This window comes from Staurois parvus, unplaced genomic scaffold (assembly GCF_062004578.1).
Source record: "Staurois parvus isolate SC_StPar_1 unplaced genomic scaffold, SC_StPar_1.0 ptg000613l, whole genome shotgun sequence".
NCBI classification, from domain to species: domain Eukaryota; kingdom Metazoa; phylum Chordata; class Amphibia; order Anura; family Ranidae; genus Staurois; species Staurois parvus.
In genome coordinates, this window is record NW_028318409.1 from 450,003 (window position 1) to 522,091 (window position 72,089).

Here is a 72,089-nt window from a genome sequence, read left to right on the forward strand (position 1 = left end):
CCACACTCCCTCTCTGCTCACCTCCACATCCTAAACCCCTGTGCTCACCTCCACATCCCAAACTCCCTCTCTGTTCAGCTCTGCACCCCAAACCCCCTCTACTCACCTCTGTATCACAAAACCCCTTTCTGCTCAGCTCTGTACCTCAAACCCCCCTCTCTGCTCATCTCTGAACCCCTAACGCCCCACTCACCTCTGTATCACAAACCCCCTTCTCTACTCACCCCCTTTCTGCTAACCTCTGTACCCCTAACCCCCACTCATATCTGCTGTACCCCAAAGGTTGATGAGGTTCCAGAAGGTGATAAATCTGGGAGTGGATAATTAGCCAGGAAAATATACACAATCCGGTGGTGTGCGATAATATAGCGAGATTGCAAACTCACCAGAAGCGCTAATGTAATGCGAATTTAATGATGTAATCCGGCTTAGGGGACTCCCATCAAATGGAACCTGGTCTGGTCTAGAAGTTGTCCACCTCTGATTGTGTAGGTAATTAGGGATGATGTCAATCAGAGGTCCCTCTCCGGGGTCTTATAAATAGGTCTGGTCATGCAGTGTATTCCATCCTTCAGATTGGATGGAACCTAGATCCTGGAGGTTAAGTGCAGTCCCAAAGTTGTAATGGCCGCTGGACCTCCGTGATCTGGTGGCTTGGCGTCTCTGGGTGGTGGAGCTCCTCTTTGTAAGGAGGATGGAATACACTGCATGACCAGACCTATTTATAAGTGTTATCATATAAATGGTGTGTCAGAGATCAGGGACACTGACTGGTGACAGTATTGTTTTCAATTTTTTTTAACACACTGTGACCAGAGCAATACAATGTTACCATAGTAACATTGCACTACTCTGGGCAAGTGATCCAGATTTTTTTTCACATATTATGATTGCTTATACCAATGTATTCCACTGATATTAGCAACCATTTTTACTGAATGAAACTGACCCATTCAGTCTTATGTTGTGATTAGCTGTTATTGGCCAAAGCTCATAACATGGTACAGATGGGCTGGGATTGTCCCTGTCTGTACCATGTGACCGCTGTGACCAATCACCGCTAACAACACAATTGTATACAATAGATGGCATGAGAGGAAGCCATCCATTGTATACAATTGTCATGTGATCTGCTGTGATTGGTCACTGGCATCAGGCTGGTGTAGTGATCTGTTATCGGCTGTGTCCCGTGGACACAGCTGGTGACAGATCGCACCACCACTTGAACCTGCTGCTGCGTGAGCAGTGCCTTCTGACAGGACATCATATGGATGGGCTGTCTCTTTGCTGGATGGGATGTCTCTTTGCTGGACAGGATGTCTCTTTGCTGGATGAGCTGTCTCTTTGCTGGACAGGCTTTCTCTTTGCTAGATGAGCTGTCTCTTTACTGAATGGGCTGTCTCTTTGCTGAATGGGCTGTCTCTTTGCTGGATTGGATTTCTTTTTGCTGAAAGGGCTGTCTCTTTGCTGGATGGGATGTCTCTTTGCTGGATGGGCTATCTTTTTGCTGGATGGGATGTCTCTTTGCTGGGTGGGATGTCTCCTTACTGTTTAGGGATGTCTCTTTTCTGGATTGGTCTGTCTCTTTGCTGGGCAGGATGTCTCTTTGCTGGATGGAATGTCTCTTTTCTGGTTGGGATTTCTTTTTGATGGATGGGATGTCTCTTTGCTGGGTAGGATGTCTCTTTGCAGGTTGGGATACATCTTTGCTGGATTGGGATGTCTCTTTGCTGGATGGTATGTCTCTTTGCTGTATAGGGATGTCTCTTTCCTGGATTGGGCTGTTTCTTTGCTGTATGGGAGTGGCTCTTTTCTGGATTGGGATGTCTCTTTGCTGGATTGGGATGTCTCTTTGCTGGATGGGCTGTCTCTTTGCTGGATGGAATATCTTTTTGCTATATGGGATGTCTATTTGCTGGACAGGATGTCTCTGTGCTGGTTATGATACATCTTTGCTGGATGGGATGTCTCTCTGCTGTATAGGGATGTCTCTTTTCTGAATTGGGCTCTCTCTTTGCTGTAGGGGATGTCTCTTTTCTGGAATGCAATGTCTCTTTGCTGGATTGGGATGTCTCCTAGGTGGATTGGGATGTCTCTTTGTTGGGTGGGATGTCTCTTTGCTGGACTGGGCTGTCTCTTTGCTGTATTGGCATATCTCTTTTCTGGATCCCCATCCAGAAAAGAGACATCCCAATCCAGCAAAGAGATAGCCCAGTCCAAGATAGGGACATCCCATCCAGCAAAGAGACACCTCAATTAAGCAAAGAGACATCCCCATCCAGCAAAGAGATATCATTATCCAACAAAGTGAAAGCCCAGTTCTGCAAAGAGACATCCCATCCAACAAAAAGACATCCCATCCAGCAAAGAGACATTCCAATCCAGCAAAGAGACACCCTGTCTCTTTGTAGACTGAGATGTCTCTTTGATGAATTGGAATGTGTCTTTGTTTTATGGGGATGTCTCTTTGCTGTATTGGGCTGTCTCTTTGTTATATGGGTTGTCTCTTTGCTTGATTGGGATATCTCTTGAATATATATGGGGCACTGTGATTAGATCTCTAGGGGCACTGTAATGTAAAGGGGCACTGGGATATAAAGGGGACTGCACTGTAAAGGGGCAACATAATCAATACAGTGCCCCTTTACAGTACATTCCCCTTTATATCACAGTGCCTCTTTACATTAACCACTGTCACCAACTGCCCCCGCGAATGCCCCCCACCCCCCCAGGAAATTGGCTGCTCAGTCTAAAATGCCCAGACCTATTTTTTGTCCCACTCCAGGCCTGGATACAACTGTGGATGAATGAACAGGGGTGGCACAGCAGACATAAGCATTGTCAGTTGGGGGGGAGGGGGAGTATTAGATATACTAGCAGATTTAAATACAGTAAACAAATTGAAGCCAAACTCCAGCTCACACTTTATAATTAGTTACAGCAAACAGTTTTTCTTTTGGGGGAAAGATTTTGCATGAATAAACAGAAGCAGATAATTTTATTCACTTCTGTCAATGTTAAGTGGCTTCTCTCATCCTTGTAAACTGTTACATTCTGCTGGAGCACTTGTACTTTTGAAAAACAACAATAGACTCGCTGGCTGAATCACCAGATGAAAATAGAAGAAAGAAAGCTTAAAAAAGGAAACTAATGCAGTCATCACATCTAACAATTGGTAAGCTGTAATCAGGGGCAGACCGACAACTCATGGGGCCCCCGGGCAATAGAAAATCATGGGGCCCCTGTGTCCTCATCCACACTCAAATCACACCCAAAAAAGCTTATGAAAGGTACCATCTCATGGGGCCCCCTACTGACCCCGGGCCCTCGGGCAGTGCCTGAGTGCCTAAATGGTCAGTCCGCCCCTGGCTGTAATATAATACATTTTTTCTTTTGGGTTTAATACCTCTTTAAGGTTAGAGTAGTAGAAGGTGGGTAGCTTCTACAAATCTTGGGTGTGCTCTGGGGGTGCTAGGTCAAGTCTTGCAAGCTGTATATACATTGCAACATCAGAGGTAGTTTGTGCAATTGGGTAATAGAGCAGTTCTTGTTCAAATGTGGAGAGTAAATATACACTGAAAATGCATATTATATATATTAAATATTTCTATTGAATTCTAGAACTAAAGATAATAGAAATGTCAAGCTCACAGACTACAATAAACATTCTGTAGATGAAATTGATGATTCTATGTATTTGTATTGTTAGTCATGTTTAAAAACAGTCGTTTTTACCACCACATGTCACACAGATGACTCATAATACATACTTTCCATCTCGTATATCTTTTTTTGAATACATTTACATGACCTGTGTGACATTTTGGAATTTGTAATACAAATATTTAATTTTTTCTATTGATCACTGCTGCTCTAAGGGGTTGAAACTTAAAACATATTTTAGCAAATATGATGTAGATTAGGCTACCATTTAAACAGAAAAAACGTTTTACTAGCTGCATATTTTTGATGAATTGCTTTAACAACATAATAACACACAACTATGAACCAAATACCAATATAATAAAATGATAAGTGAATGTGATTTTAATTAGCGTAGCATTTGGCTACCATAAACACACAATATAAACACTTAAGTGCACCTAAATCTCCCAGATTTTATAGACCAAGGTCTGTGCATAGAAAAATACATAGAAAAGATAAAATACTAGCATGCTCTTTTGTGATTGTATATAAAAAAATTAAGCAGAATTTTAGGTTTTAAGAAAAACTCAATTTAAAAAGAAAAATTTAATTTTTGAGCTACATTAAAACCATGAAAATGTGAACATTACCAATGCCTATAATATTTAATACTAAATGAAAATAATAGATTTATTAAATAAAAACATGCCAATGTTTTTTTGTAGACAGTGGTTTATTTACTAAAGCTGGAGAGTGGAAAATCAGGCTCACCTCTGCATAGAAACCAATCAGCTTGTAACTTCAGCTTGTTCAATTGCACTTTGGCAATAAAACCTGGAAGCTGATTGGTTTCTATGCAGACATGAGCCTTCAGAACTGCCTTAATTCTTCATGGCATGGATTCAACAAGGAGCTGGAAACATTCCTCAGAGATTTTGGTCTATATTGACATGAGTTACTGTTGCCTTTCTATCATCTCGAACCAGTCTGCCCATTCTCCTCTGACTTCTGACATCAACAAGGCAATTTCGTCCATGCAACTTCCACTCACTGTATATTTTCTTCTTTTCGGACCATACTCTGTAAATCCTAGAGATGTTTGTGTGTGAAAATCCCAGTAGATCAACTCCTTCCCTCTGGATCAAGCAGAACCCTTCTTTCGTGATCTGAAGTTCTGCACGTTATCCAAAGCAGTGTGCGATGCTCTAAATGCTACTATTACTGAGCCTGAGGTTCTCCAAGCCATCAAGACCTTGCGGCCTTCCATGGGCCCAGACCTGGACGGCTTTTCTGGTCTTTATTATAAGACATTTTCTACACTCCTGTCACCTCACCAACCTAATTATTTTAATGTCTTGAAACAGGGCTCTTTGCCCTCCCCTGACTCACTCAGGGCCCATATCTCCATGATCCCCAAAAAGGTGGAAGATGCATCGGAACCACAAGCCTTTTGGCCTATCTACCTACTAAACGAAGATTTGAAGATCCTGAGAAATGTTCTTAGTCTTCGTATTAACACCTATCTGCATTGCCTAATTCATAGGGACCAGGTGAGCTTTGTTCCCGGGCGGCAAGCTAGTGACGAAATCCACAAGGTGATCTACCTCATACACCTCTGTCATCATTGGAAAATTGCTGGATTCTTGCTTTCTTTATACATTTAAAAGCTTTCAACTACATGTCTTGGGAGTACTTGCACTTTGTGTTATCTCGCTGAGGGTTTGGGGAGGCTATTTTAACCTGGATCCAGGCCCTGTATTCAGCCCCTTCTGTTTTAGTAAAATATGCCGGGTTTTTCTCTGCCCTCGTTCCCACATGGGCCTCTATTCAGGAGTCCCATGATATCCCTCAATCAGAATTCTTTCACTACTGTTTTGCGCAGGACTTTATCATTGTGCAGACTTTCCCTTGCGGAAAACTGCGTTTGAGCATACCTGCCAACATTATCCTGGCTCTCCAGGTCTTATCTCAGCCCTTTATGCTTCTCTCCTCCCATACTGCCCTTTCCTATGTCACCCAATGGGAATGGGATCAAGCAATTGAGGTACATCTAGCAGACTGGAGAATGGCCTTGTCTTCTATGGTTAAATGCTTATTTAATATGGCTATCTTGGAGGTGGCATATAAGGTGCTGATCCATTAGTACTGGGTTCCAACCCATATCACCCGTGCAAGACCCTACAGTATCCGCTGCTTTCGGGGTTGTGGCCAGTGGGGGATGTTTTGAATACTTGGCGGACATGCCCTAATTTAGTCGGGTTCTAGTTCCATGTATTTGGCCTCCTCTTTGCTTTATTCCACTTACCCATATGTAGAGAGGCCAAGTTTTATCTACTACATGGCCCCATACTGGGTTTGTATGCTCATCAGCGGAGGCTTGCCTCCTACCTTTTCCTTGAAAAAACCTTCTGTCACCTTTCAAGGGGTGAGAGATCATATGACTACCCCCCTGATGCTCAATGAGCAGATGTCTAGTATTTTCAATGACTTGCAAGCTAAGTTCTTCAAAATCTGGGAGCCATAGTTGATGTATGCCTTTCCCATTCTTCCACGAGCCAGTTTGGGCTTACTCTGATGGGCAGTCATATTGTTCCCAAGACCTTGTTCTCCTTCTTTATCCTGCCGCTGAAAAAACACCTCCAACACCTATCCGCTGTCAATGGGGAGAACTTGTGGATGGTCTGGGGGACCCTATACCATCTAGACTTCAATTTATATGCGCTTTCCTGTACCGAGACATTAAGGGAGTTTTTATGCACCAATAAATGAATATGTTCCCAAAAGAACAGTTCTGCTCTCTCTCCTATGCCCTGAAAAAAATGCCCAAGCCAGGTGAAGTGCAATCATGCAAAAGAGCGTAAATGGTCATGATCATATGGCGCTGGGGAGATCGACTTGTGCAAATAGTCTAGATGGAGAGAAGTGGCCGCTCAAAATGTAGTGAAATCTTCAAGAAATGTCGAATTTGAAAATACACCCAAATAGGTATAGGGGAGTCTTTATACTGTTGCAACAAATATGCTTTGTCCACAAATACACCCTTATGAAAAAAGCTGTGTGCTGTCAGCGAAGACGTAGGCCAGTTAGAATGAGGGAATACATTAGATTGACCTGGGGGAAACTCCGGATTCCACCGAATAGGAGTAAGGGGACCCATATTTGAGGAGATTTGGCAAGTGGAAACTGCTGTGGAAAAACATTTCAATGTATACGGAACAAAAGGATGATCCAATACAAGATTTTTCCAATGTCGCATCGGAGTCCAAGGAAGGCGCACTATAGAAAAGGCTTGTTCCAATCCCACCCAGTCCTTGGACTGACCATGGACTGACCAATCCACTCTTCTAGCCAGGTGAATGGCCCAAAAATATTTTTGGAGATGAGGCAACCTGAGCCCTCGGTGCAGTAAACCTTAGCAATGTTTAATAATAGGATAATGCACTTACAAAAGACAGCAGTGTTTTGCACCGTGAGTATTACAATCCACTCCGAGTACAGCTGTGGGTTCCGGCAGCGTGCGTATGCGATGACGTCATTCAATCAGGCTCCACTGACACGTTTCATGTGAAAGGGCGTTTTCACTTAGCTTTTAAACAATTTTTCATTCATTCATTGTCTTGATGAAACTCATTACATTAACTAAATATGCATTTCTTTTCCTTACTAATCATGGGAGCTTTCTAAACAAAAATTATTCAGTGCTGTAATTTATTAAAGTGCTTTTATTCTGCAAACATTCCCATGAAACTCAAAATACCACTTAGTACTTTATATACATGACCGCAAGGTAGTAATGGTCATATTTTACATTTCCTCTTAATTGATCCTTTTGGGAGATTTATCTTCAGGATAAGTTAACACATTCCAGAATAAGACGCACAGGGAATGCCATATTAGAAAGTAGAATCAGATATCAGCTCATACCAGTTCTCATAAACATCAGAGTTTATTTTCAGAAAAAGGAGGAGATACGGAAAAAAAATTCTATAAACATTTTCAAAAATGAATAAGATGCCTCAACTTTTTTATTTTCCTTCAGTGATACATTACATGTTTTTGTTAGTACTCTTTATCTTGGCATCATCCCAAATATTTTCACTGTAACTAGAATTTCTCAGATCATTCACTTCTCAGTTAATTCCCACATCATTTCTACTCATTTCTACAATTCAGTTTCAGATATAAAGACCATTCTCACAGGGGGTTATTTACTAAACCTGGAAAGTGCAAAATCTGGTGCAGCTCTGCATAGAAACCAATCAGCTTCCAAGTTTTATTGCCAACGCTTAATTGAACCAGCTGACATTACAAGATTCTGAGTGCTCAAGTTTAGTAAATAGACGTGCGTTTTGTAAGAAATCGATTTTCAGACGAAAATGCGATTTTTTTGAGATTCGGATGTAATCTCCGAATTGACAGAGTAACAAATGTCAACGAATCTGAAAAACGAACAAAATTACTGAATGCATTAATTTCATTCGGATGGTGTCACATAAAGCGATAGTAGTTTGAGTACTTAGGACAATTAATTCAAAAGGCTGCTGGAGCAAGCAAAGAGGAGCCTACCCAAACACATACGTGAAGCTGTGAGCCTGAAACTTTCTTTTTGGAAGATTTTTTCTCTCTTTCTGTCCTGCCTCCTGAAAATTTAGGTTTTTCCTTCAGTTGCAGTTATAGTCACAATGGTCTTCATCACAGGGACACTGGATACAAATTTTGGAAGCATTCCACAAAAGAGAGAAACCCCTTAAAGGAGTAGGACCTGAAGTTGAGATTATTCATGCCAAACAAATGTCCAAGAGTCAAAAACTCTTTAAATAAACAAAAAAGGTTCACAAAACAGCCAATGTGTTTCAGGAGCTCCATTTACATAGTTTCCTATGAGACACATTAACATCTATGCTTTTTTCAGCTGCTGCATTTTTGGAAAGGGACTGGAGCTTTTTAAAATGGAAAATGGTGCATTTTTGGTTCAATAGACTTCAATGGAGACACTACAGAAAAGAATGTAGTGCTATTTGCATTTTTTGTTTTGCCCAACAAAAACTTGCCAAAAAAAGCATAACATACAAAAACATATGAAAAACACATCACAAACATGTGTGCAAATGTGTAAAATGCACAGCAAAAAGCACTGAAGAAACAGATCAAAGCAAACTGCATAGGCGTGAACCAATCAAAGCAGGTTAGTTGTGAACTTTGTGGTAATCCATTTTGAAGGCTATGGAGGTAAATCTTGTTATTCAGTTCTGCCCATTTGTAGGGCTAACAAGCAAACTGCTTTCAAACAAAAGGTATTGGAAGTCAAGCACTGCCATAGGGGACATGTACCAATATTAAAATTTAAAAATACATAAAAAAAAATAATTAAAAAACTGTATCTCTCGCTTCACAGATTTGTCAGATCTTTCTGAGAGCTCCAAGACACACTGACAATATGACTTACAGTATGTGAGTCCACCTTTTTTTAAAGGCTTCTGGGTTATCCATTAAGGTTTGTTCTTTAATTTTAGTTGCAAAACTGCAAACATTTCAATAAAAAAATCCTGATTTGTGAATTTCAACATTTCTGGTGCATTCAGAACATATCAATGGTAGCAGTGAGTCCGAACCTCATCCTTAAGTGGTGCACGTACTCCAGTTGAAGAAGTCTGTGCTGGAATGTAGATGCTTTCCAGCACTTTCGGAGCATTAGAAATGTCCATAACATTGATAGTAACAAAGTGGTTTAAGGATACTTCCATTTCTGTTGTATGACTACAAAGTTACAAAATGTAAATTCGTGAGAAAGTGTCATAAACATACTGACTGAGCATACAGGTATACTTAAGGTGTGTAAGGAGCTGTAGCCTCAGTTTTGGCAAGAAATCTATCTAATTGATTTGATTAATTGTAGGGCAAGTCCAGAACATGTTACAGCTGATGGGCTAAATTTAAAACATTTGAAGTTCCAAGTCAATCTTTTGCTGTATTTCTAACTTGCATTTCCAAAGTATATACATATATACATTTATTTGATTGGATTACATTTACTTCCATTTACTCAACATCTAGATTTCCCTTCTTCAATAGGAAATCCAGGTCTTAGAAGCTCCATATGGTTTACTTAAGGACCATTGTATGGCATATTCGGTAGGGTAAATAGTCATGTGCAGAGTGCAGAGTATAGTAACCTGTAACTGATATCAGAATTGATCCTTTATTTTTCTAACTACTGTAAACTAAAGTCTGATTGCATGTCATAAGTTACTGCACTTTGCATATCATTGCTGCTGTTTGCTTTTTTTATTAAATAAGATAGATAAAGATAAATAAGACAGATGGTGGCCACAATTGTTTCTACATAGCAATATGACGATAATGAAAAGGCATATATGCTGAAAATTTTAAAATGGGCATTTAAAAAGGCTCCATAAAAATGTACTGTATATTTAAAAATGACTAGTGAGGATACTTGACAAGTTAACAGAATATTAAAACTAACATTTGGAAGCACATGTCTACTCCTTCAGTAATAAATAAAATTGTAAGGGGTACGTTTAATTTAGTTACTGAATGTGATATATAAAAATCTTCTAAAATACTGTCAAGCATGTTACAAAAATGTCCATATTGAGAATTTGTTTTGACAGGCAGCTAACATGACTCATCTTTAGATTTGGCCTTGAATTAATCAGTAATCATGCGTTTATTTGCATAGACACCATAGTAGCAGAGAGTACGGAAACTCATTTGGATGGATATTAGAGAGCTGTGCCAATTACACTGTTCAACAAATGTTTATTTTTTGCCAGTTTTGGAAACAAAAGGATCCATTTCTTAATGAATTTCACATTCTGAGTTCAAATACAACAATGAAATTTGTCAATTGGCTCTAGTTTTTCTGTAAACGGAAAGTTTTCTACTATAGGTGTAATGACTACATAATGCACAATAATTATATATAGAGATGAGCGAATTATTCAAAAATTTGATTCGGCTGATTCGCCGAATTTGCGGGAGAAATTTGATTCGATGCAAATTTATTCGCCGCGAATTTAACTTATTTAAAGGGTTTCTAGGCTTCAGAGAGCCTTTATATTAGTGCAGAACACTGTACCTTTAATTTAAATGCCCTTGGAGTCTGCTGGGGAAGAGAAATAATACTGTCAGTCAGTATGACATGCAGATGAGTGCCGTCGATCTTAGAATCACCGCACACTTCACTCATTTGGGCAGTCACGGGGCACGACGAAGAAGAAGAAGAAGAAGAAGAAGAATGAAAAGAAGAATGAAAAGAAGAAGAAGAAGAATGAAAAGAAGAAGAAGAAGAATGAAAAGAAGAATGAAAAGAAGAAGAAGAATGAAAAGAAGAAGAAGAAGAATGAAAAGAAGAATGAAAAGAAGAAGAATGAAAAGAAGAAGAAGAAGAATGAAAAGAAGAAGAAGAAGAAGAATGAAAAGAAGAAGAAGAAGAATGAAAAGAAGAATGAGAAGAAGAATGAAAAGAAGAATGAAAAGAAGAATGAGAAGAATGAAAAGAAGAAGAAGAAGAAGAAGAAGAAGAAGAAGAATGAAAAGAAGAAGAAGAAGAATGAAAAGAAGAATGAGAAGAAGAATGAAAAGAAGAATGAAAAGAAGAATGAGAAGAATGAAAAGAAGAAGAAGAATGAAAAGAAGAAGAAGAAGAATGAAAAGAAGAAGAAGAATGAAAAGAAGAAGAAGAAGAAGAATGAAAAGAAGAAGAAGAAGAATGAAAAGAAGAATGAAAAGAAGAAGAATGAAAAGAAGAAGAATGAAAAGAAGAAGAAGAAGAATGAAAAGAAGAATGAAAAGAAGAAGAATGAAAAGAAGAAGAAGAAGAATGAAAAGAAGAATGAAAAGAAGAAGAATGAAAAGAAGAAGAAGAAGAATGAAAAGAAGAAGAATGAAAAGAAGAAGAAGAAGAATGAAAAGAAGAATGAAAAGAAGAGGAAGAAGAATGAAAAGAAGAAGAAGAAGAAGAAGAATGAAAAGAAGAAGAAGAAGAATGAGAAGAAGAATGAAAAGAAGAATTAAAAGAAGAATGAGAAGAATGAAAAGAAGAATGAAAAGAAGAAGAATGAAAAGAAGAAGAAGAAGAATGAAAAGAAGAAGAATGAAAAGAAGAAGAAGAAGAATGAAAAGAAGAAGAAGAAGAATGAAAAGAAGAAGAATGAAAAGAAGAAGAAGAATGAAAAGAAGAATGAAAAGAAGAGGAAGAAGAATGAAAAGAAGAAGAAGAAGAAGAAGAATGAAAAGAAGAAGAAGAAGAATGAAAAGAAGAATTAAAAGAAGAATGAGAAGAATGAAAAGAAGAATGAAAAGAAGAAGAAGAAGAATGAAAAGAAGAAGAAGAATGAAAAGAAGAATGAAAAGAAGAAGAAGAAGAATGAAAAGAAGAAGAAGAAGAATGAAAAGAAGAATGAAAAGAAGAAGAAGAATGAAAAGAAGAAGAAGAATGAAAAGAAGAATGAAAAGAAGAAGAAGAATGAAAAGAAGAAGAAGAAGAATGAAAAGAAGAAGAATGAAAAGAAGAATGAAAAGAAGAAGAAGAAAAATGAAAAGAAGAAGAGGAATGAAAAGAAGAATTCCAGTACAGCAAAAAGTGTATCTGCAGAGAGCTCCGCTATTTCTGACAGTTCTCTGACAGTTCTGACAGTTCATTTACAGCGGTTGAAACATTGTATCTATTTATTTCCGAATAAAAACATCTGTATCCTAAATGGAAACAAATAGATACAATGTTTCAACCGCTGTAAATGAACTGTCAGAACTGTCAGAGAACTGTCAGAAATAGCGGAGCTCTCTGCAGTGACACTTTTGCCGGCTGATCGGGGAAAATTCGATTCGTGCATCCGAAGTTTGCTAAAATTCGGATTCGATGCGAATCGAATTTTTCCTAATATTCGAAACGAATTCCACTTCGCCAAGTTCGATTCGCTCATCTCTAATTATATAGATAGATGTCTTTCCACAAATATAAAGCAAGTGATATTGACTACATAACAAAGCCTAAATGGCATAATATATTGCATAGGATTACCAAGAAAAATTATAGCCATAAGCTAAGTTGAATCATTTTAATACTTAGGATTCTCACTAGTTTTGTCTTCAGTTTGTGTCGGTTTTGCTTCTCTTGGCTTTTCTCTTGTATTCGAGGAAAGGGCTATCTCTTACAACTGCACGTGACTACACGCTTCAGGTTCTTCCTCACTTGACTCAACCACAAAGGATTCTGGTGCTTTAGGAATTGGTAGCCCCTCTCCATGAGGAACTGGACGTATTGCCGATGGAATATTTGGATAGTGCACAGATAACGTTTTCTTCTTATTTAGCCCTTTTACAATTGGAGGCACCATACAAAAGTAACAATTACTAACATGATCTGTTGGCTCTCTCCAAATCATTGGCACAGCGAAAGGCATAGATGCCTTTTTTCCATTCAACCATTGCTCCAGTGCCGTCCCACAAGAATTGCAGCATATATGTGGTGCCCAGCTCTTGTCTTGGTCTCCTATCTTGCAGCCAAAATACAAGTTGTAGGCTCTCTTAATCATTCCTGTTATCCTCCTTTTTTGTGAGATAAAAGTTATTTCACCGCAGATATAGCAGAAATTACCTGCTTTATTCACACAAGTTCGAGGCATTACTGAGTAGCCTATATAAGCATAAAACGAAATGTAAAGACGCTGTCGAACTACAATCAGCTACAGATACTGCAGCTTTTATGCAGTGAAGTGATGCAATTAAAGGCTAATATTGCATCATCTCAGTATACATGCAATTTTCTATTGGTCACCAGTATCAATTGCGCAATATGCAGTTGAAGTTGCATCATAATTTTGAATGGCTTACGTCATTAGATGGGTGAATATATCATGGAAACTAGAGCCAATCAACATTTTTTAGGGTCATTTTCGTTTTCAGCACCCCAAAATTATGTAAGATTAGCTAATTTTATGCCCAAAACTTTTTACCTGTTGAACAGTGACAAGTCTTGGCCTTTTAACAATAGCGATCCCCAATTTTTTTATGTCCAATAATTTATTACAGGGTAATACACAGGGCAGATATTAGACCTGTTCTTCTGGAAATGGTATAGATTAGTCTTACTTTACAATCTTTCATCAAAATCAAACTTATTTTTGCATTTTTATTTCACTTTAAGTTAAGCTCCCCATTTTTCTGACCTCTATATACCATATTCTAACACCACATTATATGCATATACTATAGAATTTTAACTATAGGTTATAATTACTATGAAAACATAGTCACTTTTTAAGCAGTAATTTATGTAACCACACTAGCTAGGTTAAGAGACAACCTGGCTTGATTAAGAGATTTGCCAAAACATGGATTTTAACCCAGATCAGATTAATCAGGGGTAGAAAATGTGTGCCCTTTTGAAAGTTCAAAAGGAGAATTGCACATTTCTTCAATTCTATTTGCATGGTACATGGTCCCTTGCACATGCCAGTCACTATGGGATGTATCATGAGGCAGCTTCCGTGTACTCTGGATTTGGATGAAAATGAACAGAGGATTGAATTGAAAATGACTCCTATACTTATTCATGGGTGGCATCTGCTATAACGTTTTATCATCATTATCATTACCACCATTAGCTGCAGCAGAAGCACTTAAATGGCATTGCAAAAGGCACGTAGCTGTCACAACTCAAAGTCTTCTCACTTACGAATATTTTGTATCTGGACAGGGTTTACTTGGCTGAATAATGCCACCTACAGACAGACCATTAGCAGGCCTGGTGGTTGAGGTCTTCTCGTGACGAAACGAAAGCAAGTACTTTCTTATTAACCAGCATGATTTCCCTAAGTACACTGTATTAAATAGCTGAAAATAATAATGTAAACTTAGTTTATCTTCCTATATCTTTTACATCTCTGTTAGTAGATTTCTCAAGCAGGCCCCCTCTAATGTTTGATCAAACATTAATTGTGCCCATGTGGGTGATTTTTTTTATAATACTGAGCTTAATAAATGCATCTTCAAATCTTCAAACATTGAGTATTGTTTATCAAAGGAGAGGACCCCACTTTCAAATGTCCACTTTGTGTGTATTCAAAGGCCCTAAAAGAAAGAAAATTATTAATAACATCAGAGTGTTATTATTCCTTGCCACTAAATTTACCCTGCACCACTGGTAATTGCTTCCAAGAAGCAAAATAAGACAGCCTAGTATCCCAATCAATAAAATCTCATATTAACTTCTCTTACCATCATTTCAAATGTAATTTTCATTACTTTTGAATCTACAGCTTGCGTATAAATAATACCTGGTATGAAGGCCCTTATTCAGGTACTTCCTGTAATAGGGTGACAATGCTCTTTTCTTGGCATGCTTCTGTGTTGCCTTTCACATTGGCTCCAAATATAGACTACAAGCGGAAATATAAAAACATATTATGTAGGAAAAGATAACTGTTGTCTCCCACTGATGCCATGCAGTCATCGATGAAGGGCACGCATATAGAACAGAAGTAGGTACAAATAAGCTGCAGCAGATTAGCCATGCTAAGGTGCAGTAAAAGAGGGAAAAAAGGAGAAAACAACAGAAAAAAAATATGTATGACACACATTTTTCAGTTCAGACTTACATTTACCCTAAAGTAGAACTGTTGCCCTTCATTATAGAGTATCTCCAATTTTGTTGAGAAAAATTGTTCTGTTATTGTTATTCTGAAGAAGTAGCTGTTTGTTTGTTTGTTTGTTTGTTTGTGTCCATGTCAGAGTGAATCTGTATGGGAGTGACTTCATAAGTATCAATCAGCTACTGTACCTGCAGGGTTCTAATTATTAACCATTAGCCGCCCGGCCAACAGTCTTTGGCGGCTTGAAAAATGCACTAGGTTTCCAGGAGGACGCCATATGGTGTCCACCCGGACACACCCCCAAAGCGCGCCCCCATCGGCGCGCACGGCACCGGTCTCTTGTCGGCTGTGTCCCATGGACAAAATTGGCTGTTTACCCTGCGATCGGCTGTGTCCTTTCACAGCCGATCAGAAGTATAAACAATGAGCTGTCATTTGTTGTCACGACTTCTTCTCCTCACACACGGATTCTGTGTGAGGAGAAGAAGGGGAACTGTGAGTTACAGCTCAGTACAGTGCAGCACATTACTGATTGCCATCAGAGTGTACCTGTCAGTGTACCTGTCAGCCCATAACAGTGTACCTGTCAGTGTACCTGTCAGCCCATCAGAGTGTACCTGTCAGCCCATCAGAGTGTACCTGTCAGCCCATCACAATGTACCTGTCAGTGTACCTGTCAGCCCATCACAGTGTACTTGTCAGCAGCCCATCACCGTGCACCTGTCAGCAGCCCATCACAGTGTGCCTGTACAGCAGCCCATCACCATGCACCTGTCAGCAGCCCATCACGTGCACCTTTCAGCAGCCCATCACCATGTACCTGTCATCAGCCCATCACAGTGTACCTGTCAGTAGCCCATCACCATGTACCTGTCAGCAGCCCATCACAGTGTACCTTTCAGCAGCCCATCACCGTGTACCTGTCAGCAGCCCATCACAATGTACCTGTACAGCAGCCCATCACCATGCACCTGTCAGCAGCCCATCACAGTGCACCTAACAGCAGCCCATCCCCGTGTACCTGTCATCAGCCCATCACAGTGTACCTGTCAGCAGCCCATCACCATGTACCTGTCAGCAGCCCATTACAGTGTACCTGTCAGCAGCCCATCACCGTGTACCTGTCAGCAGTCCTTCACCGTGTACCTGTCAGCAGGACATCACTGTGTACCTGTCAGCGAATACAACTGTGCAGCCTGTCAGTATACCTGTAATCAGCCTGTCATCAGAGTACCCATAACAGAGCCACCATCACTGCAGCCCATCAGTAGTGTACCCATTACAGTTGCCTGACATACTGCCAACATATCAAAAAATTATTATTCTAGTGAGGAGGCTTTCCAAATCCTGAGCATGACGCACAAGAGCAGTGGGGAGCTCTCACCATCCGATTCCGATTTGGATTACGAGCCAAGAGAAAGCAGTGGGTCAGTGACCAAATCGGAAGAGGAAGTAGTCCCTCCTAAAAGAATAAGACGCTCTGAAGTGCAGGCAACAATGAGCCATGCCAACGTACCAGTGCCATTACACATAAATGGTCAGTCAGAAAATGCCAACAGAGCGAGACCCCAGGATGACAGGCCCAGTACCAGCACTGGGATATCACGCCAGACCCCAAGAGTCAGGGCCCAAACTTGCCTCCCAAACTCTCTTGCAAAGCCTTTGTGGCTGCCTTCCAACACAGGATCAGCTACAATCCACCCTTTCACCGCACAACCAGGAGTGCAGCCGAACAAAGACAATTTTTCCAAGATTGATTTTTTAAATTTATTTTTCTCTGATAGTTTCCTTCAGTCAATTGTCGATCAAACCAACCTATTTGCCCAACAATTTAATGCAGCCAACCCCAATTCGTGTTATGCCTGTCCATTTGAGTGGAAACAGCTATCACTAGATGAGCTTAGATTGTTTTTGGGCCTTACGGTCAACATGGGGCTTACATAAAAAAAATGTACTACATTAATATTGGTCCACCTACCCCATCCATCACATTCCCATATTTTCATTCGTAATGTCCAGGTCACGTTATGACATGAAAATGCGTTTCCTGCATTTTAATGATAATTCCCAGTGCCCACCCTGAGATCAGCCAGGCTTTGACAAACTGTATAAAATTTGCCCCCAAATTAATTTTTTTTCTAAAATATTTTCTGAAGTTTATGTCCCTGACCAAAATATCTGTGTGGACGAATCTCTTGTCCACTTTACTGGCTGCCTGGGATTCAAGCAATACATTCCCAGTAAAAGGGCCAGGTATGGACTGAAGCTCAACAAGTTGTGTGAAAGTGCCACAGGTTATGTGCATGCCTTCTGCGTGTATGAAGGCAAAGACTCCCACCTGCAGCCCCCTGGGTGCCCAACCTACATTGGCATAAGTGGCAACATTTTCTGGGACCTGGCCTTTCCACTCTTCCAAAAGGGGTATCACATCTACCTAGACAATTATTATACAAGCCTGCCCCTTTTCCGCCACCTGTACCTTGAAAAAACAATGGCGTGCTGTACTGCCTGAACAAACAGGAAGGGCTTTCCACAAAGTTTAGTTAGCACGACTCTACAAAGAGGGGAATCTGCAAGTCTTAGGAACGAGGAAGTGCTGGCCATGAAGTGGAGGGATAGGAGAGATGTTTATGTCCTGTCCACTATCCATAATGACATCATGGTGGAAATTCATAGAAGATGAGGGGAAGTCCAAAAGCCAGTGTATCCACAATTATAATCAATTCATGGGGGGGTGGATTTAAACGATCGCATGCTGCAGCCATACTTACCAACAAGGAAGTCCCTCTACTGGTACAAAAAAGTTGCAATATACTTTTTCCACATGGCCATTTATAATTCATACATCATCTATCAAAAATCAACTGAAAGACCTAGCCACCTCTTCAAATTCACAGAAGATGTAATCACTGCACTAATCTATCAGCAAGGATCTCCACCACAAACTATTTGCTGTGTCAGCAGACTGCATGAACGCCATTTCCCTGAGAGAATTCCACCATTAGAAACAGGAAGAAGACTTAAACAAAAATGTAAGGTATGCAGCAGAAGGGGAATTAGGAGAGACACCAGTGTTCATTGTCCCCAATGTCCCTCTATATGTGTCCTGATTATATGTGTAAACAATGTACTGACAGTCTTGCTGGTTATCGGCTCCCCTTTCCTCAGACAGGAAGAGGAGAGGATTCCCTATAACTGGCAAGTCTGTTTACATATGATCAGTTGTGATTGTACACCGCTGATCACATGGTAAAGGGCCACTGTTATTGGCCTTTTACCCTGATCTGTGATAAATTGTGTCCAAAGGACACAACATAGTTTGTTCCTTTACTCTGTTCCCCAAGCAACTTTCAACCCCTAGAATTTTCTAGCAATTCTCTCATCGCCCCTCCCCCACCCCAACTTTTCAGCCTTTTTGCTTTCTCCACTCCCCAAAATTCAGCCCCTATAACTTCTCCTCAAATGTTCAGCCACACACAGGGGTTGATTTACTAAAATTGGAGAATGTAAAATCTGGTGTAGCTCTGCATAGAAACCAATTAGCTTCCAGTTTTTTTTCCAAAGCTTAATTGAACAATCTAAAGTTGGAAGTTGATTGGCTACCATGCACAGCTACACCAGATTTTGTACTCTACAGTTTTAGTAAATCAACCTCAACATTTTTCCAACTTTCAAAAGATAGCATTTCAGATCTTTTGAGACTTGCCTGGGTTCACTGAAGGAGGGCTGCTGGTAAGGGATGATTTTAATGTGAGTTCAAAACCTTTGTTTAACATCTCCTCTGGCAAATCTGCATGCTCTACATCTGCATTTAAACATTTTAAAAAATCATTAGCAAGGCTGGGGCTGTTATATTGCCTCTGAAAAAGATGCTGCACCAATCTTATGCTAGGATTGTTCTAATGTTACTTAACCATAGGTCTTTAGATTTGGTGATGCTGGTAGATATCCATCCAATCACCATAATGGATCATGCCCTGGTCTCTATTAGTTTAATACTCACCTGAATGCATCTTAGAGAATACACACAAAGCCTGAATAAAAACCTTTGAGATGATTCAGTGGTGAACACACAGGTGAGAAGCACCTTACTTTAAAGGATATTTCTCAGAGGAGGTGTCACAGGGATTCCCTGGTAGGCTCATAAGGCTGTGATTGGGGGTTAAATAGTAGTGCAAAGCTCCAACAGGAGAGGCAGGTAGACATCCACAAATGGAGCAAAGGCATATTAATGGGAAAGCCAACAGTTAAGCCAGTTGCATATGTTAAACTACCAGGCAAACAGAAAATGAGATTTATGATGCAAAATTTCTATAAATTTGGGAACAGGAGTAGTATACTACTTACCAAGGCCCTGAGAAATGAGTAGATAAAGTGTTAGTTCTCATAAATGGGGATTGGATGCAGTTTGAACTGCATCCAATCTGCATGATACGTGAAATAACATTGCTTCCTATGATGCCTGTTCACATATGTCTGGTGCATTGGCGGTGTGGATTCAGTGAGGATTGAAAACCAGTCTTGTCCGATTTCTGAGCAGTGTGGTCCGATTCAGATGTGGATTACAGCCTATTGACTTCTATGGGAACCGTTTCTAAACCACACATGTCATCAGTACTGAACAAGGTAAAATCCTGACCTGAACCTGATCTAAACCTGTCAGGAACCTGATGTAAACCTGACCTGAACCACTGAACAACCACTGTGTCAGTTAGCTGTGAAACCTGAGCTTAAATCTGCTCCGCACATGTGTGAATTGGCTGAAAATGTTTATCCATAGCTGAAAACAAAAGTCCTCTGGAGAAAAAGTGGTGGTGCAATTATCACAAATAGCAAAACAATTTTAAGACTACTTTCAAGATTTATCCAATGTAAGACAGGATGACACTTCTGCATCACAAAAAGTAGGTAAATGAAAAAAAGAAGGCTATTTGTTCAGGGAAGGTTGGGCCAGTTAGAGAAGAGAAAACTTGTTTTAAAGGGTGAAGATCCACATTAATGAATATCTAATGCAGGAGTCTTACCAAATGTAGATCTCTATCCTTAGAACAGGATATTACTTTTGAAGAAGTAACCTTCACTTTGGGAGCCATGGCTTCCTGAAAAAACCCAGGTGCTGATTGCCTCACTAGGGCATATCACCTTAAGTTTACAAATCTACTATTATATCCTCTGTGTGCCAACTTTAACTTGATCCAGGATCTATGGAAGTCACCTTCCGATGATTTACTGATCCATACTTATCCCAAAAAGTACAGGTAACATCTATTATCAAAAATATAGCCACACATTTGTTTTCTATAATATGAACATGAAAATCTTGGCCAAAAAAGCCAGGAGAAAACCATATTTGACAAAGATAATACATTGGGACTGAGATAGTTATCAATGGGTGCTGCCATTCCTTGGTAGAAAGCACATAACCTCCCCTGTTTCATTCTGTTCACTGAAGCTGAAAAAGCATTTGACAGAATAGATTGGATATTCAATGAAGAAATCCTATACCAATTAGGTTTTGGGAAGAAGATGATCTGATGGATAAGTGCTTTATACCTTGATCCCTCGCCAAGGATTAAGGTAAAAAAACCCTTTCCCTGTACTTCCACATTGATAAAGATACAAGACAGGGATGCCCCCTCTGCCCTATGATATGTGTGCTTTTACTGGAGGCCCTACTACCTAAAATTGCAAATAATCTGAAACAAGTGTTTATGTAGGCTCAAAGCATCAAATAACTGCAGCTTTTGCTTTAGGATCAATCTCAGTAAATCAGATATCAGACTCTCTAACAAACTTGAACTAAACTGTGTTTGTTGTAGGTTTCAAATGTAAAACTCCCCTTTACATTTTTGCTGGGCTTAGAATCACAAAACGTTTTATAATTTGAAAGGCAATAGGAGATGGGTATTGGTATAACTGTGATAGAAAATAAAAAAAGCCTGGATGGTCATATTTCTTCTGTTAGTTCTAAAATGCAAGACTTCCAATAAATTGTACTTTAGGTTGTAAAGAATACCATCCCAGTTAGCTTTAATGTATTCAAATAAATTACCCAGTTGCTGAAGAGGCTGTAGCTTGAAAGGAACATTTCTCTACCTTTGGTGGGACTGCCCCTTAATTCAAAATGTGTGTGAAATTTCCTGAACCAATACATGCAGCTTCAATTGACAGTAAAATTTCACGAGAGCCCTACTTCTATTAACCACTTCATGTCTGGACACTTTTACCCCCTTCCTGTCCAGGCCAATTTTCAGATAAAACTTTATTTTGGTGGTATTTATTCAACACTGGGATTTTTTTTGCTATATAAATGAAATGTCCAAAAATTTAGAAAAAGGTGTTTTCTTATAAAATTTTGCAAATAAATAACCTTTTCATAAATCTTGGCCAAAATTTATTCAGTTATCGTTTTAGTAAAAAAAAATAACCCAAATTAGTTTATAACCAAATATTATAATTATTTCTAATTTTTTTTAAATTTTTTTTATTATTATTTATGTTTTTTTTTTTTACATACTGTCACCCTAGCAGTAGCGTCACCATACTGACACAGTACTACTTGTGGGGGGAGGTTATAAAGATTTTTTTTTTCTTTTTTTTACACTGATTGCTTTTACACCCATAAAGGCTGTAAAAGCAATCGTTTCTCCTTCTCTCTGGCTGCATTCTTGCAGCCATTGAGAAATACTGTGTGAGCTGTGATTGGTCACAGCTTGTCACATGGTACAAGGCTGTTGTGAATAGCCTTGTACCATGTGACCTCTGTGATCATTCACAGATTTCACACGTAGTAAGCAATGATGTCAGAAGTGACATCTTGCTTACTACTCTTCACGTGATCACTGATTAGCCAATCAGTGATCACATGATCAGGATCTCGCACAGAGGTCCCATACAATGATTGGTGTTCCACTGTGTATGGAGGACACAGCAGGCACTGGACTCCGGTGCTGCGTGCTTCCAGGGAGAGTGCACAAGCAGGGGGTGGGGAGGCACTGCTCCCGTTCGGCCGTTTATATACATGGGCCGAATGGGAAGTGGTTAAATTATATAAGAAGATCTTCATGGCATATCTCTTAATTCAGGCAAGGGCCTCATACCTTCCAGGTGGAAGACCAATAGGGTCCTTTCATTAACGGATTGGTTTATGAACATGAACAAGATAATGTAGAATAAATCAATGGACATGTGAGTTGATGGATCAGTATGACACCTTTTAAACAATATGGGCAAGTAGTATCCACTTCACTACTACCAAGACATATAAAGAGCTTAATGCATAGATGGGCTTAAAGTATATGTGAACCCTCACCCTGTAAAACAAGCCATTCAATTTAAAATAAAAATGAACAGTAAAACATACCTTTTTCTCCCTTTTATATAAGTGATCACATACTCTCTGTTCTCGGCTACATAAGGAACATATGGCTGTGTGTGTGCGGGGGGGCTGATCATTGGAGAGGAGCAGGCTGAATTCTCATCACAGGTAGAAAACTGACCACGCAGTGCTCTCCTTCCTAGTATGATCAGTTTTTAACCACTTGCTTACCGGGCCAATTTTGACACTTCTTTCCTACATGTATACATCTGTTTTTTTTGCTAAAAAATTATTTATAACTCCCAAACATTATATACACTATATTGCCAAAAGTGTTCAGATGCCTGCCTTTACACGCATATGAACTTTAATGGCATCTTAGTCCATAGGGTTCAATATTGAGTTGGTATACCGTTTGCAGCTATAATAGCTTCAGCTCTTCTGGGAAGGCTGTCCACAAGATTTAGAAGTATACCTATGGGAATGTTTGACCATTCTAACAGAAACGCATTTGTGAAGTCAGGCACTGATGTTGGACAAGAAGGCCTGGCTCACAGTCTCCACTCATCCCAAAGGTGTTCTATCATGTTGAGGTCAGGACTCTATGGAAGCCAGTCAAGTTCCTCAACCCCAAACTCACACATCAATGTCTTTATGGACCTTGCTTTGTTCACTGGTGCGCATTCATGTTGGAACAGGAAGGGGCCATCCCCAAACTGTTCCCACAAAGTTGGGAGCATGAAATTGTCCAAAATGTCTTGGTATGCTGATGCCTTAAGAGTTCCCTTCACTGGAACTACAGGGCCAAGCCGAACCCCTAAAAAACAACCTCACACCATAATCCCCCCTCAACCAAACATTACACTCAGCATAATGCAGTCAGGAAAGTACCATTTTCCTGGCAAACACCAAACCCAGACATGTCTTCTGGATTGCCAGACAGAGAAGCGTGCTACGTTGCTCCAGAGAACACATCTCCACTGCTCTAGAGTTCAGTGGTGGTGTGCTTTACACCACTGCATCCAATGCTTTGCATTGCGCTTGGTGATGAAAGGCTTGGATGCAGCTGCTCGGCCATGGAAACCCATTCCATGAAGCTCTCTATGCACTGTTGTGCTAATCTGAAGGCCACACGAAGTTTGGAGGTCTTTAGCCATTTACTCTGCAGACAGTTGGCAACTTCTACGCGACCCCCTCTGTCATTTTTTGTGGCCTACTACTTCGTGGCTGAGTTGCTGTTGTTTCCAGTTGCTTCCACTTTGTTATAATACCACTAACAGTTGACCGTGGAATATTTAGTAGCAAGGAAATTTCACAGATTGACTTATTGCACAGGTGGCAACCTATCATGGTACCACACTTGAATTCACTGCTCTATTGAGAGTGACCCAAATGTTTGTAAAGCAGTCTGCATGCCTAGGTGTTTGATTTTATACACCTGTGGTAATGGAGGTGATTGGAACACCTGAATCCAATGATTTGGAGGGGTGTCCCAATACTTTTGGCAATATAGAATACTTTTCTAAACAGAGGCCCTAAAGAATATAATGGTGGCTGTTGCAATTTTTATAACACACGGTATTGATTTTTTAAAATCAATTTAAGAAAAAAAATACACTTTAATGAATTTTAATGCATTAAAGCACAATATAATGCGCAATTGTTTGGTAAAATATAAAAGACGTAATGCTGAGTAAATAGGTACCTAACATGTCACACTTTAAAATTGAAATAGCGACAAACTATGGTACTTAAAAATCTCCATAGGCGCCGTTTTAAAAGCCTTTACTGGTTACCAGTTTTGACTTACACAGGAGGTCTGGTGCTAGACTGTTTGTGGCAATACCTCACATGTGTAGCGCAAACACCATTTACATATATGTAAGGTACCTACATATGTGTCCACCTTTGGGTGCAAGCAAGAGGGGAGGGAGTATTTTAATTTTTTTTACACTGTCTCTTTAAATTTTTAAAATCAACTTTATTATTATCACAAGGGATGAACAACATCCCTTGTGATAGGATGGACCATGACCAGTTCTTCTTATGGGGTCTAGTAGACCCCAGATCTCTCCTCTGGCAGCTGATCAGACACAGATTGATATGACCATCTGGTTTACTGGCCAGTAAACACAAAGCTGAAACTGGAAGTGACAAAATACTTGTCGCTTTGGGTTTCTTAGACCATAGAGATGATTGGGGATGTTACGGTCCTCGATCATCTCTATGGTCAACCAGGAGGACAGGAGAGCCTAGGAAGGTGGCGGAAGGTGGTGGTGGTGGGGAACCCCCTTATGGATGTAGGACGTAGAGGTATGTCCTATAGCAGGGGTATCAAACAGGCAGCCCTCCAGCTGTTGCAAAACTACAAGTCCCATCAGGCCTCTGCCTTTGGAAGTCATGCTTGTAACTGTCAGTCTTGCAATGCCTCATGGGACCTGTAGTTTCGCAACAGCTTGAGGGCCACCAGTTTGACACCCATGTTCTATAGTGTTGAAGTTGTTAGTAGGAAAGCAGAAGGACTGGTAGGAACACCAGGGATTTCACACAAAAAAAAAGCAACACGAAAATAACAGGATCATTTTTCATACAAGTACATAGTACAGCAGGCACATATCAGATATATGAAATGTTGGGTTTATATATTCTTGAATGTATTTCTCACATAAAAGAAATATGTGACTAAACTGAAGTGAGACATGCAAACCATGTGATGGGTTATTTTCTGTCTTTTCTTTTTTTATAAGGATTTAATTTCTGAGGTGACACCATTGAAAGTCAGTGTTGAAAAATGTGAGTTATTCTTTTCACAGTGAAGTTTAAATTGCTATTACAATTATGTGTTCTGTAAAGTACAAATTACAATACAGTTTGAGAGGAATGTGTGACTAGTGGAAGAAAGAATGATTTGTAATGATTCAAGGAGAGAATACCTTTAAAAAAGGTGTCACTGTCAGACACAAAAATATTATTTCAAAACTTGTTTAACATAACTAGGAGAAAGAAGATTGCAAACTTTAAGAATATGACCTTCTCTTCTAATAGAACCATTTAAAGTAACAATTTAGCTTTTCTGCATTGATAGAAAATTACTTATACATACAGTATTTTTCTTTGTCTATAATATACTATGTATCTGGGAAATGTTAAAGATGAACTCGCAATAAAAAATAAGGACCCTTAAAATTCTCACAGAGCAAATAGCCTACATGCTAAAGACATTATTTTTCATCAAGACATTACGAAATTGAACCTGGCCTATAACCATCTTGCTGCCAGTAAAATGGTATTCTAAGAAAATTAGCTCAGTTATGTGAATAAGTACAATCAGGGCAATAATTAACTGAAATCAAGCAGGAATAATTACTAGCTAAAAAAACCTAGTCAATTGTAGCAAAAAAAGTAATTATAAAATGTATAGGCCACCAAAGGTTTCTAATGATAAAAGTAATATCTCTCATGACTGTCTTATTAAATGAGGGACCATTGTAAAGTGCACAGTTTATTCAAACCATTTATTTTTTATCAGCTTAAAGTTTGTCCTTTGTCCATATATGTAATAAATGTTACATATGTCTGAAAATGGCCAGAGATTATATTAACTGGGCTCTGGTCCTGTTGAGTAATGGATGTTACATGTGTGCAGGAAATTATCAAAGAAAGAAGATACAATGACATAATTCTGCTGAGTAATGGATATTATATATGTGATGTAAGTGATCTTAATATAGAATCTAAAAGCTAGGTAGGTAAAAAAGGTCCGATGTTGCAGTGATAATGCCTGCACTGCATCTGCGTGAATTTAAATACAGGTTGGAAGAACTTGGAAGGGAAAATGTGGGTAAAGGATCTGAGGTTCACGCCCCATCATCATTTTACCTATGTCCTATGATATTGGCTTTGCATCCAATTAGAGTTTGACATATGATGATCACATGAGCTCCTGCCAGGTGTCCTGATTGATTGAAGCCAGTACCACTCTCCCTTGAAGCACTCTGCTGGTCAGAGAGGAGATCTTTCTGATCTTCCCACTGGCACATTATCTCCCTGGCTGCAGATTCAAGGTGATTGAGAAGCACTTCCGCACTTCTCTTATAAGAAAAGCCACTCATTGGGGGATCTTTCCCATCTCCCTGCTGGCACAGTGAAAGAGAAGTACTTCTCTTGTGGCAGATCCAGTCAGAGGGAAATCTTTCCCATCTCCTCTCCAGCACACAGAATGATATACTAATGCGCACCGGATGATTAGGGTGTGCCTAGGTTCATCCGGCACAACCTGTGTGCAAGCCTATGATTGAAGTCTAAACAACCAAGCCATCCACCCAGACTGGAGGCATGGCACACAGACATGTGAGGGTTTCATTACATGAACAAATGCACTATGTTTGAGAGGCATACAACTTGCATCTTATGACATTTATGAAATCACTCTTTGTTCCTTCACATGGATGTGCATTTGACATTGCATTTGACCTTATATCTTCTATCTCTAGACAACATCTTTATTTTTAGTTTTGAATGGAGTGACGGAAGGGCTAGGCCCTCTGTCATATTTTTACTGCAGTCTGTGCCTCCATTGGGGAGATTGACTTTTCTATTTATCCTGAGGACCATTGTCACAGGAACAGAAAGTGAACGGTAATCCAAAATGCAACAGTTGTCCTTAGAACAAAAAGTAAGGGAAAATCTTCCTTTGGGGACACCTGTTCTAGGAACAACTGTCTAAGATGGGGGGATCCCCGCACAGATTTCCTGTTGTGTCTCTGGGACAGCAAATAAAGAGAATTTCCCCCAGTGGTACACAGAGAAAATAATGTGGCAGGGATTGTAACCCTACCTCAATATGTCAAAAACTATAGAAAAGATGCTTTGGCTACACATTGCTATGAGCACCCTGAGACTTCGATTGGTGCACTCCTGGCACCCTTTTCTACTTTACTCTCCCCCCCCCCCTATTTTCTCTCCTTTTCCTATACATTTCAGCTCTTCTGTAAGTGTGATTTTTTACATATACACCACTTTGTTTTTTATATACTAAACTCAATATATAAGCATCTCATCCACCAGCACCTGTTTTCTGCTATAGGCACACAGATTCCACTTCCTTTTATCTACACTGCTCCTCTGTTAGGGCATGATTAATGTGTTCTTTGATATGCTAAATGTTTTGTCATTTGCTACAATTTCTCTACTTAATGTACGACTGCTATTAACTTTATACTTCTATCTTTATATCTGATTGCAGTTACACACTGTATTCCTTAAAACTTAAAAAAAAAAATTATTGAGAGACAAAGGTTTTGGCTACACATCCACATTAATGTGTACAGGAACAGACATGTGCAAGCATTTTCAAATTTATACACAGTAATGGGATGAATACTTGAAATGAGTGCATCAAATTAATTACCAGAATCAGAAATAATAAGTAATCAAGATAACTCACCGTAATAAGTTCCAAACACTATAACATTATCAGAATTGTATTATATACAATTCATCTAAAAATATGGCCATAATGTGAGTACAGATGGAAATATAGAACACTAACCTAATGGTTCAAAGAGATTTCTAACACATAAATAACACAAATGATCATACTGTGAAAAGTGCAAAACTAGCAGAAATTAATCACACAAAGAATGTATCAGCAAACAGCAGGTTTTCAGTGAAAAAGTACAAAATGCAATGTGTTATAAGCAAGGTAGCAGAAAGGAACAAAGGGACTTCCAAACAGAATACAGAGACCTTTAATGCTATGTGTACTCATAAATCTATAAAGATATACTGTATGTCTTTAGTTTCTGCCAGTTATAAAACTTTAAAGTAGGGTTGTGATTATAATGTTTTTTTTTGTTATTGGACAATGAACAGCTTTATTGGAAGTAAATCATGGAAAACATACATGGAAAGAGAAGAAGCACCCAAGCTGCTTTCAGTCTGACTCCGAAGATTCCCAGAGCATGCTAGTAACAGAAGTTGTGTCTTCCATCCAGGGAACTGAGCATTCATTTCTCTCAGTGCACAACTTCGTCCATCTTGACCTACATAAGACAAGAGAGTATAATATTCCATTACTCATACATATGTATACTTCCGTGTGTGAGCACCCAAGCAGGGTTGCTATTCCTGCATTACTCATCCTGCCACATCTGGTGTTCAGTTATTTCATTTAGGCTGTCTGTCTTCACTATTTTCTTGCTGACAGTTTGTTAATATCTGTCTTGTTGCTTATAAAAGTGCTGGCTATATGATGCTGGCTCTGACTGAGAGTCAATTACATGTGAAACACAGGTGTACCTAGTAAATGTGTCAGCCATACTATATGCATTGTAACTGTCAAGTCTAATCAAAAGTTATAAGCCTTGAAATAAAGTGGAAAATGGACCACTATATTTACTGCATTCTTACTCAATTGAATTATACCAATGTTTTTGTTCAACTTCCCTGATTAAAATTGAGAGCAAAGTTAGGCATGAAGGTGGGTACCCAAAAGGTTAGCTTAAAATGAATAATCATCACTTAAATTTGAGTATAAATCAAATAAATATGTTCAACAAGCTTCAAATTTCTGTGTACTGCTGTACAACATTCATTGCAAAAAACAATTTTACAAAGTACATTGGCATGATAAGATTTAACCAGCATATTGGTCAGCATTTTCTTCATCAACTTGCTGATTTTAAATAAAACAGAATAACATTTCATATTTAAAGAAGTAACCTTTATAATTGGTAAACATTCAGGAATAATCTTTGGGTTCTGGGGGTCCATTACTCATTAGGTACTATTAGCACATTGACTTGTAGAGATAAGCAATGCACCCAAAAATTATTAAAGGATCTCATTAGCCCGGTCCTACCGCTGCCCCCATCCCTTTAAGAGGTTTTAAATGATGGGAGGCAGGGCAGCATTCTGTCATGTGACCACAGTCATTGGTAGCCACAGAGGTCACATGATTGGAAAGCTCATGATCGCAAAAAGGCAATCTGGAGCATTCCAGTACCCACCAGTAAGTGTGCTGGGAGCTTGTTTATATTTTGGATGCATATATGCGGTCTCTTGGCATTAAAGCCTACCTGATGAGAGGCCATATGTATGCTGGTAGCTGGCAGGAACAGGTTAAGCATTAGAGATTAAAAATAAATAAAATAAAGTCTGTTCCCCTTGCATTCCAATACCTTCCCCACCTTTACCTTTACAATTTGTATTCTTTTTCTGGTATTCTTTTTCCAGTGGAGTTGATTTACTAAAACTGGAGAGGGCAAAATCAGGTGCAGCTGTGCATGGTAGCCAATCAGCTTTTAACTTCACCTTGTTCAATTAAGCTTTGACAAAAATCTGGAAGCTGATTGGTTTCTATGCAGAGCTGCACCAAATTTTACACTCTCCAATTTTAGAAATCAACTCCATAGTCCCCCATTTGCAATGAAACCCAACAGTGTATACATATTTTTTGTATTCTTTTAACAACAGATTTAAAACCATTAGAGGATTTTGTTTTGTAAACATTTATCTCAACCCAGGCAGAACCCGGCCTTTTCTTATTGTCCATAACATAAGGAGTCCTGGTTCTGTAGTCCTTAGAGAATAATACATTTTTAACATTAAACACAGGTGACTTCTATGCAACTTTCATGCGACTTTGGCCATTCATAACAATACAGAGTGTGACACATATTATTGAGCTTACAAAACCCTCTAAAGTCACAAACAAATGAAACAAATGAAAACGAATGAATTGTTGTTTCCGCTACAATTCATTTTGGGTTTGTTGCAATTCGTTACTATTTTGATTCAGAGATTTAGATACATCCAATCATCTGAAAAACGAAAATCTATCTGAATTTTGAAATCATAACGAAACAAATCACACATGTCTATTGGCAAAATAAATACTATGTATACTACACAGAAGCACATCAAGGATTAAAGGCAAATGCAACCCATTTACAGTTCATGGACACAGCAAACTAATGAGTTTGTTCACAGGCATAGCAACCAACAATACTGTAGCGCACTTCCTGGGATCAGAACTTCGGCTAGATGACCTAGAATGGCCAATATTAGGGACTTTGTAATTTGCCCCTCACTAAATAAAGGCAGGGTTTCCAGCAAACATATTGAGAACGTGCTTAGTTGAGATAAGGAAAGCATAAGTGCTGCTGATAAAGAACATAGAGACAGAATACTGTAAGGTTTATAGGCACTAGTCTATCAAAGTGGATGTAAACCCTTCACTGTCTTTTAGGGAGCAAAATACTGTGTATCTTTGGGAAATCATTGGTGGGGGATGGAAAGCATTTTAAAGTGGTTGTAAACCCTCGCAGATACCCAGTAAAGTGAATAGCCTCAGGTGATACACAGAGATGAAACAAATCCTCCTGCTTACACTATATTGCCAAAAGTATTGGGAAGCCTGCCTTTACACACACATGAACGTTAATGGCATCCAAGTCTTAGTCCGTAGGGTTCAATACTGAGTTGGCCCAACCTTTGCAGTTATAATAGCTTCAACTCTTCTGGGAAGGCTGTCCACAAGGTTTAGGAGTGTGTCTATGGGAATGTTTGACCTTTCTTCCAGAAGCGCATTTGTGAGGTCAGACACTGATGTCAGACGAGAAGGCCTGGCTCATAGTCTCCGCTCTAATTCATCCCAAAGGTGTTCTATCGGGTTGAGGTCAGGACTCTATGGAAGCCAGTAAAGTTTGTCTACCCCAAACTTGCATATTCATATCTTTTTGGACCTTGCTTTGTGCACTGGTGCACAGTCATGTTGGAACAGGAAAGGACCGTCCCCAAAATGTTCCCACAAAGTTCGGAGCATGAAATTGTACATAATATCTTGGTATGCTGACACCTTAAGAGTTCCCTTCACTGGAACTAAGGGACCAAGCCCAACCCCTGAAAAACATGCCCACACCATAATCCCCCCTTCACCAAATTTTACACTTGGCACAATGCAGTCAGGCATGTACGGTTCTCCTGGCAACCGCCAAACCCAGACACGTCCATTGGATTGCCAGACAGAGAAGTGTGATTCGTCACTCCAGAGAACATGTCTCCACTGCTCTAGAGTCCTGTGGTGTAAGGCTTGAATGCAGCTGCTCGGCCATGGAAACCCATTCCATGAAGTTCTCTATGCACTGTTGCTAATCTGAAGGTCACACGAAGTTTGGAGGTCTTTAGCTATTGACTTTGCAGACAGTTGGTGATTTCTGCACACTGTGCAGTTTTGCATGTGCTTGCCACGCTCTCTCATTTTATGTGACCTACCACTTCAAGGCTGAGTTACTGTTGTTCCCAGTTGCTTCCACTTTGTTATAAATCGACTAACAGTTGCCCGTGGAATATTTGGTAGCAAGGAAATTTCACGGATGGACTTATTACACAGGTGGCAACCTACAATGGTACCACAGTTGAATTCACTGAGCTCCTGACAGTGACCCATTCTTTCACAAATGTTTGTAGAAGCAGTCTGCATGCCTAGGTGATTGATTTTATACACCTGTGGCCATGGAGGTGATTGAAACACTTGAATCCAATGATTTGGAGGGGTGTCCCAATACTTTTGGCAATATAGTGTAAGTTTTACTTGACTATCTGCAGTCTTCTCTTTTGTACATCCCTTCAAAAGTGCTGATTTTAGATAAAATACTTCCGCATTTGTCAGTATCACAGAGGAGAGGGCAGGGAGCTGCAGTTAGAGCTGATTGGAGAAAAGGGACACCCCCCTTCACACATCACACATGAGCTATGTTGTGAATAGACAATGAAAAAGAAGTATAATATCTGGCGCGTAACCAGGACCAATAGTCCAGAACCAGCCCGATGTGTAATGCAAACGATATGTAAGAGAATACTTATAAGTCCGTATTTTTCTTACAAAGTCCTTATGAGTCCTTGAATTCCACAAATTCCCAATAGAGCACAGGTGGCAGCCATCCACAGAGTGTGACCAGCTCTGTAGGGAAGACAGTAAGGGAAGAACGGGAGGTGTCAACTAAGTGCAGTTTGTATATAAGATGGTTTATTAAAAGCAGTTAAAAATACTCACAGAATGGCTAAAATATCAGACTTAATTAGCAACTGCTGTCATCCTGGCTAGGAGATGGAAGAATGGGGCCGGGATGCCCTGTGTACATCAGGAAGTGCACCGTTGAATGCACGGGCAGAGGTGACATCACTGGAAGAAGGAGAGCATCGGGACCAGTGTCAGGCTATGCACTCGGAGCTGCTTGCTTCTTCTAGAGACCCAGGGGTGCATTACCACTATTGTCCTTATATAGAGTGGACAAGGGGGAGGGAGGAGGGGGAGGAGAAAAGGAGCAGTGGGGCTACCAAGACTAGTGGCTCAGGACACAATTACAAATAAAAGGTATACTTAACAGAAATGAATCTCATTCCTGGAAAATACTATTATAGCTGATAAAAAAAACAATATGTACAAACATCTATGTACAGTGGGGCAAAAAAGTATTTAGTCAGCCACCAATTGTGCAAGTTCTCCCACTTAAAAAGATGAGAGAGGCCTGTAATTGGCATCATAGGTAGACCTCAACTATGAGAGACAAAATGAGAAAAAAGATCCAGACAATCACATTGGCTGATTTGGAAAGAATTTATTTGCAATTTATGGTGGAAAATAAGTATTTGGTCACCTACAAACAAGCAAGCTTTCTGGCTCTCACAGACCTGTACCTTCTTCTTTAAGAGGCTCCTCTGTCCTGCACTCATTACCTGTATCAATGGCACCTGTTTGAACTTGTTATCAGTATAAAAGACACCTGTCCACAACCTCAAACAGTCACACTCCAAACTCCACTATGGTGAAGACCAAAGAGCTGTCGAAGGACACCAGAAACAAAATTGTAGACCTGCACCAGGCTGGGAAGACTGAATATGCAATAGGCAAGCAGCTTGGTGTGAACAAATCAACTGTTGGAGCAATAATTAGAAAATGGAAGACATACAAGACCACTGATAATCTCCCTCGATCTGGGGCTCCACACAAGATCTCACCTTGTGGGGTCAAAATTATCACAAGAATGGTGAGCAAAAATCCCAGGACCACACGGGGGGACCTAGTGAATGACCTGCAGAGAGCTGGGACCAACGTAACAAAGGCTACCATCAGTAACACACTACGCTGCCAGGGACTCAGATCCTGCAGTGCCAGACATGTCTCCCTGCTTAAGCTAGTACATGTTTGGGCCCGTCTGAAGTTTGCTAGAGAGCATTTGGATGATCCAGAAGAGGATTGAGAGAATGTTATATGGTCAGATGAAACCAAGATAGAACTGCTTGGTAGAAACACAACTCGTCGTGTTTGGAGGAGAGAGAATGCTGAGTTGCATCGAAAGAACACCATACCTACTGTGAAGCATGGGGGTGGCAACATCATGCTTTGGGTCTGTTTCTCCACAAAGGGACCAGGACGACTGATCCATGTTCAGGACAGAATGGGGCCATGTATCGTGAGATTTTGAGTGCAAACCTCCTTCCATCAGCAAGGGCATTGAAGATGAAACGTGGCTGGGTCTTCCAACATGACAATGATCCCAAACATACCGCCCGGGCAACGAAGGAGTGGCTTCGTAAGAAGCATTTCAAGGTCCTGGAGTGGTCTAGCCAGTCTCCAGATCTCAACCCCATAGAAAACCTTTGGAGGGAGTTGAAAGTCCGTGTTGCCCAGCAACAGCCCCAAAACATCATTGCTCTAGAGGAGATCTGCATGGAGGAATGGGCCAACATACCAGCAACAGTGTGTGCCAACCTTGTGAAGACTTACAGGAAATGTTTGACCTCTGTCATTGCCAACAAAGGATATATAACAAAGTATTGAGATGAACTTTTGATATTGACCAAATACTTATTTTCCACCATAAATTGCAAATAAATTATTTCCAAATCAGCCAATGTGATTGTCTGGATTTTTTTTCTCATTTTGTCTCTCATAGTTGAGGTCTACCTATGATGCCAATTACAGGCCTCTCTGATCTTTGTAAGTGGGAAAACTTGCACAATTGGTGGCTGACTAAATACTTTTTTGCCCCACTGTAGATGACGGCTCTTCACCCTGGATACCCACTTTACTGTTAACCACGGTTTTTATGCTTACAATTACCTTACCTATGCGAGTGCTCCTACCTATATACTTTAATAAAGAGACATTGCACTTAGAGGCGCTTCTCTCCTTCTCTCACCTACTGTGTTCATATCAATGCCCGTTATCTGAGCCTTAGGTACATTTGTCAGCCTCTGACTACAGCATTCTGCTCCAATAGAAAGGCTTTCTCAGCTACTTCAATACTGCCTATATAATTCACCAGTGACAGGATGACCCCCTCAACTCTCCTGAGACTCTACAAACTGTGGCAATTTATGGCTGTAGAATTAAAAGCTTGACTTTTTGTTGATGGCTACCCATCCCCTTGGCCACAGCAATTCCCCCTTCATTTGATGATGCCAGTTCTTCCTTTTATATTGTGGGAGAACAAGAAACCTTTTTTATTTTCACATAGGAATAAGACTAAGTTTGTAGACCTAGGACTTCCTTTTTTTTATAAATGTAGTATCCAGCCTGCATTGCTGTACTTGTATGTGTTTGCTTTACCAGGGCAGGGATAGCCTTACAAGGAAAACAATAACAAAAAATGGCAATTATAAAAAACCGTACTAACTCCACATGCAAAACCTATGCCTCTAATTCTAGGATTGCCTGTCCTTTAAAAAATAAATAAATAAATAATTGCAACTATGGCAATAGGAGGTATAAACCTGGTACTTTGATGCACACAGTTTTATAACACACGTATGTGTTGATGTGGTGCAAACAAAGGGTAACTTTGCCTGTGTCTGCTAACAAAATAATAATAATATAAAATAAAATAAATTAAGATACTGTATACCTCTACAAAATAGAAACCCTGATTTGGGGAAGGGTGAGCAGTTTATGGCTGTATGTTTCCCCCTGCAGCTCTGGTGCGAGGGATCCTAGCCCAATCAGTAAATGGAGCAAAGAGATTGGTACAGATCACATCCTCAAATTCATGGGCTCCCTCTGGGTGGCAGTAGATCCCCCAGATTTTCCCTTTATATAAGGGATGAGTGAAAGCCCCCCTTGAAGTCTTCCAACAGTTTCCTCCTCACTGTGAGCACCCCAACCCTCCTCATCCTTGCTGTTAACACCCCAACATGCCTCTTCCTCTTTACCGCCAGTGGCCCAATCCTCCATCTCATCACTAGCACCCCAACCCTCCTCCTTCTTACAGCCAGCACCCCAACCCTCCTCCTCATCATCATCACCAGCACCCCAACCCTGCTCATATTACTTTTTTACCTCCCACTGTCCCATGGAATTCCACATGCTAGTATAGGGCAGGGATGGCCTTCTGTGCAACATAATGGCAACTGGCATATGACAATTAGAAAATGGCTGATATGTGCCTTTGAAGAGGAGGAGAAGAAAAGTACCACATTAGCTGCACTTGAAAAGAAAGACTGCTATGCAAGCTTGAGGAGGAGAAGTGAGCGCCTTTTTTTGCTGGTAATGTACTACAGGCAGAGGCTGTGCACCACACCAGTGCCGTTGCATCAGATATGTAAGAAATGGCTATATTATATCATCTAGACCTGTTGAGGCTGCTACTTCCACTGGTTATGCAGGCACATTACCACTTAGTAACACCTTATAATGCTTAAAAGCATTTCCCTAGCAAAATGTACAGATTTGGAATTTATTCAACATTTCCTTCAACCTCACGTTGAAAGCACCCTCTCCCTGCTGTATGGTATTTTTTTTATGTTTTTGTTTTGTTAAATATCCCCATGGCAGTCCCATATACTATTTATTTGACAATAGCTTGCCTATTGGTCTTGAAAATGACCCAAATTTGGTATCAAGATTTGCCCCCCATAGTCTTCAAAAGTTTTTGCAGCTAAATTTTGGGTTTCCAGGATTTCAAGCAGGATTTCGACAAACACCTGAATCCTACCCAGGCAGATTCCCTCATCCCTAGCTGGGATCAGGAATTTGGCTACCTATAAGGGCTGTATAAGCACATGGTATGGTAAAAAAATTGCATGCCTGTGACCCAAGGGATCCACGCTGAATAATTTAGCAAGGGTGACCACTTGTTGACTGAGAAATTACATAATATGAATAATACTTGAATACATGAGAATACATGCTGTGATTAGAGATGAGCGAATCGAACATGACGAAGTGGAATTCGTTTCGAAGATTAGGAAAAATTCGGTTCGCGCCGAATCCGAAAATTAGCAAACTTTGGATGCACGAATCGAATTTTCTCAAAAATGGCGGCGACATGTGTGGCGACGGAGCGGGGATCTCTGGGAAGGCGCGCAGACAAGGCGCGCTGACCCATAATGCATTCATTCATGACATGTGATCGCATTAGCCAATCAGCAGCCAGCCAGCCAGCACTGTGTAATGGTGGAGCTATAAATCGCGGCCATCTTAGAATTCTCCATTAGCCTCCGGTCATTCAAGAGAGACAGACCTGTCTGTATTAGGGACAGAGTTAGGGCCACAGAGACTTTAGGGCCACAGAATCGTTACTCAGTGTTAGGAATGGACTGGCCAGCAATGGTGGGCACCTGCCTTTTGATCTGCAGTACCAGGGCTGGCCAGCGGGTGCTCCCAGCAATCAGAGACTCAACCTTTCAGCCAGCTAACACCTGGAACTGATTATGCTGGGGTATTTAAGGGATGGCCAGACCCACAGACTCTGCCTTGGTGTTGTGTTTGTCCTGGGCCCTGTATCTGTCCTGCATCCTGTTTCTGTCCCTCTGCCTGACCCTCTGTACTACGCTGCTTGTTACCTGTTTTGATCTCTGGCTTGTGACCCTGACCATCCCTCTGCCTGACCCTCTGTACTACGCTGCTTGCTACCTGCTGAACCTGGCCTGTGACCCCGACCATTCTCTGCTTGCTCCCCCTGTACCTACCTGCCCAATTGATATTGACCCGGCCTGCCTGACGACGCTTGCTTGTATGTACTGTTATCTGTGGGTGGTTTGGTTGGGTTTGTTTGCACTGTATTATGTTTAGTATTGCACTGCGTTTATGTTTGTATGGTTAGTGTTAATAAATTGTATTGTTTATCACATATCTGAAGTCTGCGTTTCCCTGCATCAGTCACACACCTCTGGTCATACCTGGGAGCCCTGACATTACACCAAGGCCAATCCTGACCAGAAGTGGCTGCACAGGGAAGCCATCTTGGCTTGTTGATGGGAAGGATGGATCTTGATGAGGTTGAATATTTATATCTGCTAGTGTTTGATGACAGGGAGTATGCTTATCAAACTCTGAAGGAGTATACCCGGGATGAACTGCTAGAATGTATACGGCTCGCTCATGTTCTAGTAGATCAGGGCACAGAGTTCTCTGAGGTGCAGCCTTTGATTGAGGTTTGTGCTGAGTTGGTTTCATCTGGTTCCCCCGAATGCAGGGATGAATTTTTGCCACCATTTAGTGCAGACCAGGTAGAGTCCCTGGTGTGGTTATTAGAGGATGATGTGGGTTACTTTCTGGAGCGTTATTCCACATGTTCACCACAGACACTAAGAGATTGTATAAACGCAGTGCAGTCATTGACCAGACAGGCTTTGTGTAAGCTCAGCTTTGTTCAACCCATACTGCAGACATGGACAGATTTGTTGCACCCAGCCTCAGTCAGCTTACAAAGACCCAGTCCTGCTTCTAATCTATTTCCTCAAAACTCTATTCCTGCATTCCCAACAGCTCCTCCTGCCCTGCTATCTACCGCATGTCAGTACCCTGTTCCCACTCGCTGCACCTATCCTGCCTTTAACCCTGTAAAAGAGCCCTCTGTAGCAACCGCTCCCTCTCCTGTTCCATCCTCCAGTTCTTCTCTGTCTCCAGCTGCTCCATTCGTTTGCAGACCTGCGTTTACTTGCAGTGCTCCAGTAGTTAAAACCAGAAAAAAGCGAAAATTCTTTCCAACCAATACCATCCTGCCAGTATCCAAACCGGTGAGCCTGCCTTCCGTGGTTCAGCCTGAAGCCTCTACTCAGCCTGAAGCCTCTACTCGGCCTGATGCCTCTACTCGGCCTGAAGCCTCTACTCGGCCTGAAGCCTCTACTCGGCCTGATGCCTCTACTCGGCCTGAAGCCTCTACTCGGCCTGATGCCTCTACTCGGCCTGAAGCCTCTACTCGGCCTGATGCCTCTACTCGGCCTGATGCCTCTACTTGGCCTGAAGCCTCTACTCGGCCTGAAGCCTCTACTCGGCCTGATGCCTCTACTCGGCCTGAAGCCTCTACTCGGCCTGATGCCTCTACTCGGCCTGATGCCTCTACTCGGCCTGAAGCCTCTACTCGGCCTGAAGCCTCTACTCAGCCGGACGCCGGCATTCAGCCTGATGCCTCTACCCAGCATGATGAACTGATCCAGCCTGACGATCCTATTAGGCCAGTTGACTCGATGCCCGCTGTTGATCCAGATGATCCGGTACCTGATCCAGTGCCCGCTGTCGAGCCAAATGACCTGATGCCTGGTGACCCAGTGCCCGCTGTCATACCTGGTGACCCGATGCCCGCTGTCGAGCCAGACAATCCGGTACCTGATGACCCGGTGCTCACTGTCGTGCCTGTTGACTCGGAGCCCACTGCCTTGCCAGATGACGCGGTGCCCGCTGTCGAGCCAAATGACCTGATGCCTGGTGACCCAGTGCCCGCTGTCCAGCCAGACGATCCAATGTCTGACCCAGTGCCCGCGGTCATACCAGTTGACTCGGAGCCCACTGCCTTGCCAGATGACGCGGTGCCCGCTGTCGAGCCAAATGACCTGATGCCTGGTGACCCGATGCCCGCTGTCCAGCCAGACGATCCAATGTCTGACCCAGTGCCAGCGGTCATCCCAGTTGACTCGGAGCCCACGGTTGTGCCTGGTGACTCGGTGCCCGCCGCCCCGCCTGGGGGCCTGAGACCTGTCGTTCCGCCTGGGGGTCCGGCGCCCGCCACTCCGCCTGAGGGTCCGAGACCTGTCGCTCCGCCTGGGGGTCCGGCGCCCGCCGCTCCGCTTGAGGGCCCGAGACCTGTCGCTCCTCCTGGGGGTCCGGCGCCCGCCGCTCCGCCTGAGGGCCCGAGACCTGTCGCTCCGCCTGGGGGTCCGGCGCCCGCCGCTCCGCCTGAGGGCCCGAGACCTGTCGCTCCGCCTGGGGGTCCGGCGCCCGCCGCTCCGCCTGAGGGCCCGAGACCTGTCGCTCCACCTGGGGGTCCGGCGCCCGCCGCTCCGCCTGAGGGCCCGAGACCTGTCGCTCCTCCTGGGGGTCCGGCGCCTGCCGCTCCGCCTGAGGGCCCGAGACCTGTCGCTCCGCCTGGGGGTCCGGCGCCCGCCGCTCCGCCTGAGGGCCCGAGACCTGTCGCTCCATCTGGGGGTCCGGCGCCCGCCGCTCCGCCTGAGGGCCCGAGACCTGTCGCTCCGCCTGGGGGTCCGGCGCCCGCCGCTCCGTCTGGGGGCACGATGCCTGTCGCCCCGCCTGGGGGCACGATGCCTGTCGCCCCGCCTGGGGGCACGATGCCTGTCGCCCCGCCTGGGGGCACGATGCCTGTCGCCCCGCCTGGGGGCACGGTGCCTGCTGCCCCGCCCGGTGGCCCGGTGCCTGCTGCCCCGCCCGGGGGCCCGATGCCTGTCGCCCCGCCTGGGGGCCCGATGCCTGTCGCCCCGCCCGGGGGCCCGATGCCTGTCGCCCCGCCCGGGGGCCCGGTGCCTGTCGCTCCGCCCGGGGGCCCGGTGCCTGCTGCCCCGCCCGGGGGCCCGGTTGCCCCGCCCGGGGACCCGGTGCCTGCTGCTCCGCCTGGGGGCCCGGTGCCTGCTGCTCCGCCCGGGGGCCCGATGCATGTCGCCCCGCCCCGGGGGCCCGGTGCCTGCTGCTCCGCCCGGGGGCCCGGTGCCTGCTGCTCCGCCCGGGGGCCCGGTGCCTGCTGCTCCGCCTGGTGGCCCGCTGCCTGCTGCTTCGCCTGGTAATCCGATGTGCCTCTGCCCGGAGTCCTGCCCGATGTGCCTCTGCCCGGAGTCCTGCCCGATGTGCCTCTGCCCGGAGTCCTGCCCGATGTGCCTCTGCCCGGAGTCCTGCCCGATGTGCCTCTGCCCGGAGTCCTGCCCGATGTGCCTCTGCCCGGAGTCCTGCCCGATGTGCCTCTGCCCGATGTGCCTCTGCCCGGAGTCCTGCCTGATGTGCCTCTGCCTGATGTGCCTCTGCCTGGTGTGCCTCTGCCTGGTGTGCCTCTGCCCGGTGTGCCTCTGCTCGATGTGCCTCTGCCCGGAGTCCTGCCCGATGTGCCTCTGCCCGATGTGCCTCTGCCCGGAGTCCTGCCCGATGTGCCTCTGCCTGATGTGCCTCTGCCCGGTGTGCCTCTGCCCGGTGTGCCTCTGCCCGGTGTGCCTCTGCTCGGTGTGCCTCTGCCCGGAGTCCAGCCCGGTGTGACTCTGCCCGGAGTCCAGCCCGGTGTGCCGCTGCCCGGAGTCCTGCCCGGTGTGCCAGTCTTTGATATCCCGCCAGTTACCAGACCCGGGCGGTGGAACATTTTGCCCAGCTAGGACTGTTTGGAGCGTCCTGAGGCCGCTCCTTGGGGGGGGTACTGTTAGGAATGGACTGGCCAGCAATGGTGGGACTCACCTGCCTTTTGATCTGCAGTACCAGGGCTGGCCAGCGGGTGCTCCCAGCAATCAGAGACTCAACCTTTCAGCCAGCTAACACCTGGAACTGATGATGCTGGGGTATTTAAGGGATGGCCAGACCCACAGACTCTGCCTTGGTGTTGTGTTTGTCCTGGGCCCTGTATCTGTCCTGCATCCTGTTTCTGTCCCTCTGCCTGACCCTCTGTACTACGCTGCTTGTTACCTGTTTTGATCTCTGGCTTGTGACCCTGACCATCCCTCTGCCTGACCCTCTGTACTACGCTGCTTGCTACCTGCTGAACCTGGCCTGTGACCCCGACCATTCTCTGCTTGCTCCCCCTGTACCTACCTGCCCAATTGATATTGACCCGGCCTGCCTGACGACGCTTGCTTGTATGTACTGTTATCTGTGGGTGGTTTGGTTTGGTTTGTTTGCACTGTATTATGTTTAGTATTGCACTGCTTTTATGTTTGTATGGTTAGTGTTAATAAATTGTATTGTTTATCACATATCTGAAGTCTGCGTTTCCCTGCATCAGTCACACACCTCTGGTCATACCTGGGAGCCCTGACACTCAGGGACACAGAATCGTTACTCAGGGACACAGAATTGTTACTCAGGGACACAGAATTGTTACTCAGGGACACAGAATCGTTACTCAGGGACAGACACAGAATTGTTACTCAGGGACACAGAATCGTTACTGAGGGACACAGAATTGTTACTCAGGGACACAGAATTGTTACTCAGGGACACAGAATCGTTACTCAGGGACACAGAATTGTTACTCAGGGACACAGAATCGTTACTCAGGGACACAGAATTGTTACTCAGGGACACAGAATCGTTACTCAGGGACAGACACAGAATTGTTACTCAGGGACACAGAATTGTTACTCAGGGACACAGAATCATTGCTCAGGGACACAGAATCGTTACTCAGGGACACAGAATTGTTACTCAGGGACACAGAATCGTTACTCAGGGACACAGAATTGTTACTCAGGGACACAGAATTGTTACTCAGGGACACAGAATCGTTACTCAGGGACAGACACATAATTGTTACTCAGGGATAGACACATAATTGTTACTCAGGGACAGACACAGAATCGTTACTCAGGGACACAGAATCGTTACTCAGGGACACAGAATTGTTACTCAGGGACACAGAATTGTTACTCAGGGACACCGAATTGTTACTGAGGGACACAGAATCGTTACTCAGGGACACAGAATCGTTACTCAGGGACACAGAATTGTTACTCAGGGACACAGAATTGTTACTCAGGGACACAGAATCGTTACTGAGGGACACAGAATCGTTACTGAGGGACACAGAATTGTTACTCAGGGACACAGAATTGTTACTCAGGGACACAGAATTGTTACTCAGGGACACAGAATCGTTACTCAGGGACACAGAATTGTTACTAAGGGACACAGAATTGTTACTGAGGGACACAGAATCGTTACTCAGGGACACAGAATTGTTACTCAGGGACACAGAATCATTACTCAGGGACACAGAATCGTTACTCAGGGACAGACACAGAATTGTTACTCAGGGACACAGAATCGTTACTCAGGGACACAGAATTGTTACTCAGGGACACAGAATTGTTACTGAGGGACACAGAATTGTTACTGAGGGACACAGAATCGTTACTCAGGGACACAGAATCATTACTCAGGGACACAGAATTGTTGCTCAGGGACACAGAATCGTTACTTTCTGCTTCACAACCACTATTGTACGTTCAAAGAGTTAAATCCTGTTTTATGTTTGGGGTGCTTATTGAATTAAAGAGTATGTCAGACAACACGCAGAGGAGTGGCAGAGGAGGCAATGTTTCAGGAGCGAGCAGACGTGGCAGCAGAGGAAGGGGTCGAGGCAGCACTAGTCGCAGCCAGAGGCCAGTGCTCCCGGTGTCATCCAGCGGTCGTGTCTCCACCGACAACCCTGCCGTCATCGATTGGTTGGCTCGGTCGTCTTCCTCTTCCCAGGTCACCTCTGACACCTACAGCCAACGGTCGGTGGGTACGTCAGACACAACCGTTAGTTGGCATGGCCCGGGAGCAAGCCCACTGAAATCACGTGTCCTCTACCTGCCCCTGTCCTTTGGTGTTCCCTCACCAAGCGAAGTATCGCATGCTGTGGGCTCAGCCCCACTGTATAGTGAGGAAGAGCTAACAGAGGGCGGTCAGGAACGGGGGGAGACATCCGCCTCTTCAGCAGCCAGGCGAAGAAGTACTGGCGAGGAGAGTGGCTCGGTAGCCGGTCTAGAGACAGGTCTGTCTCCTGACCCACACGCAGCCGAGGGGGCTAGTAGTGACGCGGAGACCCTAATTGATGATGATGAGGCTGATCGCACTTGGCAGCCTCGTCGTCATCAGGCTATTGCTTCCGCATCATCAGGAGAAGAGGGTGCCAGCTTGCCAGCGAGCAAAACAGTCAGTGGGTTGCCCAGGAGGCAGCAGGGTCGCAGCAGTGTCAGTGGAGCCAAACGGCCACGGAGTAGAGCACCAGCTCCACTGCAGCCTACCACCACGGCCAGTAGTGGTGCCGGTGTGCACGGAGGAAGTAGCAGTCAGCCAGTGAGGAGTAGCGGGGGCAAAATTTCCTACTCGGCGGTGTGGCAATTTTTCGTCAAGCCGCCCGAGGAAGTAAACGTAGCCGTATGTCGACTATGTGGCCAGAAAGTCAAGCGTGGCCAGGGGGCCCATGTTGGGACTACAGCGTTGCGTCAGCATATGCAGCGTCGCCATTCGGTGGCCTGGGAAAACCGTGATAAAGATACGGCGGTTCTGCCTGCCCCAGCCCCCGCTCCATCACCCGCTCCGTTACTTGCTCCGTCACCCGACGTCAATCACCCTCTATCAGCCAGTCAAGGCTCCAACACCTCTGCTGAGGGGAGTTGTCGCTCGTTGGCATCTTCCGCTTGTTCAGATGCTCCTTCTCCTGCTACTCCTCTTCACGGATTCCGTCAGCAGTCTTTCTTGGAATCCGTTTCCAAGAGACAACAGTTTGCGAGCACGCACCCGACGGTGCAGAAGCTGAACGTCCTCCTGTCCAAGTTGCTGGTGCTGCAGTCCCTCCCTTTCCAAGTGGTGGACTCAGCACCTTTCCGAGAAATTATGGCTTGTGCCGAGCCGCGGTGGAGAGTGGATAGTCGACGACTATCAAGAGTCCAATGGCAGAGTGGCGGAGCAGAAGCAGCTTCAATTGAAGGCCATACACAGGCCTAGGTTTAAAAGTCCCTCACAGTTAATTCCAATAACGAACTCTACTCCTCCGTGCAATCTACTTACGAGACCCTGGGCAGGTCTGGGTCCAATTTGTGGTAGAGACTGGTTTTGTTCAGCCATGCTTGAGCGAGTAATAACAGGTCTGTGCTGCCCTTTGGTGTCTGGCTTAATGCGCACAACACTGAACGTCCCAGCGTTTGTCAACGATTTGCCGTTAAGTGATGCAAACCCGCTGAACCACGTTCATGAGGAGCCGGTACAGGGGGCCATGAATCAGTATGGACCTGGCAGCAGCGTGAGCAGACGACAGAGACACATGGCGCAGGGTGGCGGTGTAGGCAGCATTATTCTGAAGCCATACACAGGCCTAGGTTAAAAAGCGGAAGCCGTCAGCAGCGTGAGCAGACTACAGAGACACATGGCGCAGGGTGGCGGTGGATGCAGCAGTATTCGGAAGCCAAACACAGGCCTCGGTTAAAAAGCGGAAGCCGTCAGCAGCATGAGCAGACGACAGAGGCACATGGCGCAGGGTGGCGGTGGAGGCAGCAGCAATGGAAGGCCATACAGCACCCTATCACAAAATGGAACCCACCAACAGTGTAAGGAGACCTGAAAGTGGCACATGGCAGAGTCTGGCGATGAAGTCAGCAGCAATGGGAGGCGGTACAGGGACCCATGACACACTCTGGACCTGGCAGCAGCAAGAGGAGGCGGTACAGGGGCCCATGGCAGAGTGGCGAAGCGTAAGCAGCTTAAATTGAAGGCCATACAGAGGCCTATGTTAAAAAGTCCCCCCAGCAGTAGCGTGGGGAGACGACTATTAGTCGTCTCCCCACGCTGCTGCTGGGGGGACTTTTTAACATAGGCCTCTGTATGGTCTTCAATTTTAGCTGCTTACGCTCCGCCACTCTGCCATGGGCCCCTGTACCGCCTCCTCATGCTGCTGCCAGGCCCGTAATCTGCCATGGGCCCCCGTACCGACTCCTCATGCTGCTGCCAGGCCCGTAATCTGTCATGGGCCCCTGTACCGCCTCCTCATGCTGCTGCCAGGTCCAGAGTGTGTCATGGGTCCCTGTACGGCCTCCCATTGCTGCTGTCTCCATCGCCACACTCTGCCATGTGCCACTTTCAGGTCTCCTCACACTGCTGGTGGGTTCCATTTTGTCATAGGGTGCTGTATGGCCTCCCATTGCTGCTGCCTCCACCGCCACCCTGCGCCATGTGCCTGTCGTCTGCTCACGCTGCTGACGGCTTCCGCTTTTTAACCGAGGCCTGTGTTTGGCTTCCGAATACTGCTGCATCCACCACCACCCTGCGCCATGTGCCTCTGTCGTCTGCTCACGCTGCTGATGGCTTCCGCTTTTTAACCTAGTCCTGTGTATGTCTTCCGAATACTGCTGCCTCCACCGCCACCCTGCGCCATGTGCCACTTTCAGGTCTCCTTACACTGTTGGTGGGTTCCATTTTGTGATAGGGTGCTGTATGGCCTTCCATTGCTGCTGCCTCCACCGCCACCCTGCGCCATGTGCCTCTGTCGTCTGCTCACGCTGCTGACGGCTTCCGCTTTTTATACGAGGCCTGTGTTTGGCTTCCGAATACTGCTGCATCCACCGCCACCCTGCGCCATGTGTCTCTGTCGTCTGCTCACGGTGCTGACGGCTTCCGCTTTTTAACCTAGGCCTGTGTATGGCTTCCGAATACTGCTGCCTCCACCGCCACCCTGCGCCATGTGCCTCTGTCGTCTGCTCACGCTGCTGACGGCTTCCGCTTTTTAACCGAGGCCTGTGTTTGGCTTCCGAATACTGCTGCATCCACCGCCACCCTGCGCCATGTGTCTCTGTCGTCTGCTCACGCTGCTGACGGCTTCCTCTTTTTAACCTAGGCCTGTGTATGGCTTCCAAATACTGCTGCCTCCACCGCCACCCTGCGCCATGTGCCACTTTCAGGTCTCCTTACACTGTTGGTGGGTTCCATTTTGTGATAGGGTGCTGTATGGCCTTCCATTGCTGCTGCCTCCACCGCCACCCTGCGCCATGTGCCTCTGTCGTCTGCTCACGCTGCTGACGGTTTCCGCTTTTTAACCGAGGCCTGTGTTTGGCTTCCAAATACTGCTGCATCCACCGCCACCCTGCGCCATGTGTCTCTGTCGTCTGCTCACGCTGCTGACGGCTTCCGCTTTTTAACCTAGGCCTGTGTATGGCTTCCGAATACTGCTGCCTCCACCGCCACCCTGCGCCATGTGCCTCTGTCGTCTGCTCACGCTGCTGACGGCTTCTGCTTTTTAACCGAGGCCTGTGTTTGGCTTCCGAATACTGCTGCATCCACCGCCCGCCCACTGCTGCTGCCAGGCCCGTAATCTGTCATGGGCCCCTGTACCGCCTCCTCATGCTGCTGCCAGGTCCAGAGTGTGTCATGGGTCCCTGTACGGCCTCCCATTGCTGCTGTCTCCATCGCCACACTCTGCCATGTAACACTTTCAGGTCTCCTCACACTGCTGGTGGGTTCCATTTTGTCATAGGGTGCTGTATGGCCTCCCATTGCTGCTGCCTCCACCGCCACACTGTGGCTCCACACTCTGGTTTTGGCCCCGTGACTGCCCAAATGAGTGAAGTGTGCGGTGATTCTAAGATCGACGGCACTCATCTGCATGTCATACTGACTGACAGTATTAGTTCTCTTCCCCAGCAGACTCCAAGGGCATTTAAATTAAAGGTACAGTGTTCTGCACTAATATAAAGGCTCTCTGAAGCCTAGAAACACCCTTTTTATAAGTTAAATTCGCAGCGAATATATTCGCCTCGAATCAAATTTATTCCGCGAATTCGGCGAATCAGCCGAATCGAATTTTTGAATAATTCGCTCATCTCTAGCTGTGATTATTGCACAATAAGCAAGAGTGGTGACAAATTGTTTTTTTTATTGTCAGGGTTTCTTAACTGCTATATCAAGAAAGACGTTTATATACAATATGGAAAGGTTCTTGTTTATGTAAAGTAAAATTTATTGTTACTAATTACATCCTGGCCATAAGCTATTTATTAGCTTTGTTGCATTCTTTACCATGTTTTTTTCTGGGAAAATTATATTATGTTCAGAGCAATTTTTTAAGATGGTCAGAATACACATGTTGAAGTTGCCCAATCTATAGAGGCAATTCTAAGTCTAGTAAGCTTGTGTTTATTTTGAACACCCAATAAGCCTAAAGTAAATCTACAAGCATCGTATTAGTTCTGAACAGGCTTCAGAACTACAGTGGAGGTACCAAGCTGAGGCTGCACATACTCTACTTCTGAACACAATTTTTACCATGCCAGGGGCTTGGAATCCTAGAATGCTACAATGAGCCAGTTTTGACACTTCCCATAGGGGTTGATTTCCTAAGGAGCATGTTCACTTTGCACAGTTAATTTTTACTTTTCAAGGGACTTTCAAAGAATTGTGCAAGGGAAACTGAGAAAACACATGATAGGAAGAAATAAAAGCTAAAAGCGGAGTTCCACTTACTCTGTAAAAAAATAAAAGTCAGCAGCTACAAAAACTGTAGCTGCTGACTTTTAAAAAATAGCCACTTACCTGTCCCATGATCCCCGCCGCAGCCCCGTTTCACCGGCCGTCCTGTATTCCAGGCGCCGGCATCTTCAGTGTGGGCACCCGGCTGTGACAGCTTGCGGCTTCACAGCCGGGTGCCCAATGTGCATGTGTGAGTAGCACTGTGCTTCCTGAATAGTCCAGTCATCTTCTGGGACCTGTCACATGTCCCACAAGACTTCAAGGAGGTAGGGTAGGAGGACAACTTAGGCGATCGCAGTGAAAGTGGGAGCGGGTACCTGTCAAATTCAGGTACCCGTTCCCCCCTGGTCCCCAAAGGTGCCAATCCTTAATGGGGAGCGGGGGACCAATCTTTAAAGCAGAACTTCCCCTTTTGGGTGGAACTCCGCTTTAACCTAATTCAGTAAGCTAAGCTAAGCTTCCCTTGCACCATGAAAATTCACTTTGCTAAGTCAAGGTGAACCCTGGCTGTTTGTTTCTAAGGTAATTTAAATAGCCTGTGAGCACACTCATGGAAGCCAAACGCCAGTTGCTGTAGGAAGTAGTCATACATTTAGTGCCTAGAGCCATGCATCTGCCCTCACCATCTTATTTGGTTGCTAGGAGGCTGGTGGTTGGCTGTTTCCTAGCAACCAAGAATGTTGTGCTGGCCTCCCACCTTCCTCCTAGCAACTGATCATGTCACTGGTTGCTGAGATACCTGTGGCCACACATTCATTAGTTATGCTAAACAACCAGTGATACTGTGCAAAAAAAAAGGACATGAGGTGGGATGCCCATAGTAAGGTACCCACCCGTAGTAAGGTCATGAGACCTAGTATAGTTCAGGAGTAGGACATTTGCTCACCTCATTCTCAGATAGGGGTTTGACATATATTTTGGAGGGACTCCAATGCTTTTTCTTGCATGGGTCCCCCTAAAAATGCACACCAAAGCCTCATCTTGAATAAGAATCTGGTATGGATGTTGAGGGGAATCTTGTGCACTTTGTTTACAAACTGAACAAAGCAGGAATGTCCTTTAACCGTAAATTAAATAGCATTTATTGTCTTTGTAAATAACACTTTTGCTTTATTACAAGTACACTACCTAATGTGCAGGCTATGGCATACCCCAAGCATATTATGTAAAGGAATTGTGTATTTTAATGTTGCTATTTTATTAAAATAGCTGTTTTACACTGAATATTATTTTTTTTTTAGATTTTGCATTAGCATTTCTTCCCCAAGGCATTGCCCAGCTCCCTATGCTTTTTTGTTTTGACAATCAGGGCAGCACAGTACAGGCAGCACAGTGGCTAAATGGTTAGCACCAGGGGCGAACTGACCATTTGGAAACTCGGGCACTGCCGAGGGCCCGGGTCAGTAGGGGGCCCCATGAGATGCCCCTGGTACCTTTTCCATTGGCTTTTTTGAGTTTGGGCAAGGACACAGGGGCCCCATGATCCCCTATTTCCCGGGGCCCCATGATTTGTCAGTCTGCCCCTGGTTAGCACTCTCACCTGGCTGCACTAGGGTCTTTAGTTTGAACCAGAGCACCTCCTGCCTGGAGTTTGCATGTTCTCCCTGTGTCTTCGTGGGTTTCTTTTCCCCCCGCTCCAAAGAAATGCTGGTAGGTGAATTAACTCCTGCCTAAATCGGCCCTAGTATGTGTGAATGTGAGTTAGGGACCTCCTTGAGTGTTAGGGACTGATGTGAATGTACAACATATATGTAAAACGCTGCATAAATTGATAACGCTATATAAGTACCTGTAGTAAATAAATAACAATATTAGCCTTGAAAATGGCTTTATTTACAAACAGAATAACTTTGGACAGGAAATGGTATTTATTGGCAATTTTTTTTAAAGGCATTTCTTCAAGCATTTTATTTAACCACTTGCCTACCAAGCACTTTTACCCCCTTCCTGCCCAGGACAATTTTCAGCTTTCAGTGCTGTTGCATTTTGAATGACAATTGTGCGGTCATGCAACGTTGTAACTATATGAAAATGTTATAATTTGTTTTTCACACAAATAGAGCTTTCTTTTGGTGGTATTTAATCATCACTGGGGTTTTTATTGTTTGCACTATAAACAAAAAAAGAGCAAAAAATAAAAAAAAAGGGTTTTCTTTGTTTCTGGTATAAAATTTAGCAAACAGGTAATTTTTCTCCTTCACTGATGTGCGTTGATGAGGCTGCACTGATAGGCAACACTGATGGGCACTGATGAGGCGGCAGTGATAGGTAGCACTGATGAGTTGGTACTGATGAGGTGGCTCTGGTGAGGCAGCACTGGTAGGCATTAATGAGGAGGCACTGATGATATACTGAAATGCAGCAATGATAGACACTGATAGGCAGCACTGGTGGGCACTGATAGGTGGCACTGACTGGCGGCACTGATGGGTGGCGGCATTGACTGACAGCACTGACGGGCGGCTCCGCCTCCTCACTGGTGATTGGCCACCAGAACTGTAGCTCAGGAAATGCACACAGGTGACCAATCACCGGCGAGGGGGCGGAGCCGAGCGGCCCCGCGAAAATCGAGTGCAGGACCAGCAGGTAAGTGGTCAGTGTAGAGGTGCTGCTGCAACCACGTATGCTGGCTGCAGCAGCACCATACGAGAACAGGGTCAGCAAGTGTCAGTGAGAGGAATAGTGCCCCATCATTGGTGTCACTGATACCAATGATGGAGCACTATTCCTCCCACTGATACCAATGATGGGGCACTATTCCTCCCACTGACACCAACGATGGGGCACTATTCCTCCCCCCCACTGACACCAACGATGGGGCACTATTCCCCCCCCCTGACACCAATGATGGGGCACTATTCCACCCCCCACTGACACCAATGATGGGGCACTATTCCACCCCCACTGACACCAATGATGGGGCACTATTCCTCCCACTGACACCAATGATGGGGCACTATTCCACCCCCCACTGACACCAATGATGGGGCACTATTCCACCCCCCACTGACACCAATGATGGGACACTATTCCACCCCCCACTGACACCAATGATGGGACACTATTCCACCCCCCACTGACACCAATGATGGGACACCATTCCTCCCACTGACACCAATGATGGGGTACTATTCCTCCCACTGATACCAATGATGGGGCACTATTCCTGCCACTGATACCAATGATGGGGCACTATTCCCCCCACTGATACTAATGATGGGGCACTATTCCTGCCACTAATGCCAATGATGGGTCACTATTCCTGCCACTTATACCAATGATGGGGCACTATTCCTCCCACTGATACCAATGATGGGGCACCTATTCCCCCCACTGATACTAATGATGGGGCACTATTCCTGCCACTGATACTAATGATGGGGCACCTATTCCCCCCACTGATACTAATGATGGGGCACTATTCCTGCCACTAATGCCAATGGTGGGGCACTATTCCTGCCACTAATACCAATGATGGGGCACTATTCCTCCCACTGACACCGATGATGGGGCACTATTCCTCCCACTGACACCAATGATGGGGCACTATTCCTCCCACTGGTGTGCATTGGAAGAGGGGTAGTCTTATACGGCGAGTATAGCCCAAACACTACATTTTAGCAGGAAAAGTAGGGGGTCGTCTTATACACCCAGTCGTCTTATACGCCGGCAAATACGGTATTTTTTTAGGATGTATTATTGTATGTTTATCAACTGGATGAAGAACGCAGTAAATTTTTGGCCTGCATTGTTGAGTTTTAATGCGTTTGGCCAAAAATGTCCCAGATTTATTGCCGCTAGACTAATATGTAAGTTTTAAATTACAGAAATATTATCAGTTTGTTAGTCTAGTTAGTCTAGTAAGGTACAGAATAAAGTAGGGTTAGGGTGCAATTTGTTTTGGGATTCGAGAGAGCAAATTTCAGTAAGTCGTTAGTTTATAGGTTGGATCCTCTGTCTCTTATCCTTGGCACATATTTTTAAATAATATCCTGCATGTCTGCTTTATGATCATTCCATAATACCAAAAGATTAAATACAATGAAAGCATTAATGCTAAAGAAATCATATATATGGTTTGCAAGCAATAGGGGGTCATTTTGCCATAAATATGGATGGTAAGGTATCTGGCCTTCAGTAATGGTAATAGACATTGCAGCATGATCTGACTATGCGATATAATCAATAGTGGTGGAAGAATTTTTTGAAGGAGTCATTTATTTACTGCAAATAAGTTAATTATCAAGAGGAAGTTACATCTGGAAAAAAAGAAGGTATAGTCTCTTTCATTTGCATGTCGACATCTCCATCGTAAACCTCTTTATCATGAGACAGGGATTGAAGGGTAGGTGCTGATTATCTTGTAGGCCCGGTGGTATTATTCATAATGAAATTGAAATCCCCAGAAAACAATGAGAGAGCCTTGTCTCTTATGTGATATTTTGTTAAAGAGTTTACAAAGAAAACAAAGCTGGTGGGAATTTGGAGCTTAACTATTAACAAGAGTGTGTGGTCTAATATTTACGTCATATATTGAAATGATTAATCTACCAACATGGATGGATTAGATGGATTCTTTTAGTGTGAAAGAGTAGTGTTTTGATGGAAATGAGTTCCCTGCACATGCAAAATGTCACATTTCAAAGTAAGCACCTCCTTCCACAACATGGATCTTTTAGCAGGGTGGTTTAGGCAATTTACATTGAATGAGACTATATTTATCCCCATTCTGAAACTCAAAACATTGGGGAAAAGCTAATAACTTACATTGTATCCATAGAATTGGAGAAGTGATAAGGAATCCAGCAATAATGGGCTGGTTGCAAAGAATGTGAGCACAAATAGTCAAGAGGTTCACCACATATGGGTTTTCCACACTGCACAAAGTATACAAAAACAGGAACCAGGGAAAAGACTAAGGATAACAACAAACAATAGTAATCTAAAAGACATACTTTTAAATGAGTGCAGAATAAATTGCATATATGCCCAGGGAATAGAAGAATGCTGAATTCAGCTCCAGATTACACTGTGTAAAAGTAGATAGTTAAAAATGTTTGTCACCTTGTCCACTTTGTGTTTTAGCCCTGCAATTATGGGTAACTAGTTGCCATTCTGAGGAGAGGTTATCTTGGACAGATAACGGTACTGTAGATGAGTTAGGGGAACAAGATTCAGGAGTATGTCTTATTCTTGGAGGACTAGAGGCGACACCATTCCTAGAAACTATGAGCTTATTGGGATATCCCCCGCAATATACTATTTGTGGTTCAGCAAAGATTTAGTTACCAGGAGTATGTTTTTTTAAGCTGTAAAGTATGTTGGGGCAAATCAGTGAAAAATTGCAAATTGGCATATTGCACTGAAAGCTCTTCAGGTTTGCAAAAAGCCTCTAGGAATGTCACTTTCATGTGGAGGAAATGTGACTGGAAAAAACTCATCTGTATATATCATCATTACATATAAAGTGCCAAATCTAAAGTATCTACTACTGTGCAAAGCATGCACATCTGTGGAAACAACACAAGATTAGTGAAAAAACAATCTACAGTGAAATAATAAATAACTGTATATATGTAAAAAGTCCATTGTCAGTCACCGCTCTGCGCTCCGCCTCTCCAGTGCTCGCTGGAGAGCCGGGCTGTGCAGGGGGTGGGAGTAACTGACTCAAGCAACCTTTCAGCAGCTCACTGAAAGGCTGAGTCAGCTGCCAGTCCACATTGAGAACAAAATGGGAGAATTTTCCTTCTTTTTTAACACACTTGTTGAGGCTCATAATGATAGGGAGGACTATCTAAACTGTTAAAGGAGAAGTATAGCCAAAGCTCCTTTGGCCACACTTCTCCTGTGGGTCACAGGAGTTGCATTAGTTCTGCACATCTGTGACCAAGATTCAGCTGACAGTCGGCTAAATTCCACTATTGGCTGACATCGCAGACCCGACCCAGGCATCTGAGTGGATCACAACAGCTATCTGATAAAGACTATCTGCAGTGACTCTATCTGCTTATACAGGTCAGGCATAGAGGTCTGAGCAAGTAAGTCACTAATACCACAGTTGGAGTTAGAATGGTTGGAGTAAAGAACTTCTTCATTTTTTGTGACTGTGAGTCCTCCATGTGCTAGCAGGGCATACCACCGGGAGTGTGCTAATGTGGGGTTCTCCTAAGCTGGAGCAGAGCTCACTGACTAAGTAGCCATTAAGTACACATGCTAGCCATACTCCCTCCCCAATGCCTTTTGTCTGACAATCTTTTGTTTATAGCTATGAAAATGGAGAGAATAGATTTTCATAAATCGCTTCCTATTGGCTTCAGTGAGGTTTGAATTATGGTTTGCAATTTGTAGATGTTTGGCTGGGTTCACAGAACATGCCTGCAAATTGAACCCAAGCTGATCCACCCATCACTAGTGAACAGTTTATTTTCAACCCCATAGGGACAAACTCTGGCCTGCTTTCTCCATCTTCAAAAAAATTCTCTTACTCCTGTAAGGCCGCACACTGAAGTAATAGGCCAATAAACTTGTGCAAGAGGGAGAGGTGTGTGGACCAGCACTAAACACCACCAGAAGTGTCAAAATGTACTCCGTAGGCTGCATTCGCACTTGAGCGTTTTGTAGCTCGAAGCTCCAAAAAAGCTCAAACTTAAACAAATCATTCATTCTCTATAGTGCCTGCTCACATCGTGCAAACAGACACCATAGAGAACAATTTGTTTTTTAAGTTTGAGCTTTTTTGGAGCTTCGAGCTTCAAGCTACAAAATGCTCAAGTGTGAATGCAGCCTCATAGTGCCCCAATATTTCCAGGTGAAGCTCAGTGCATGCTTTGCAAACAAGAAATCCTGTTTATCTGCAATATGATCATACCTTAAGTTGTTAAAAATGACAGAATACAGAACTGGAGCCTAAAAAAGCCATAGCAAAAAATATTTTTCAGGATAAACAAGCAATTTATAAACTACTTAATAGTTTAAACAATTTGAACATTTGTTCAGACTCATGTGAAAACTGTTTGGCTGAAGCAAGCAATTTGATGGCTTGTGATGATTCCTTCAGTCTTTGAAAACAAAATAGAGATAATATCGTGGACTAAACATAAACTATAATAAATTACTGAGCAGTTGAAATGGAACAGCTTTCTATACTATTCACGTCTGGATGGTTGTGGGTTTTTTCTGATTTATCCATTGACTTTTATGTATCTCACTGCAAAAAAAAGTAAAAGAGTAAAACAATAAACTTTGGGAGCAAAGCACTGAAATTAAAGTGTAAACTGCCATATAGAATAAGAATTTGTGCACTGGAATCAGAATACTTAGAGGGAACTCTATTAAAAACGTTTTCTAATTTTTGATTGAGAAAATTTAGAACTTCTGTAAGGTTCTGCCTCTCCCTCTTGACAATTGTCAATGATGAAAAAAAACCAAATCAGTGGAAATGTACTATGCTACACTTGTCACTGGAGCATGAGTAGAGAATAGATCTCTCAACTAGTACACACACTGCTTTTGGGGAGATCAATTTCCCACTTCCTTTTCTACGGGACGCAGACAGCAATAAAAACCTGGCAGTGGTTCTATCCCTTTTCCAGTTTATCCACTACTAGAACAAAAGTTTTTACTGGAGTTTCACTTTAAAGTGTTAACTAATTACAAAGTAAAGTCTATTATATAGAGCTTCTCACAAACTATAGATGGAACACTTTTATAGACATTGTCCTAAGGACAGATGCATTTGAATGGACTTGCTTGACACTTGTAAATGCACTGAAATACTATTATTGTTAAAAACATGCTAAACTACAGCTTATAGAACTAAATGGTATCTGTGTCTTTGTGGGATTTCTACATAAAATACATTTTCAAGTAGTGAAGAAGTAAATAGATTGAGAATGTTCACTTAACCAAGTGAATATAGCAAAGCTGGTACATTTGTGTCTGACTGTGAGTCATTCCTGGGACAAAGGGTGCACTGATTACATCCATCAGGTTGGCAGCAGATGTTTGTCTATTTACATTGCTAACTTGGTACCTTTTTTATTACCTTAAGACTGTAATAAAAAAAAGATATCGTTAGCAAAATTGATCTAGTCAGGTTGGCAGAGAACCCTGGCTCTTGGTTCTTGGCAGGATGATTTTTTTTGCAGCTAGCCTAGAAAATAAGTGTTTTGCCATTTATCAAATAGATAAATAGTAGAAACTCTTGCATTAGTTACCATTTATCAAATTATTTCGAAATGGTGCAGTTACCAGGGATTAATGCACCGTGATCTTCATAATGCAGTTACACCTTGATTATCTAGCATCTACTACTGCAGCAAACACTGCTGATGTGCTAATTTCCTTGCTTAAAAAGGCAGCAACAAGCTTCAAAAAATACTATGCTGCTCCTTATTGCAACATAATTGTCTGTACCCTTTATCCTCAATAAGTAACCAATTTAAAATAAAATAGTCACCATAAGTAAAAGATGCATTTACAAAATATTACATGTTTGAGTATGGCATCATCCAATTTGGATACTATCGCCTCGTGTTAGTTTTATGATCACGAATGTTTTGTTTAATTTCAGAAAAGATCTGTTGGCAGGCTCCCATAGGGTAGATTACACTGGTAAGATGACTGGGTTGCCAATTACATGAGCTCCATCTACTATACTGTACTGTTTAATCCACAGTAGATTGCTCCATCTACTATAGCGCTCTGACTTCTGAACAGACCTTTACTTTAATTATTATAGCACATATCAACCAATTAATTTACGAATAAGAAATAGATAAAACAGAAACACATCCTCAGTGATCAGCTGCACACATGTATGCCCCATTTCCCAGCTCTATGTTTTCTTGTAACTAAAAAAACTACACAAAATAATATAAAACCTATGGAGATAAAATACATTTCAAGTCTCAGTGAGTATATTTTATAAAATATAATATCTACAGCTCAAAATACAATAGCATGCTCAGTAAGTTGTATCTATATTAATAACAAAATATATAAGAATGTGGCATACCTAATATCGGGATCAACTTCTTACCACCCTCTGTTCTATATGAAAAAATTAATTCCAGTAATAAAATTAAATTTATAATAATTATGAGAAAAGAAATACAGCAGTGTGTAGTGTCCCTTTACTATAGTGGTTAGTGGAGAAATGCCTCCTTATATTAATGGTAATTGGAAAATGTATCTGCTACATTGGAGGTCAAGTGGGAGAAGTACATCCTTACATTATTAGTTAGTTGGAGAGGTGCCCACTCATCTTGAGAGGTCAGTGGAGAAGGGAGCTCTTATTTTTTTCATTCAGAGAAGATGGCCTCCCCTTGCAACTCTGGTCATTGTTAAATGCCCACCCTTATCTTGTTGGTCAGTGAGAAAAGGACCCATTTACATTGGTGACCATTGAAAGGAGGCCTCCCCTTATATTGTAGGTCAACAGGAGAATGCCCCCATACAATCAGTGAAAAGTATGTTTGTTACACTGGTGGTCAGTGGGAAAAATGTGCTTGACATTGGTGATCAGTATAGTAATCCCTTATATTGGTTGCCGGTGAGAAGGATCACCCCTTACACACAGGTAAAAAGATCATTGGTGTTAGTGGCAACTTACCTGAAAAAAGAGAGAAGACACTCCACGGGTCTCATGCTTCTGGCTTTGCCAAGGGATGTTGGTGCAAGAATTTTGCAGAAACTAAAAGGCAGGAGATTTATTTGCCATTGCATACTACTCAAGGAACTCTTAGTAATCTCTGGAGAAAACCTTGTTTAGAGCTTTGTTATATGAAATAATAGAAATGTGTAAGTTTTTGTTGGCCCAAATAAACACTGAATTCTTTTCTAACTACATAGAGTGTCTGTTTTTTCAGGACACATGGGGGTGTTTTTATTTAACTCCAAGCAAAACACATGCAAAATAACTGAGTGTACAGTATATTGTTCTTTTAAATACATATGAATAGTAAAAGGAAGAAGATATAAGCATGTTCGCAACACACACATTTTGAAATAAATGCCAAAAGTTGCTTTTTACTGTTTTTGCATATTTGCAAAAATATGTAGTGGCAAAGTAATTACTCACAACTGACTAGTCTAGAAGATATTTGCTTAGTGATTAAAATTTTCTGTTGATGAACCATTTGCAAAATGAATAAAAAACAAAGCCATTAAGCCCAATTCTGTGCCATAAATCCCTTCTTTATTGCTCTCCGCATTGCAAAAACTGTGGCAAAAAAAATGTAGTAGATACGTTTAATAAAAACCCAGTTTAAAAGGTATATTCTCATAAAGAGTAGTGCCCTGATCATATTTCAAAAATAATTATGCTAAGTAAACATGACATGCTAAGTGGCTAAATGGCTAGCACTTCCGCCTGGCAGTACTAGGGTCATTGGTTTGAATCCCAACCACGGCACCACCTGCCTGGAGTTTGCATGTTCTCCCTGTGCCTGCGTGCGTTTCCACCGGGTACATTGGTTTCCTCCCACACTCCAAAAGACATGCTGGTAGGTGAATTGGATCCTGTCTAAATTGTCCCTAGTATGTGTATGTATGAATGTGAGTTAGGGACCTTAGATTGTACACCCCTTGAGGGTTAGGGACTGATGTGAATGCACAATATATATGTAAAGCGCTGTGTAAAATTGATAGCGCTATATAAGTACCTGAAAAAAATAAATAATGATAAGGATCCTTTCACACTAGTTGCACTGGCATGCATTGATCAACCCATCTCAGTGCAAATACATTGTAAAAGCAAAGTATTTCAATCAGAGTAGCTCATACCAGAGCACTGTGCTGATGGGAGCTGCCCTGTACTGAAAAACGTAGAACATACCCATGTTTTTTCAGCGCAAAACAATGCAACATGTGTAAACACATACAAAGTGCACCACAATGTGCATAAACACAAGAATCAGAGAGTCTTTTGAAGTTTCCTTTAAAAATAAAGCTTAATCAAATTAAAACATTTAAAAAAATATTGTAGCAAATTTTAAAATGCAACAAAATGTAGCTTGCAAATGCACATAAATGCATGTGTGGTTACATGCCTTCTGCACACATATCACAGCAAGAAAAGAAAAAAAACAAAGCATTCTGGGCTTCAGCAGCTTTTCTTGTTTATTAAAAAGCTCACTTTTCAGTGAGAAACATCAGAGTAGTCTGCTCATTTTCATAATACAATAGTGTGGGGAGGATTCCTTCATCCACCTTGAATATGTGGATGGGGGAATCAGTTAAGTTTTTTGTTCAGCCCACTGGCTGAATGAAGAAAAAGGAACCATTTATGCCAAGCGTAAAACTCTGAAAAATGTTTCTACCCAGCTTTAGATGTGTTTACCGTAAGTTCAAATTGAATAGAATAGAGGAATAAAAGCAAAGCAATACAATACATAGCAAAACAGCAGTGAATTCAATTGAAAAGTGCTCCATATGATCTACACTATATTCCAATCACTTCCATGGCCACAGGTGTAAAAAAATCAAGCACCTAGGCATGCAGACTGCTTCTACAAACATTTGTGAACGAATGGGTCGCTCTCAGGAGCTCAGTGAATTCAAGCATGGTACCGTGATAGGTTGTCACCTGTGCAATAAGTCCATCCGCGAAATTTCCTTGCTACTAAATATTCCATGGTCAACTGGATTGCGGGGTCAGCGCATACTTAAGCGCAGTGTGCAGAAGTCGCCAACTGTCTGCAGAGTCAATAGCTAAAGACCTCCAAACTCCATGTGGCCTTCAGATTGGAACAACAGCAGTGTGTTGAGAGCTTCATGGAATGGGTTTCCATGGCCGAGCAGCTGCACCCAAGCCTTACATCACCAAGTGCAATGCAAAGCGTTGGATGCAATGATGTAAAGCACGCCGCCACTGGTGTAGGGGGAATTATGGTGTGCGGTTGTTCTTAAGGGGTTGAGCTTGGCCCCTTAGTTCCAGTGAAAATAACTCTTAAGGCGTCAGCATACCAAGACATTTTGGACAATTCCATGCTTAAAAATTTGTGAGAACAGTTTGGGGATGGCCCCTTCCTGTTCCAACATGACTGCGCACCAGTGCACAAAGCAGGGTCCATAAAGACATGGATGAGTGAGTTTTGGGTGGAGGAACTTGACTGGCCTGCACAGAGTCCTGACCTCAACCCCATAGAACACCTTTGGGATTAATTGGAGCGGAGACTGCGAGCCAGGCCTTCTCATCTGACATTACAGCCTGACCTCACAAATGCACTTCTGGAAGAATGGTCAAACTTTCCCATAGACACACTCCTAAACCTTGTGGACAGCCTTCCCAGAAGAGTTGAAGCTGTTATAGCTGCAAAGGGTGGGCCAACTCAATATTGAACCCTATGGACTAAGACTGGGATGCCATTGAAGTTCATGTGCGTGTAAAGGCAAACGTCCCAAAACTATTGGAAATATAGTGTATATATAAATTCAAACACTGTGTTCAAAACCTTTCAGATATACATCCAAAACACAAATGTAAGCAGTAGAAAAACTGCAAAGTCTCATGTCCCTGGTTATAAAACAAACACCAACACACACTGCCTCATGAAGTAGTTAGGACATTTTGGGGAATATTTATTAGGCTGCAGAAGTGACTTTCAGCAAACATTCACTGCAGGTGACTCTTACCAGTTCATGTGTTTTAAATATTAGTGATTAACTCACCCGCACCACTTTACAAATGTGCTCTTTTAATAAATTCGATAAAATACACTTACAAGTGTTGGCAGATTCAAACCTCAAATCACAATATGGGATAAAAGCTTCAGTTTCAGTAATTCCACAAAAATGTCATTTACGCAAGCATAAATATAATATAGAACTCAGTGGTGAATTTTGGTTTAGTGCTGCCCTAGGCAAGACAAAAATCGGGCACCCCCCCCTCGCATCTAAATTTGTCCCACCCTTTCATCTGCAAACTCTACCCCTTCCTCTTTAGGTTCCACCTCTTTCTATTAGAGCTCTGGGCCGCTATTCCTCCCACTGACACCAATGATGGTGCCCCATAATTAGTGTCAGTGTGTGAGGAATAGTGCTCCATCATTAGTGTCAGTGGGAGGAATAGCACCCCATCATTGGTATCAGTGAGAGGAATAGTGCCCCATCATTGGTGTCAGTGGAAGGAATAGCACCCCATCATTGGTATCAGTGAGAGGAATAGTGCCCCATCATTGGTGTCAGTGGGAGGAATAGTGCCCCCCCATTGGTGTCAGTGGGAGGAATAGTGCCCCATCATTGCTGTCAGTGGGAGGAATAGTGCCCCGTCATTGGTGTCAGTGGGAGGAATAGTGCCCCATTGTTGGTGTCAGTGGGGGGAGGAATAGTGCCCCATCATTGGTGTCAGTGGGGGGAGAAAGAGTGCCCCATCATTGGTGTCAGTGGGGGGAGGAATAGTGCCCCATTGTTGGTGTCAGTGGGGGGGGAGGAATAGTGCCCCATCATTGGTGTCAGTGGGAGGAATCGTGCCCCATCATTGGTGTCAGTGGGAGGAATAGTGCCCCATCATTAGTGTCAGTGTGAGGAATAGTACTCCATTATTAGTGTCAGTGGGAAGAATCGTGCCCCATCATTGGTGTCAGTGTGAGGAATAGTGTCCCATCATTAGTGTCAGTGTGAGGAATAGTACTCCATCATTAGTGTCAGTGGGAAGAATCGTGCCCTATCATTGGTGTCAGTGGGAGGAATCGTGCTCCATCATTGGTGTCAGTGGGAGGAATCGTGCCCCATCATTGGTATCAGTGGGAGGAATAGTGCCCCATCATTGGTGTCAGTGGGAAGAATAGTGCCCAAACATTGGTGTCAGTGGGTGGAATAGTGCCTCATCTTTGGTGTCAGTGGGAAGAAGTGCCCCATCATTGGTGTCAGGGGGAGGAATAGTGCCCCATCATTGGTGTCAGTGGGAGGAATCATGCCCCATCATTGGTATCAGTGGGAGGCATAGTGCCCCATCATTGGTGTCAGTGGGAGGAATAGTGTCCCATCGTTGGTGTCAGTGGGGAGAGGGATAGTGCCCCATCGTTGGTGTCAGTGGGGGGAGGAATAGTGCCCCATCATTGGTATCAGTGGGAGGAATAATGCCCCATCATTGGTGTCGATGGGAGGAATAGTGCCCCATCATTGGTATCAGTGACACCAATGATGGGGCACTATTCCTCCCACTGACACCAATGACACTTACCTTGCTGACCCCTGCTCCAGCCTAGGCTCCTTCCCTCTCTCATCCACAGGCACACTTACTGGTCAGCTGTGTTCTTCACTTGCTCCGGCTGCTCCCTCACTCAATAATCGCGCTGCCTCTCGGCTCCTCTTCTCCAAGCTCCCCCTCCTCACAAGTGATTGGCTGCCTGTGTGCCTTTCTTGAGCTACAGTTCTGGCGCCCAATCACCAGTCAGGAGGCGGAGCTTGCAGTGAGAGGTACAAGCTGCCATAGGCTGTCCAGTGATCCCGAGGGTGTGGCTAGATGACAGGGGCGGCATGTCATCCCACCAACACATCGTGTCCAGGGAAATGAAGACACTGGACCTGCGGACATCTCTACCCCTCCTCCAGCAGCGCCTCTTGGACTGGATCGTCGTGGGACTGGGACATGGAGCCAGGTAAGACACAGCAGCCCGCTGCCTGCCCCTGTACTATGTGTCCCTTCCGTTGGACGGGGGGCGCACCGTGTCAACACCCTAAAAAATGCCGCCCTAGGCAAATGCCTTGTTTGCCTCGTGGCAAATACGCCCCTGATAGAACTCATGTCTCACTGGTAACACTTTTCTGGAACAGGTCTCCTTCATCAGAAGATACCCACTGCCCAGCAATTTATATATACTTCCTCACTATCTACCCATGTCAGCTTAAACAATAACCAGGATCAGAAAGGTGCAAAAAGGGGCAGCTTAAACAGTGGATAAGTATTAACTGCTGGAGCTATACTGGCCACTCGGGTGATCATGCTGGGTCCAAGTCTGCCTGCAGATCTTTCTTTAGGCAAACAGTCCAAAATAGTTTGTAGATGGTAAAAGTTATGCAAAGTTGAGATAGATAAGGAGGTAGTTTCTAAATAGTTTCTTCTGCTGGCTGTTGTCTGGGTCCTTTAACGGTGCTGCACTACTGGTTAAGGTTGAAGTCAGAACCTGCATTCGGTTTCAAGTACACTTGTCACAGGTGTGATTTGTAGTGCTGGTTTAAAGAAGAAGAAGATATAAGTCAGTTCTGGAGTACTGGGATAGTTCTCAGCAGGGGAGGACTGAGCATTTGGCACTGCCCGAGGGCCCGGGGCCAGTAGGGGGCCCCATGAGATACCCCTGGTACCTTTTTCATAGGCCTTTTTGAGTTTGGGCAAGAACACAGATCCCCTATTGCCCGGGGGCCCCATGAGTTGTTAGTCCGCCCCTGGTTCTCAGTAGATGTTTTGATGACAGTTCACAGTGGGTTACCTGTGTTGGACACTGACTCAGAAAGCAAGAGGGTATGCCTATGATGGGCAATTAGAAGACTCAGTTCCTACTAAACAGTGTGTGCATTAAGTTAAGAACCCTCTAATCAGTCCTGTGGTTCAGGCTTGTATGCTACTGGTAGAGGGGCCCCTCAAGGATCAATAATTTTGACTCCAGTGAACCAGCACAGGACTGCTGGTGCTGCAGCCAGAGACCAGGGAACCTGCTCACTTCCTCTGGTATGAGCTGGAGTAGATGGTCGGTAGATGTTGCTACCCAGAACAAGCACATTACCCTGGATGTCTGTACTCTTCCCCGTCCTGGCGTCAACTGCCCTGAACCTTCCTGGGCAGTACACTATGAGTCTTTCCACTTTTCCCTTTGTACTATAGCTCCCTGAGAACTGTAATTATTTCTAGCACCAGGGTAATACCATCACCCACATTAGAACTACATATCTAACAATCCCCCTCAGCAGCACTATTATTATTATTATTATTATACAGTATTTATATAGCGCCAAAAGGTTTGCTCAGCGCTGTACATTATAGTGGGGGACAGAACATGAGACAATACAGTAACAAAAAAATACACGAGGGGTTCGAGGGCCCTGCAATTTTGAGCTTACAATCTAGGAGGGAGGGGATAGTGGTACAGGAGGAAGTGGCTGTGGGGGATGGAGTGGTAGGAGGAGTGGAGGAGATTGGCTGTTAGGTGAGGGTGGGGTAGGCTTCCCTGAAGAGATGGGTTTACAGTTTGCGCCTAAAGGTGAGGAGGGTAGGTGACAGTCTGATGGATTGGGGTAGTGAGTTCCAGAGGATGGGGGACGTCCTGGAGAAGTCCTGCAGTCGGGCGTGGGAGGAGGAGACCAGGGAGCTAGAAAGTAGGAGGTCTTGTGAGGAGCGAAGAGTATGGGTTGGGTGGTATTTGGGTATCAGGTCGGTGAGGTAGTTTGGGGCAGCGTTATGAATGTCTTTGTATGTCAATGTTAGTAGTTTGAATTTTATATGTTGGGCAATTGGAAGCCAATGAAGGGAATGTCAGAGGGGGGTGGCAGAAGCGGAGCGGTTGGTAAGGTGGATGAGTCTGGCCACTGAGTTCAGGATCGACTAAAGCGGGGATAGCCTGTGTTGGGGTAGGCCGGTGAGAAGGGAGTTGCAGTAGTCCAGGCGTGAGATAATAAGGGAGTGAACGAGTTGTTTAGTAGTGTCTGGGGTTAGGAACAAATGTATCTTGGAGATGTTGTGGAGGTGGAGCCTGTATGAGTTTGCCAACGATTGGACATGGGGTTGGAAGGACAGGTTTGAGTCTAGGGTGACACCTAGTACTCTGGCTTGCGGGGTGGGGCTGTTGGTGGCGTTGTTGGTCGTGATGGAGAGGATGGGGGGGGGCACGGGCTGGGGGGAAAATTAGGAGCTCGGTTTTGGAAAGGTTCAATTTGAGGAAATGGAGCGACATCCAGTCTGATATGTCGTTCAGTAGGTGGGTGATATGGGTGGAGACTGAAGGGGTGAGGTGAGGGGTGGAGAGGTAAATTTTCGTGTCATCGGCGTGGAGGTGATAGTTGAAGCCGTGGGAGTGTATCAGTTTGCCGAGGGAGGAGGTGTAGATGGAGAAGTGAAGGGGCCCGAGGACAGAATCTTGGGGGACCCCAACAGAGAGGGGGAGAGAGGGGGAGGCGGTAGCATTATAGGTAATGCTGAAGGAGCGTTGGGATAGATAGGAGGAGAGCCAGGAGAGAGCGGAGTCTCTGATGCCAAGGGAGTGTAGTTTATTAAGGAGGAGAGGGTGGCACTACCTCCTTCATAACCCGATGCTGCCCAATCAGTAAAGAATACATAACATCCCTAATTATGAAGTAGTCAGACATGCCGTGATCTGTATTTCTTACACTAACAGTCTCAGAAGTCTCTTTTCTTTTCTTATAGGACGGGCAATTGCCAGCACCTGGCTACACAGGATTCCTGCTAGTCTTCTAAAGTCATAGTGGAAGGTTAAGACCCCTCCGTGATACTACCATCAGTGGTGCCTGTTACATTGGGGATATGTAATTCACATGGATTTGACTTTTAAAGTATAATTAAAGGCAACCTTTTTTTTTAGTTTTGGATAGAGGGAAGGGAATTAGAGGGAATTAGAACTCCTGTCAGGTCTTTATTGCTGCCTTTGCCCCATTTAGGGGAATTCAGCCTCTCTGTCCTTCTTTACCATTATCGGCAAAGTGAAAGTAAAAGAAAGTCCCAAAATTTGTGCTGACACCAGGATGGGAATAGAGGGGAAATCTTCCAATTGGAACACTAGATCCGGTGACCCTGTGGGATCCCTGTGCTTTAGTGGGATTTCCTTTCACTTCCTGTTTTAGCTTTGGCATGGGAAATGAAGGGAAATCTCATCATACAGATGGCGAAAAACTGATAGGGGTTATATCCCTCCGTTAGTCTAACCAAAATGCCTTTTGTTCTACTTTATCCTAATTTTTGTTACCTTAATTGTAATATTTTGGTACCACTGTATTGCAAATAATGCAAATATTTTGCAATTTATTACAAATGAGACAGTAATTTCAAATTGGAGCTTTGAACAGGTCAAACGTGGTGTTCATCCTGCTTATACTGACCTTACATATTACATTGAAAATTAACCAAAAGGCTGATATTTACTTACCAATAGAACAAGCAGCAAGTTATTTTCAGAGGATTTGGAATCCTCCATGGGACGTCTTGCACTATACATACTGTTATAGTCTCTGTTATAGTAGAAATCCTCCTATTTATGGGTGTTATTTTGTTTTTATATATAATTTCTTTTTAAAGTGATATTATTCTGTCTGTAAACTGCTCTGTACTCTTTATTCATTATGGTGTATTTCTACTAGATTTATGCTGTTGCATTTAGCAGCATTTGACCTAGGTACATTCCATGCTTCGGGGGGGAAACCGAAGCTACTTTGTAGACTTCAAAGACATGGCAGTATATACCCTAAAGAAACAGGTTCACAGTGCAGGTGCTTGCAGCCCCAACAGGTAAGGAGGTTCACCTGTCATTGGATCCAAATACTTCTCTGGCAGGAGTATTACAACATTTATTCACATGGGGTGATATATTTCACAATAATAAATAGCTTAGTGACTTTTCTATATGTTACTATTTTCTGATGTGCAGCTGAGGGTATGCAGTGTAATGATTTTCACATGTTCAGTATATCTGAAGGCTCTTATGAGGATACTGGAATATTTATAAATATTTCAGAATTGTCTCCCATGTCTTAACCCAACTAAAGGCACTTATGGTTTTTAGTATTTATTTTCTACTTATCCACAGGTGTCAGTGCAATTATGCTCTTGGTGGTTTAGACTGTTTTTTAATCTAATACTTATCTCTTTAATGTAAACAGCATCTTCCCTGAGGCATAGTCACTATCGCTTTTTATTATTACAAATGAAGATCGTATTTAGCAATTCTGCTTGAATGCCAAATAAATGATTACATACAGGTGTTGTGCATTACTTTAAGGATCCATTTATGTTTATGGCTTTTTTATTTTTAGACCATCAATGTTTCGCAAGTATATTTGTCAGCACATCATAAATCACAAACAGTAAAAAAAAAAAAAGAATAACAACGTTCTTCCTTTCGACTGTAATTATACATGGATTTTTTTTAAATATTAGTTGGGCAGCCATAAGTCATTCAGACTACTTATTAAAATGTTGTTTTCAAAGTTATGATTTAATGTGAGGCCTACAGGAAAACACTTTCAGGGTATGAAGAAAACCACCCTGTTTTTTCTTTTGTTTTGTTTTTTTTTAGGAAATGTGACCCTTTTGAAATATTTTTTCTCTAAGATCTTGCCTCTGTTTCAAGCCAACACCAAATCTAAAAAAAAAGTCTTTTATCTGGATGCGTGCACCACAATATTTTGCGTGCTGCTTTTGTAGACTCCACAGTAGTGTTATTCTTCCAGTCATCAGGGTCAGGACTTTTAATATGAATCTATCAACCCAAAGAAACTAAACTCATAGTTGCCAACAGTCCCGAAATGCCCTGGACAGTCCCGAAAATCTGACAGATGTCCTGCTGAGATCTTGTCCCGGGTAGAATCCCTTAAAATTATGCTCTGCCACTGACAGCTGAGAGTTCACTGTATAGCAAAACATGGTAGTGGCACTATTTAATCACAGAGATTCCCTCCCCCTACCTCCTCCACTTCCTGTCCCAGCTAGGGGTGTATTTACCACAAGGCAAACAAGGCATTTGCCTAAGGCGGCATTTTTTAGGGGGGCAGCACCTCCCCTCAGAAGAAGAGATGGAAGAAAGGACACACGCAATGGGAACCAGGTGGGATCTGAGAGAGGTTGTTTGATGGTGTAAGTAGAGCCTAACTCTCGTTCCCAGGGATGTCCAGAGCTGTGAATATGAGTGTCTTTCTTTCTATCTATATATAGGGGGGCAGGGGTTTTGTTGGTCAATGGCCGTCTCTCTCTGTGGGAAGGTGAAAGGGGCGGGGGGGGTGTTGGTTGGTGTCCATGGGGGTAGACGATTTTTCTGTTGCCTAGGGCAGTACAAAACTTAAATACACCACTGGTCCCAGCAGCTAATCAGGGGGCGCTCTCCAGGAATCACTCTGTGTCTCGGACTGAGAACATCATTGTGAGGCGAGTGCCGATATGGGGGGGGGGGTGGAAAAATGGACCTTACCCTGAGCAGACAAACATCCTTGCACCAGCCCTGACAGCCAGCGATGATAGCAGAAGTAAGCAGTGTCAGCCCATCCTATATATACAGGTTCTCTATGAGGACTATGCTGGAATAAGCTCACACATCACCCCAGGAAGATGTTCTTGCTTTCTGCACATCCCGCAGGGAGGCAGGTCAGAGCGCTGACATGTGGGCGTGGCTAATGGTAAGGAAGCCAGCTCACATTTTGGACCAGGGACCAATGAGCCACGGGCTGGGTTGAGTGGCAGGGGAAGCCCAGCCCCCACATGTGTTGTGGTTTTGCCACCACTACAGAGGCTGCTCAGGTTGTTGGTGGTGATGGCCAACAGGAGTCTGGGGATCAGGGTGAATCCAATGAGAGGGTATGTCTGCACACATATACTTACGATCTGCCTGTGCAGACAAAAATCATTGTACTGACCCTGTGTGGCAGCAATTGAGACATGCAAGTGCTGTGCAAATACCAATCAGTGGTGAGATCCGGAATTAAAGGTTATTACTGCAAATGTCTGTATTTCTTAAGGATTCTATTGTAGATAAATGCTTGGGGTAAGTGTTGGGTGATCCTTATAAACCGTCTTAGGCTTGTTTTACAAAGTTACTATGAAAGTGTCACCCTCCATCATTAACAAATGCACAATCCACAAAATCCCTTTGAAACTGCAGTTTGCACAGCCATGATTGCCACAGGGCTTCACCAAACAGAATACCCCAACTACAGATCCCAATTGGGCTATTAGTATTTTTCAGACTATCCCTGTTGAAAAAGTCCGGATGTGACGAAACGCATCCGGGGCACGTGACGTGGTGACGCATTGACGTTTTTTCCGGAAGTGCCGTGGCGGCCATTTTGGATTCTGGAACACGCGGCTGTTCCAACCCTGGAGACTCCCATGGTTGCCTGGCTCTCTCTCTGAGTAATAAGGGGTTTTAAAAAAAAGAGTTATCGCTAAGGAGTGGGTTCCGTTGGACTGTATCACTATATGGAAGCTGTTCTCATCTATCTCTAATGTAAGTTGCTACAATAAAATATGTTTAATTTTTAATACACATACTGATCCCTGGTCTGTTTATGAGGTCTATGGGCAATGGCTGGAGAAGATAATAGAACTATGTGTGGAGACATTCTCATCTATACTATGGATTCTATGCTGATTTTATCTATGTTGGGGTAATTATGTACTCTTTATATTGTGTGCAGTGGAGTTACTAATTGAATTATTAGCCTTGAGATCTCACGATTGCTGTGACACTTTTGGTTTTGTTTTATTTGCATGTGACACGTGTGGCACTTTATTTCAATATCTGGGGTAATATACTATGTTGAGATTTTCTCTTTGAGGTATTTGAAGATTTTCTGGAGTATATCACCAATCTGATCCGGGGATAAAGATTAATTGAGAAATCACTTGCAAAGATTTTTGGACATTTGAACTTTATTTTTGACTTTAGGTGTATGGGACTTTATATAATTTTTGGGTATTCACTTATTTTAAGTTTGCTTATTATTATTATTATGTTTGTACTTCAGGGAAAGGAATGTTAAGCAGTCTATTGGGGTGTTAGTAGAGGAAGTGAGTGCTAATTTTCGTATTAATGTTTCAGACTATGGTTTAGACCTTTTACACTGCATCAGTGGATCCACTTGCTTATTAGGAGATCTGTCCGCTGACCCCTGCTTAGCAGATGGATTACAGGTCCGCTTATGCAGAGCAGACACAGCCTCTATGGGCTGTCGGATATCAATGGTCAGTCTGTCTATTTACACCTGACTGTCATTTGATCCACTAGACCAGTGGTTCTCAACCTTCCTAATGCCGTGACCCTTTAATACAGTTCCTCATGTTGTGGTGACCCCCAACCATAAAATTATTTACCCAGTAATTATAATTCATGAGTGTAATTTTACCTCCAATACTGCTGCTTTCAACACAGTAGCTGCTTTTAACAGAGTAGCTGCTTTCAACACAGCAGCTGCTTTCTACACAGTAGCTTCTCTTTACACATCGGAAATATGTGTTTTCTGATGGTCTTAGGGGACCCCTGTGAAAGGGTCATTCAACCTACAAAGGGGTCACGACCCACAGGTTGAGAACCACTGCACTAGACAGAAGGTGTATGGTCCCCCCATCCATCTGTTTTTAGTGGCTCTGATGTAAGAGGGTGTAAAGAGACACATGACTTGTGTACATTCACCACTCCATAGAGAACATAGCATGGTCTGATTGGGTCCGCCTGAAAAACAGACAGGCAGACCTGATTGGTCCGCCAGTGTGAAAGGGGCCTTATTGAAATACCAGCAATATAAAGTTTATGTAGATTGCTCATTACCTGTCTCTGTTAACATGTTTTTGTTTGTTTATCCAGCAGTCACTGGATTGTGAAAAATTGGGTTTAAAATTGCACTGCCCAATTTCTCAGTCAAGTCAGTGCTACATGAATAAAGGAGACACCAACTTTGTCAGCTAACAGCACTTTTTTACTTCTATCTTTTAGATAAAAGTGAATAAAAGTGCTGTTACCAGACACAAAAATCAAGATGGTATCTCCTTTTTTTCATGTAGCACTGACCTGACTGTGAGAAATTGGGCAGTGCAGTTTTAAACCCAATATTTCACAGTCACTCCTTGCAGATACCATCACTAAGGCTCCTCTCACACAGTGGGGCTGATCGGGTCTGTAAGTTTTTCAGGCAGATGTGATCAGACAGTCCATTCATCCCTATGGACAGGTGTATGTAAATGAACTCGTGTCCATTTACACCCACCTACTTCCAGGTCTCATCTGGTCCACTGAAAAAAATAGTGGAAAGGGATCTGTCCTCTTCAGTTTCAGCAGATTGGATCAGAGGGTAGACGAGTGTAAACAGACAGGTGGAGTCTGTTTAATTCTGGCCACTCAGAGCAGAGTGGGCTCTGTCCGTGTCCACTCTGCAGAAACTGAACAGACATGGATCTGCTATCCGCCAAGCTCTGATCAGCAAGGGATTTGTGAGCTGATGATGCAATGTGCACTCTTGAGCCCCTGTACTGCCGACATCCACATACTACAGAACTTTGTACAATACCCTTCATTCTACTGACCTCTGTACAATGCAATGCATACTACTGAACTCTGTACACTACCCTACATCCTACTGACCTCTGTACACTGCTCTGCATACTACTGACCTCTGTACACTGCCCTACATACTACTGACCTCTGTACATTGCCCTACCTACTACTGACCTCTGTACACTGCTCTGCCTGCTACTGACCTCTGTACACTGCCTTACCTACTACTGACCTCTATACACTGCTCTACATACTACTGACCTCTGTACACTGCCCTACATACTCCTGACCTCTGTACACTGCCCTACATACTCCTGACCTCTGTACACTGCCCTACATACTCCTGACCTCTGTACACTGCCCTTCCTACTACTGACCCCTATATACTGCTCTGCCTAATACTGACCTCTGTACACTGCCCTACCTACTACTGACCTCTGCACACTGCTCTGCCTACTACTGACCTCTGTACACTGCTCTACATACTACTGACCTCTGTACACTGCCCTACATACTCCTGACCTCTGTACACTGCCCTACATACTCCTGACCTCTGTACACTGCCCTACATACTCCTGACCTCTGTACACTGCCCTTCCTACTACTGACCCCTATATACTGCTCTGCCTAATACTGACCTCTGTACACTGCCCTACCTACTACTGACCTCTGCACACTGCTCTGCCTACTACTGACCTCTGTACACTGCTCTACATACTACTGACCTCTATACACTGCTCTACATACTACTGACCTCTGTACATTGCCCTACATACTACTGATCTCTGTACATTGCTCTGCCTACTACTGACCTCTGTACACTGCACTAATACTCCTGACCTCTGTACACTGCTCTGCCTAATACTGAAGTCTGT